Source organism: Ochotona curzoniae, unplaced genomic scaffold, assembly GCF_017591425.1.
Source record: "Ochotona curzoniae isolate NIBS_2020 unplaced genomic scaffold, NIBS_Ocur_1.0 patch201, whole genome shotgun sequence".
Lineage (NCBI taxonomy): Eukaryota > Metazoa > Chordata > Mammalia > Lagomorpha > Ochotonidae > Ochotona > Ochotona curzoniae.
The window spans coordinates 1-56,281 of record NW_024466753.1 but is presented as its reverse complement, the minus strand read 5'-3'; the positions used below and the strand labels follow the sequence as shown (position 1 = coordinate 56,281).

The window sequence follows — 56,281 nt, the reverse complement described above, 5'->3', positions numbered from 1 at the left end:
GCAAGGAATGCATCTGTATGCAGTATCTACTACAGACTGTCACCATTAATTCAACACAATAACAATTGTTTTCACAGCATTTACACTTTCAATGAATTTCCTAGAAAAGATTTAAAGCATGTGGGTGAATGAGCAGAGGCTACATGCAAATAACCATACCCTTTTATATAAGATTTACAAATCAGCAGATTTTGTATGAGGAGAGGGGAGAGGGTTACAAAATAGTCACCAGAGATGAAGGACTTTTGCACGTCAAAGCAATTAGTTTGCAAATAAATAATTCTGTATTAAACACAGTAAATACTTGTAGAAAGCAATCATTCTCAAAAGGGAACACAGGTTCCAAATGAGGTGACAATAGCTCAGTAATGTTCTTCCATGCTCTGACTGTGGATGTAACATATTGTTTTCTAAAGGATGCTCTTCCAAATGAACCCTAGCGACATGCTTAATCCGTTTGCTACCTGAGAATACACATGCAGGCTCACAGACAGTTCTTACTGAAGGCTTAGCTGTGAACAATACTTACAGAATTCATCATAGCAAGCTGTGAGGGGTAAGCTTTACAAGGAAAGTTAATCTTCACCCCACCAATGGTATATTCAGACCACACTGAAGACATGGTGCTCTCTTGTTTACTTCAGATTGCTAACTGCAACAAAAATGAAAATCAATATTGAAACCACCCCAAGAAAATCAGGAATCTAACACTAAGAAATCTTGAAATCAACTGGAATCAGTAAGGGTACAAAGGTACTTCAAAAAGCTTGTGAAAAGCTTATTCTGGGTTCATTTTTTAAATCCATGCAGGTTTTTTTTTCATAATATGCATTCTCTACTAACCTTTTGAAGTACCCACACTAAAACAAATGGAACTAAAAGAATGTCCTCATCTTATAAATCCTAATGGTTGAGTGTGTCTTGCTTGATAAATCCAGATTTGCATCCTTATTTAGCCACCAACTATTGGTGAGACTCCTAGCAAGTTATCCAAGTTCCCTAGGCCTCAGAGCCATCATAGAAAACAATAAAAATATCCACAGCACAAAACTGTTGTCAAGGTGTAATAAATTAACAGCCCAAAATGACCCAGTACCTGGCCTGATGAAGCAAGGGCATTCGCAATTATTTAAACCACCTGTAATCAACCGATGGGAATAAATTCTTCAGGCAACCCTCCCTCCCACTCCATAGCCCCATTCTTCCTCCTATCTTCCTCTTTCTGCTTCTCTCTCCATGTGTAATTCTCTAGCAGATATAAGGAAAACCTGTACGGGTAACAGGCAACCAGGGATTGCTCTGACAAGCCTTCTTCCCGGGTCTAAAATCTTGACCTGTAATAATTCCTAAGTCAAAGACTGCTGTTAACGGAGAAAAAGACTGGACACAAAAGGAGGCTAGCAATCATTCCCATTTAAATCTCACTAGCAGGTGTCTTCACAGAGGGGGGGCAGTGGGGCTGGAAGAGTTTGTACGAAAATGAGCCAAGACAGGATGCTCCTCAGCTGCGTCTGAGCTGTAGCAGGGGGATCCCCACCTCAACAACACACACTGCAACTGTGGCACCACTGCGTTCCTGGGAAGAAACAAGTCCACAGACTTCTCTCCCCTTAAGTATCACCTAAGGAAATCAAAATAAAAGCTGAGGGAAACAGTATCTCCTTGCTACCACCTGGCAAAGCGGGACGCTGGCCCGACCCGCGCGACCCAGCCGGCGCCGCCCGGGCCCGCCCACGGCCAGCGCGTGGAGGCCACCGGCCGCCCGTGCCCCAGGTCTGTGCGGGCTCCCTTCCGCACACTGCTCCTCCTCCCTCAGCCGGCGGAGGAGCCCGGGCGCCCGAACCCCCCGACCCGTCGGAAAACAGCTCAGGCAGACGGCGCGGGGCAGGCGAGGTTCGCTCCCCCTCAGACTTGCCTGTCCGGGCAAAGCCGAAGCAAGCTGACTCGGTTCCGAATCACCAGAGAAAAAGAAAACCGATTTCTGACAGCAAAGACAGCGGGCGCTTGGCAGAGGAAGGGGTCCAAGCCCAGCGGCCGCTCAGCGTTCCTGTAGGGGCCGCGGCGCGCGGGGTAGGTCTCCCTGTTCTTTCTAGAAAGCTCAGCTCCCTCCTCAGCACAGCTCCGGATGAATTCCCGCCTCCCACCCCCTGGGCCCCCTGCGCCCAATCGCCGAGCGAGGTCAGGCAGCCAATCACCCGCCAAGGACAAGAATCAGGCAGCCAATCCCGGCACGAAGCTAGAGGGACGAGCACTCCGGCACCCAATGGAAGCCTCGGAAACATAAGACGGACGGAAGGTACCTGGCGGCACCGGAAAGTCATCAGCAGTTTCCAGAGATTTGTTTAGAAGAAAAAATATCTCTGCCCCATTTCTTAAATCGAAAATCTAATCCACGAGGCATATTCCTAGAAGCTCGAATGCTCATTCCTAAAACATCCTTATACCCACGGAGAGGAAGTGTCATTAACTTGCCACGCTTTTCTCTCAGCTTTGGTCAGTGCCTTCGGTTAATCTGCTCAGCATGCAAAAAACAGGCGGGAATTGGCCAGGTTACAAAACCGGACCAGAAGATACTGTGATCACTAGCTAATAAAAATGCCAGGCATATGCAGCTGCAGATAGCATCTACTTCATTCAAGCTTGCTTGCTTTCTATCTTTCCTAAAGTAGTTAACAAAAACCAAAGGGGAAAAAAAGTTAAGGGCCATTGCGTTTCTTCAAAGACCCAGCTTTTTAAAAAAAAAAAAATTTTTTTTTACTTTGTTGGTCTAAATCCAGACACTAGTGTCTCTACCTCCACCCACAGGTGAAACTCAGGTAACCACATCCAAGAAGAAGGTTTGCTGGGAGGAGGGAAGAGGGGGACTTCTTAATTTGTCTTTCAGTTTCACATCTTCCCAAAAATGATAGTTGTCATAAAAATAAACTCCACCCCTTGGCCTGGTAAGCTCAGTCCTATTTATCCTAAAGATAAAATCTAAAAATCAAAAAGTGATAACACCACAGTTGCTAAGTGCCTCTTTGCAAGACAGAAACGAGAGACCTGCAACGTGGGAAGGGACAGTGGGCTAAAAGACCAGCATTCTAGATGAGTGCTGGTCCCAGTCTCCCAGTGCTGCTACAGTTCCCATCCAGCTCCTTGCTCATGCACCTTGTTAAAGCAGAAGATGACCCAAGTATCTGGTTCCCTGCATCGACTTCCCTCATCCTCCCCCTAACCCTGCCTTTCAAATACATAAGTATATGTTTGTAAAAATGATTAGGTCTTATTTAATAAGAAATATTAGTCACTCAAAGGGAAGTGCTTATATTATCATAGATTATGAAGCCCAAAATAAACAACTTGTAAAACAAAAGATTAAGTGAAAAAAGTTAACGTTGAGTGAAAAAAAAGGCTCCAATTTGAGTGTTAGGAATACATGGATAGGTAGAGATGAAGGAGACATTAAGACAGCAGGATGAAGGATATTTACTAAAAAAAAATCCTTTAAAACGTTTTAATGTTGTCTTTCTTTTATAAATTTTTAAGCCATCAAAACTTTTAAATAACCCCTCTAGAGTAACTGTCCTAACTTCTAAGACTTTCAGTCAGCCTTTGTTGTATACAATGACTGGGGTAACACAAGGGGATACACTGAGACCTAAAGTCAGATGTGCCTGAATTCTGGTTCCTTCAACTGTTCCTTTCAGGTCAACAGTCGTGGAATGAAACACACACACACATACACACACACACACACACAAACTACAAGTTAATTTAATAAAGAATATGAAAGTTTATAAATCAATATGCAAAATAGCTGCACACATCTGTTTTTACTTGAATAAAAAATCACATTGTGACAATTTATAACTTTAACTTAAAATACATGAATATTAACATTTACTAATGTATTTACACATTTTATTTACATCATCAACAAATCTGATGAAAAATCGCATGTTGTTATTTTCACACAGCAGGTCTTGACCAGTCTTTAAAAAATTGGTCCTTGAGAAATTGTACTGCATTTAGTTAGAAAACATACTTCAGCCTTTCCAGAACTGCTGGGGTAAACCTATTCACATGAAGTATCTCAAGGCCTCATTTTAAAAACAAAACAGGAGCGATTGTATTTACTATTAAGGGACTACAAAACAGCCTTGTTCAAAAATACGGAAATTCTTGTGGGATTTATTAGTATATATTTTCATTTTCACATCAAAATTACTTAATTGAATGCTAATTATCGAATAAAAAGTTATAAATACCTCTGTCACATCTGATACTATGCACTTTAATGATTTGAAACAGCTACAAACTAATTCTTAGAGAATACCCTTAGAGATAGGGCCAGTAATTAATCCCATGTTACAAAAGAAGAAAATGAGATGTGATGATTTGCAAATGAAGTGGCTGCAGTTAAAATTTTTTCCCTTATAAAACACTTTGTTATCAACCTTCCTGACTTTGAAAGTGAAGAGGTCTATTCTGAGTTCAGTGGGGAAGGGGGAGTGTGTGATCAAGGTATATCTCAGAGCAAAGAGAAATACCTTCTGCATTGGATATTTAATTTTTAAAAAAGTGAAGATTATGGGTTACCTGAATGCATCTACCTAATCAACAGAAGTTACTAACAGAGGACTACAAAATCCTTCAGTGAAACAGTATTTTCCACATTTTAGTTTTTCCTGAGGTTCCAACATTGTATATATATTTTCTCAAAAATCTACTCAAAGTAAATGGAAATTATAATCCTGCTGACAAGCCTAAAGCTCTTCAATCCAATGAGTCTTATTGCTTTAAATTTCATTTAATTTGCTATATATTCCTGCCCTCGGAGCATTAGATAAGTTAATAAAGCATTACAAAAATAAATTAAAACTAAATGAGACCTCCCTTCAGGCTCTTCTTTGCACAGATGTTTCTGTAAACACTTTTAAGTCAGTTTCTTACAGTCCCAAATTATTCAAGTATCTCTTTAAACGTATGGCTTCATATATTAGTAAGAACTGAAGTAAATATGTAAAATCTTTAAATCCTCATCTGTTATTCTATGAAGTCATTTATAAAAACTATTTGCCTTTTGGAAAGCCTTCTCCAGACTGTTTCTTAGCCTAATATCCCATTACTGTTACTGTTAACTTGTGCTGCAAGTCTACAATTTCAACTTGAGTACTTCACTTTGAATTTTTCTGAATTCTCTCCTCCCTTGATCCCTTTTCGTCTCTCCCATCTTTCCATCTCCAACATCCTGTGTTAACAAGCTCATGTAAAAGTTAAAGCAGACACTAGGATTACCCATACACTCATTTTCATAAGACATTAAAGGCATGGCAGTCTTTCTTCATTTCAAAAGCTAAATACAAGGCCAAATTTCATTTCTGGTAAAGAGTTTCTGTGCTCCCAACGGAGGAAAAAAAACCCAGCTGCAATGATATAAACATACCAGCCAAGGAGATTCAAAGACATGCCAATCAAATTACAAGCAAGCATAATTCTCTAAATTGTATGCATGTGGAATTGAATCGTTTTAGCAATTCCAACACATTACTGTTTCCATTCACTTTAAAGTTGTATAAAACACAGATTCATAATGGGTGTATGCAGCAAACAGCTATGCTTTCTGCTTCTTTTAATTTTTTCTAAATCCCACTAACACTCATGTTTATAATTTCAATTATTGTGCTTTCAATACAGTGACAGAGCTGTACGTCAGGATCCATACTTCCAGTGTCCCTGGATCCATTTTTATAAGATGGATCTTTACAGATTTGAGACCATCCACCTGGCTTCTCTTTTATTTGCTGAAGACCTAAAAACATTAACAAAAACAAATTAATGCATGAAAACCATAAGGGAACTTGTTTTTTTAGTTTGAGATATTAAAATAATTCAGCAAGGAGTTAGCTCTCACGTGTAATAATTGGATCGATGTCTCTTGTCTGAGTGGCGACATCAGAGGCACAGACTTGCCCTATTTGGATGAGCAAAGACATTATATCCTCATACAGCGGAGGAAACGCTCGACAAAAAGAGACCAAACTTGGCAGAGTTGGCATGAAAAAAGCATACCGCTTAGCCTGTGTTAGCACTGTTGGAAAGAAACAAAAGATTTTTACTTTATAGATATCACTTCAACACAGACAGCCTAAGATACTAAGTACCATGCTAGAAATACTGTTTTCTAAGACTCAACCTTTGCCTTCAGAAAGCTTTCAATCTAGTACTCAGTCATCACCCTAGAAATAAATTCCTTTATGTCCAGTTCCCTGCTGATACACCTGAGAAAGCTACAGAACACAGTCCAAGCACAGCCCCTGCCGAGGCAGGAAACTTAGATGAAGCACCTGGCTCCTAGGCTTTGGAGCTCCTGGCCCAGTCCCAGACACTGCAACCATTTAGGGAGTGAATCAATGGGTGGAAAAAATTTCTTTTTCTGCCTTTGCCTCTCTCTTATTGTAACTCTGTCTTTCAAATCATCTTTAAAACGAAAATTGTTTAAGATCACACACACCTGCTTAGTGGAGGTCGGATTACATACAGCCAGTATGCTCTTAACCACCATAGATTATTACGAGGCATATACAAAGGAAATAAAAATCAACAGAGTATGATGAGAACACTGAGAAGAAGTGTAAGTTACATCATAATTTTAAATGACTGAATTACACTTCACATAGTTTAAAGTAGTTTAATACCATTTTACTGTATAAACCAGAAGGTAATTAAAATCAGGATACGTTTTAGAAATTTAGGAAACAACTTATCTCTTATTTATATACAATTATATTTTCGAGAACTCTGAACATTTGATATAAATCACAACTTGTTGTCTACCAACAAGCTGAGAAAGTCTATATATGTTACTAACATGAAAAGACAATGTGCATATCTATTCACTTCTTCTGTATTACAATTCACATATTTAAATATGAATATTATCAAATGATGAATTATTCAAAAGATGTCATAGATTATGGGGTTGGTGTTGTGACACAGCAGGTTAAGCATCACCAATGATTTCTGCATGCCATGTGGGCACCAGAACAACTCCCAGCTGCTCCACTTCTGATCAAGCTATCTGCTAGCAAGCCTGGGAGAGCAGAGGAAGATGGTCCAAACACTTGGACCTCTGCCAGATTAGTCTCAAGGCTCCTGGCTTCAGTCTAGTGAGGTCCCAGGAGATAAAATCATTTGAGGGATGAACAGGCAGGTTGAAAACTTCTCTCTCCCTGTGTCTCTGCCATTCCACCTTTCAAAACAAACAAACAAAAAACTTTAAAAAAATGTCAAAAATTAAACTGGTAGGGTCACATATTGTGTTGTATGGTCCCATCGTGACAGAAAAAAAAATAACATGCTAGTAAATTCAGAAAATACATGTATGAATTTAGGAGGACCAGTGGCACAGCAAGCTCAGCTGCTGCCTATAAAATCAGCAGCCCTGGTTCAAGTCCTGACTGCTCCACTTCCTTTCCAACTCCCTGTTAATATTCCTGAGAAAGCAGCAGAGGATGGCCCAAGTACTAGAGCCCCAGACTACTGGCTTACACCTGGATAAGATACAATCATCATGAATCAGCAGTAAAAACTTCATCTGCCTCTCACTGTCAGTGTCCTCTTCAAACACATAAATTTTTAAGCACAAATGAAAAACAAGCAAACAGAAAATATATTAAAAAATATGTGAATGTGTTAGAAATATTTACTATTGATATTGATTGGTTACAAACCTGTTAGCAAAGTTCCCATGACATTGACAGCTAAGCGAGCCACACTAAGTGACTTTGGTAATGCATACTGTATACATAAATGAGAAAGTAACTGGATGGCAAATATCTGTAATAAAAAAAATACAAGTATCAAAATTTCAATATCTTTAACACAAACGAAAAAACATCTTACATAATTAGCAAGACTGGAAGCAGACCAAAATTTTATAAAAGCTCCGAAATGCTCATTACCTGTTTTTCAAGTTCTGGCTGTGCAATAAGCTCCGGAATAAAATCCAGACAGATATGCATAGATGGGATGCCTGCAACTGTCAGAGGCAAAAGTTCACATGGATAACCCTATCTCAACAGGAAAAAACAGAAACAAAAGGTAAGTTAATTACACATAAAATACAAATAGATTTCATTTCTTTACTGTCACCCAGAATGCAAAATACCCTAATAGAGATGAATTATTTGAATACTAAGTTGAAAAAAGTAGTTGTAAATCTGGATTTTCTGCATATTTCAAAGGTTCATAATCATTATGTTATCTTTAGTCTCTAAACTATCTATTAATTTGGTATCCAAAGCCAAATTTCTGTATTAAAGAAAAATAAGTCAACCATCAAGCATCACCCTTTGAAAACAGACCTGAAAGTGAACAAGCTTAGCAATGTTAGGATCTGCAATGTACATTTGGTGCAACAGACAACAGATAAGGCACTGAACTTCTCGAAGGTTACAGAGCAAATTGTCTTCTCCTTCTTCAGTTCCTTTACTTGGAGTGCTGGTGGTAATAACACTTTGAACATTCCTTAGCAAGCTGTCTGGATTCACACCCTTTGCTTTCTCCTCTTCAGTAGGTAAACAAATCTCTAAGAGAATCTGAACAGCCGCACTATCCTACAAGGAAACACAACATAATGAACATATAAGATTTCTGAGAAGTTGGTTTGAAAGCCAAACCTGATTTTCTTGTAATCAGAACAGAGAACCTAAAGCACCTACCTGCTGAATCAAACACTAGAGAGGTATTTCTAAGAGCAGAGTGAGCAGTTTATACAGCAACAGTTTCCACCTTTGGCAGTCACAAACTCCTTAAGAAACTGAAGAAAATTAATTCTATTCTCATAAAAATCAATATATATATAAAAAGGCCAGTACTACAGAGCAGCAAATAAACCTGCAGTCTGCAACACTTGCACCCTGTGTGGGCCCTCCTTGGAGTTCCCACTGCTCTACTTTCTTTAAAACTGTATTCATTTTTATTGGAAATACAGATATACAGAAAGAAGGAGATACGCAGAGAAAGATCTTTCATCCACTGGTTCACTCCCCAAGTGACCACAACAGCTGGAACTGAGCCATACGAATCCAGGAGCTTCTTCCAGGTCCTCCACACAGATGCAGGGTCCCAAGGCCTTGGGCCATCTTATACTGCTTTTCCAGGCCACCTGCAGGGAGCTGAATGGGAAGTGGAGCATCCAGGACATGAATTATCACCTTTATGGGATCACTGCGCATGCAAGGAGGGGACTTTGGCCACTAAGCTACTATGCCAGGACCAGCTGCTCCATTTTCAATCCAGCTCCCTGTGAATCCATTTAGGAAAACAGTGCAAGATGGTTCAAAAGCTTGGGCTCTTGAACCCCCAAGGGAAACCTGGAACAACTCTTGGCTCCCGGCTTTACTCTGAAACATCCTGAGTTGTTGTGCTGCCTGGGCCGTGAACCAGCAAGGGAAGAGCTTGCTTTCCCTTTCTCCCTCTCCTTCTCTTTCTGTAATTCTGCCTTTCAAATAAAGAATTTTTTTTTTAATTATACCATAACCTCGCATTCTACATGCATAACTCAGTGTTGTTACAGCCTTGAGTTTCACTTCAGGGAACAATAGCTTGAAGGGGTGATCTACTTGAGGTCCATATATTCAAAGAACTATAATCACTCTCATTTAGTAGGAAGATTTCTAAAACAACATAAGACATGCATCTCGTAAAGACAACTATCACCAGGGGCAGAAGGAAACCATTATTTGATCTGAACATTTAAGCACTTTATTTACTATCAAGGCTCAAGGAAAATTAGCCTTCCTTTACCATCCGCTGGCTTGGATTTGGGAGGGGCCAGTGTTAGATATTGTTAACTGTTTTGGTTTTTGTTGACAGGCTCTGGAGTCAGAGTGCCTAAATAAATATATAACCTCACACCAATTATTTAATCTCTCTAGGTCACATTTTTCTTACATATAAAAATGAAGATGATAACACTCTAAATCCTGTAAGTTGGTTGTCAAAATTAAACAAGTTTTATCATGTCACAAACCTACATTATTTAAACATGACTACTTCAGCCTGGCACAGTGCCTAGTGGTTAAAGTCCTCGCCTTGCGTGTGTCAGGATCCTGTATGGCCACCGGTTCTAATCCCTGCAACCCTACTTCCCACCCAGCTCCCTGCATGTGGCCTGGGAAAATAGTCGAGGACAGTCCAAAGTCTTGGGACCCTACATCCACGTGGCAGACCTGAAAGAAGACCTGGAGGAATCTCCTGGCTTCGGATTGGCTCAGCTCCAGCTGTTGTGGCCATTTGGGAAGTAAATCAGTGAATGTTAAATCTTTCTGTCAGTCTCTCCTCCTCTCTGAATATTTCACTAATAAAAATAAGTAAAATCTTTAAAAAAAATTTTTTTTAAATCTTGCCTTGAAAAAAAACTACATAAGACCTCAATGAAACTACATTATTATAAAACTATTCTACAGTTCTATTGCTCTTATTATTATCATGTTAATTATATTGCCTGGGATTCTGTTATGTAAGTGAATCTTCTCCTATTGATATCTGTCTTCACTATTTGATTTTTCTTCCTACTATTTGATTGCAAGAAACATCTGAAACAGGCATTTGCCTTGGTGGGTTAAGGAGACTTGAGGTACCAGTGTCACATCAGGGTACCTGATTCAACTGATCTGCTCTCAGGTTACTTTCCTGCCAATGGATCCTGCAAAGCAGCAAACAGTAGTTCAAGTACGTGGGTATCTGCCACGTGGGAGAATCAGATGGAGTTCTGGGCTCCTGCCTCACCTTGGCCCAGTCCTGGCTATTGCCGGCATTTAGGGAATAAACTAGGAGATAGAAGATCACTCCTTCTGTCTTTCAAATACGATGAAAAGCAAGAGAGGAAGGAAGATGGGGAAGGCCAAGGGTTTTTATTTTTGTTACCACTATATGGACAGGCCCTAGAATAGTACTTAGCACACAGTAAATATTCAGTAACAATTTTTACATGAATGAGTAAACATACAACTACTACCTCAGAACAGTTACCACAACAGTCATATCTTTTGTTAAAATATAAGCCTCATGTAAATGGCTACTAAATTATTAGTATAGAGATTACTCCTGATATCAGTAATATAGCCCATGTGACAGTCAAAAGCAAAGGTAACAGGACTATTTTGTAAGATTCTATAAGAAAAGAAGGTGTATACCAGGTCACAAATGTACATGGAGGGGTAATATGCCATCTACATCATGATTTTTTTTTAAGATTTTTTGTTGTTGTTGTTGCAAAGTCAGATTTACAAAGAGGAGGAGAGACAGGGAGGAATATCTTTCATCTGATAAATCACTCCCCAAGTGGCCGGTGCTGCGCCAATCCAAAGCCAGGAGCCAGGAACTTCCTCCAGGTTTCTCATGTGGGTGGAAAGGTCCCAAAGCTTTAGGCAATCCTGGACTGCTTTCCCAGGCCACAAGCAGGGAGCTGGATGGAAAGTGGGGCTGTCAGGATTAGAACCGGAGCCCATATGGGATCCTGGGGTGTTCAAGGTGAGGACTTCAGCTGTTAGGCCACCAAGCTGAGCCCTACATTATGGTTTTCATTAGCAGGGAACCCCCTTATCCTTTTTGATAGAATTTACTTGGGTTCCTGCACTCACATGGGAAATCTGCCTCGGCCTCAGGGACCCACTTCGGGCATTTGAGGAATCAAATAATGGATGGTGGGGGGGGGGAGAGGGTGCTCTTTGCTGCTTTTCTCTCTTTCTCTATCTCTATCTGATTGCCAAACAAATTAAAAGAAGAAAAAGGGAGGAATACTTTTTTACTGCTAATAAATTTTTCTTCAATAAAATTTACCTGAGCAGCCAGTAATGCATTTTTCAGTTCTTCTCTCGTAACTTCTGGGGCATCAGCTTGTCCAACTAAGCCTATTGTGTTATTCTGGGATGGCCTGTCTTGCTCTGCTGTTTCCTTCAGATGAGCACTAAGGTAGGCTTTAGATGCAAGAAGGTATCCATTCAACATGTGCAGAGTAATATCCATCAGTGGTGGACATCTTAACAAAAAAATAAAAGAAAGAAAAATGTATAACAAAGAACATAAACTTGTAAAGAAACCACAATATAATCAATCCAATGTAAATTTTTAAAAACCTGAATACCACATTATAGTTAACTTTTGTCACAAAATCATTCTCTCTCTAAAATAAAATTTGACATATATTTCTTATTCCCTACATGTGGAGATTATATGGTTATCCATTTCACCTTATCAGCTGAAACCAAAGTATCCTTAAATTGTAGAAAAAAGCCATCCTTTTTTTTGTAGGAAATGATACTTGGAGTAAAACTCTAAGAAAGAAGCCATAAACCCGTCCTCAAGGACTCATACATAGACAGGATACCACAACCCTGAGTAGGACAGCCACATGCTACCTCACAGTGACTGAGTCTGATGCCGAGCTTTGGCTTCTGACTCCAGTTTCCTGCTAACATGGGAAGACAGCAGTGACAGTCAATGTCACTGGATTCCTGAAATACAATACGGCATGGGCTCCAAGTTCATCACGCACCATCTGGGTTACAAACCAAGGATCATACTGCTGTCTTCTTTCTACCTACGTCTGTCTCTCTCCACAACCTCTCAAATAAGTTTTTTGGCAAAAAAAAAAAAAAAAAAGATGAATCAAGGCTGGCACCATGGCATAGTACATAGTATACTTGCAGTTTCAGCATCCTATAAGGCCACTACTTCAAGCACAGGTTGTGGCCACTTGGGAAGTATACTAGAAGACAGAAGATCTCTCTCCGTATGGCTCTCCTTCTCTCCATAAATAAGAGGCACAATCTGAAGCCACCAGCAGGTCAAGTTACTGCCTGCAAGGCCAGCATCCCCTATGCGTGCTAGTTTTGTGTCCTGGCTGCTCCACTTCTGATTCAACTTCCTGTAATAAGCCTGGAAAAGCAGCACAAGATGGTCCAACGGAGACCTGGGAGAAGCTCCTGACCCCTGGCTTCAGATGAACTCAGCTCCAGCCACTATGGCCACTTAGGGAGTGAACCAACAAATGGAAGATATTTTTATCTCTAATCTCTGTAAATCAGCCTTTCCAATAAAAATAAATAAATCTTTTATAAAAAAAGAGGAGTACTTCTTAAAGGAAACTGACACCTTTATTTTGATGTAAACAATTGTTGAAATCCATCCAAACAAGAATTTTAAACATTCACAAAAAATGGGGGCTGGTGCTGTGGCACAGTATTTAACATGTTGCCTGGTACATCAGCATCCAACAAGGGACTCTGCTCTGATTCTGACACAACCTCCTGCCAATGCTCATCCTGGAAGGTGGAAGGTAGTGGCTCACATATGTCAGTCCCTCCTATCACACGGGAAAGCTGGACAGAATTCTGTGCTGATCTCCGCCTGGCGCAGCCTCAGCAAGTGCAGGCATTTGGGGAGTGTGTCAATGATGGAAGCTGAACCTTTCTTTCTCTCAAAGCCACTCTGCTTTTCAACTAACTAAATAAATAAATAAAACTTTTTTAAAAGCCGTGAAAAATTAGAAAACTACGTAGGATTTCAACATTTTCTTGTACAAAAATAAATTTAGCTTTTAATTTCATTTTTCATAAATTACCTAAAAAAAATCTGTTTTTATTTGAAAGGTCAAGTAACAGAGAAGAGAGACAGAGAAGGGTATCTCCCACCCACTAGTTCACTCCCCAAACAGCCAGAGTGACCAGAGCTGGGCCAGTCTGAAGCCCGAGAGCAGCAGCTTCTTCCAGGTCTCCCACATGGGTGCAGAGACCCAAGGTGGACCATCCTCTGCTGCTTTCCCAGACCATACGCAGCTAGCTGAACCGGAAATGGAGCAGCTGGGACCCGAACCAGCCCCACAGGCGGAGGCCTAGCCTACTACGTCATTGTACAAACCACTTTCATGAACTTTTTGAAGTATTCTCCCAAAGTTCATAAGTATACACAGGATAAACAGAACACAAAAACTCACACAAGGTCACACTAGATAGCTACCCACAAGAATATTCAGATACAATTAAAACTGAATTTCTTCAGGTTTTTGTTTTGTTTTGTTTTACTCCAAAATACAGTTCCATAACAAAAATGAAACTCACATGGCACATACCTGTGTACCCTCTGATCACACCGTAGGACAATGAGAGGATCTATCATCAGGTCATTCTGAGTATATTTTTGTTGTCGTACAAACTTTATCGAAGGCTGAAGTGCATTTACTGTCATTACCCACAACCTAATAAAGAAAAGATCAAATATGCCAAGCAACTATAATAATTGAAGTCTGTTGTCATACAGTTTTTTTGTATTTTAGAAAGTCATATTCAGGTAAAAATGAGAAACCAAGTTTAAATAAATCATGAAGAATGAAAAATTACAGCTATCCAATCTAGCATTACACCTCTGAAACAAATGAAGACAAAGTAGTAGACACAGTGTTATGCTAAAAATATTCACAACTATAAAGGAATAACCATGGCATAAAAATTAAAAAGAAAAGAAAATGAAAACCCCAGTTACGCCACACATATTCTATGACTCTGGAAGTCACTAAGGGGCTCTGGACTCGCTGCTCATCTGCAGCGCGCAAGCAATGCAACCTCTGTAGGTGAGGCAGTGCTATCCCAACACTTGGAATTTCCTGTGCCCCAAAGATGTGAGCCCTGGTTCTATACTTACCATTATGGTCACAATGTGACAGGCTACTTTGAAAGTAGATAATAATAAATTTTAAAAAGTGGTTACTAAGCTTTGCACAGTGGCAGTATCGTAGCCAATGAGGTTTATCCTAGGCGCGATTATTGCTAAAAAGTGGTTACTAAACTGACACCCAACAAAAAAATAACCAATGTGAAAGTAACCTGATATCACAGTAAAACCCAAGAAACCACTTGCCCCAGGTCACACGAATCTTCTCAAGCACAAATATGCATGGACAATCAAGACCCATCAGACATTAAATGTTTTTAAAGCTTAAAATATAAAAACAGAAAAAGAAAACATCCAAGAAACAGAAAACATAGGGAGAAAAAATATTACTAATATCGTTAAAGAACAGACAAACCATACATAAAACAAAAGGCATTTAAAAATACTCAGAGGGGGCTAGTGCAATGTCATTGCATGTAAAGCCACTGATTGCAACATTAGCATCCTATGTGTATAGCAGTCAGTGTCCCAGCTGCTCCACTTCCACTTTTTTTATTTATGTGAATGGTATAATTACAGAGAGAGGAAGAGCTAGAGAGAATCTTCTACCCCCAAATGGGACTGTCATAGGTGGCAGCTTAACCCACTGCACTGCAGTGTTTAACCACTTTCTATTTTTTCAGATAAAAGAAATAGAATAGTGTTACAACAACTCTTTCATCACATTTTTTCCCAAAAATTAAAATTATAGACTTTTGAATCGTATCCCTGCTATACATTTATCTATCACATGGACCGAAGGCCTGAACTTACCTTCTGGGCATCACAGTATTAAGAACCATCCATAATTTATTGACCGTTTGGAGAATTCTCCGGGGGACCCCTGAGTTCAACAGCTGACTCATGTTGGATGTTAACACTTCCGCATATGGTATGAGCTCACTGGCCGACAGCAGAGTCAAGTGTTCTACAATTTGCATCACTTGCGTGTAACTGACTGAAACAGCTGAAAATGCTAAAAACAAAGTGAATGTAATGATCAATCTAAATTCCATATGCTTACCAAGCAGGTAATAATACTATCCTCTCAGAATATAGGCCACATAAATCAAGAAAACTGCTTCTAAAAAGGAAAAGTCTCAAAACTAGCTACAGTTTTGACTAAACTTACAAAACGGACTTTTTTTTTTAAAGATTTATTTTTATTATTATTTTTTTTTATTGGAAAGGCAGATATACAGAGAGGAGAGACAGAGAGGAAGATCTTCCATCCGATGATTCACTCCCCAAGTGAGCACAACAGCCAATGCTATGCCGATCCGAAGCCAGGAGCCTCTTCTGGGTCTCCCACGCGGGTGTGGGGTCCAAAGCTTTGGGCCGTCCTCGACTGCTTTCCCGGGCCACAGGCAGGGAGCTGGAAGGGAAGCGGGGCTGCCGGGATAGAACCGGCGCCCATATGGGATCCTGGGCGTGCAAGGCAAGGACCTTAACCACTTGTGCCACCGCGTTGGGCCCACAAAACGGACTTTAAGAAAAATTTATGGGAACACAGTTTTATTTCATAAAGAACAAAATTTTTTTTTAATTCCGCTAGTGACACAAACATTCATCTTATTTTCTTGTTGATTCAGACTGATTATAAAAAGAAGATGGGGACTAGAGGGACAGGCAGGTAGCATTGTGACAGAGTAGATTAAAGTGCCTAAAACACTGGCATCCCCTATCACTTCCAATCTGGGTCCCTGGGAATGGCCTGGGAAAATAACTGAGGAGCGCCCAGTACTTGGGCCAGTACACCCATGTGGGAGACTAGATAAAATTCCAGCATCCTGGCTTCAGCCTGGCCCAGTCCCAGCCACTGCGACCACTTGGGAAGGGAATCAGGGGATTGAAAGTGTTTTCTCTCTTCCATCTATCCCTCTTCTCTCTCAGCCTCACCACCTTTCAAACAAATAAAATAACCTGAAAAAAAGAAAAAAGGACAGAAGCAGGAAAATATATGAAACAAAGCATTACTTTTCACAGTTAAAACTTTTTTTGACAGTTAAAACTTTTAAAAGGTTCAGACTTCTTTATATTTTATTCCACATGTTCCCATCATTGAATGTAGGCATCCAGTAGATTACTACTACTACTAAAAAACATTTAGCTCTGCACTCTCCGATACAGCAGCTACTAACCCATGTGGCTTTTGAGTATCTGAAAAGCAGCCATTTGAAACTAAGTATAATGTAAGTACTAAACACATTCCAAACTGCAAAAGCTTATACAGGGGAATATATTTCAATTTTCATATTAGCTACATGATGAAGTAATAAGTTGGATATAATCCATTAAATAACTATTCAAGTTAACTTGGCCTATTTCTTCTTACTTATTCAAGTAGGTACTAGAAAGTGTATAATGTGGCTCACATACTTCTACAAAAAAAACTTACAGCATTACCACTTAACAGTAAGCATATTGCTCTTTTCTATGTCATTTATTTCTAAACAGCTTTTGTTTTTCCTAAAACCTGTATTACCTTTGTAGTGATACAACACAGAATCTATGAGGGAAAAGATACAAGCATTTATCAGAAACAAATGGTTAAAATTCCTTAAACTCAAAGAAAACTATTTAAGATAATGACTAAGAGTAAGTTACTATACGCCCAGGAAAATGCTGCAGGATCATGAGATCTTTGTAAGTCCAGCATCTCAAAGGAGTGTCAGTGCAGTTTACCTTCTTGAAGTTGTTTCGGAGAGTGACTTTTGGCACTGTTAGTCAGGAGCATTCGCCTTAACAGAGCATCAGTCCCTGTGATTTCCTCTTCACAGATCCAATCATCCACAATACATAAGTGTGGGTAGTTAGTTGCAAGTAGACGTAGTAAAGCTGAATGCAACCCTTGAAAATTTACAGCAAGTCAACTGGATTGTCTGTTCTCAAACAACAGAATCTTCCCCAACCCTTTATCAGAAGCTGTGGAACACAGACCTTAAAATATGTACTTCAACTGGTTATAAACTGTACTACTGTAACAATATGGAGGAATTCAATATGGGGGAAGGGTTTGGGGAGGGGCTGGGGGAAATCCCAGAGCCTATAAAACTGTGCCATAAAATGATATTTAAAAAATAAAAAATAATAATTTTTTAAAAATAATATGCACTTCATTTTTTTAAAGACTATTTATTTAGGACCAGGATTGCGGGTGGTGAATGAAGCTGCTGCCAACAACAACACCATTTCATATAGGTATCATGTGGCCAGTTCAAGTCCAGGTAGCATCCCTTCAATCCATCTCCCTGCTAACATTACCTAGGAAAGCAGCAGAAGGCTCAAATGCTTAGGCACTGTCTCCATGCGGAAAACCAGGATGAAACTCCTGCTTCCTGGATCCTGGCCCACTCCTGGCTGTAGTGGATATTTGGAGGGTGAATCAGGAATAGAAGATACCACTCTGTAACTCTGCCTTCCAAATAAGTACACTAACTCTAAAATATGTACTTTTTATAAAAAAAAAAAGATTTATTTATTTTTATTGGAAAATGAGATATAAAGAGAGAAGGAGAGACAAAGAGGAAGATCTTTCGTCCACTGATTCACTCCCCAAATGAGCACAACAGCCAGTGCTGAGCCGATCAGAAGCCAGGAGTCAGAAACCTCCTCCAGGTCTCCCACATGGGTGCAGGGTCCCAAGGCTTTGGGCCTTCCTCAACTGCTTTCCCAGGCCACAAGCAGGGAGCTGGATGGGAAGTGGAGCTGCCAGGATCAGAACCAGTACCCATATGGGATCCCGGCATGCTCAAGGCGAGGATTTTTGTTGCTAGGCCACCACGCTGGGCCTGAATATGTACTTTTTAAGCACCTGTACCACAGCTTGACTTTCTATAGATCAAAAATAGTTGATGAGTGGACATTTGATGTGGTGATTATGTTGCCCCATGGGACACCCAAATTTCACATATGAGGCCTGATTCCACTTTTGATACACTTTCCTGACCATGCTTACACAAGAAGGCATAAACAATGGCTTAGGTGCTGCTGTTTCAGGCATTTGTGAAGTCAACCAGCAGATAGAAAGCCTACCCTGCCACTCTCCTCCCACCCGTACCTTTCAAATAAAATGAAAAACTTTAAAAACTGCAACATAAAAAAAGGAAGATTGGGTCAAGTGATCTCTAAGGTATCTGAGATACAATCACAGAAATAGATTCACAAAGCTACAACAATTTTAAGTGTTAGTCCTGTTTTCCTAGAAAAAGTAGCTGAATATATGTAAATTCACAGGTTATATCCTACGAAATTTCAATGAGAAAATGACTGATCACTAGTACAAAACTGAAAACAGCTGTGGTCTTCATTGAGATGTGGTTTGCAGAAATGGATTGAATTTTTCATACTAAGCATTTATTATTCATTTTATGACATTATAAACAAAATATATTTAATAAACAACTTTAACATAAAGAACAAATAAAGTAAACATACCTCCCAACTCCTGCTGCAGCCCTTGAGCCTGTCGAATAAGGAATTTGATAGGAATCTGATCCATCAAAGACGAGGAGTACGATTTGGGCTTTCTTTGCATAGCAGCTGTCAGTCAAAAAATACAAAGTGTAACATAAATAAAGTGTCGGGACAATAGAAACCTTAACCTTCAACTCAAAAGGGAATAAAAGCAAGAGTGACTTTTAATTCACGTAATCTGTGAATACAGCATATAAAAATCACAAAATCACTACCAAACAGTAGCCACACAAAATAGCAGGAACATACCAAGGGTTGAAATTCAAACAAGTGATGAGAAGTAGCCTAGTAAGAGAGAGAAACCACATACAGAAGTAGTGTCCACTAAAAGAATCATCCAGTCAATATTTCCCCAAATCTAGTTAAACATCATGAACACAGTCATGAACAAGGCTCAGAATTTCCACATTCTTGATCCAACCACACTAACCGTGACAGAGATAACTAACTCAAAGAGAGCTAGTCAATATGAACCAGCAATATAAACTCCACCTCAACCTCTTACAACTCATACGTCAGTCAACAGGTTAATTCTTAAGGAAAAAAATACCAATCAGTACCCTACTCATCCTTTGTTCAATATCTACTAAGAACAATTTCCCTGCCTTTGGCAACTCACATCTTTACTTAAGCCACCAGCATGCAGCTGTAGTCTCCTTTTTTAAATACATATTTGACCAAATCTCGTATCTGCAGCTCTACACTGAACCCCTCACTGTATCCTAGATCACACAGAAGAAAGGTCCTTGCCAGTCAACATTAACTTTGCAGGCCCCCACCTCGCCCGTATTGTACACATCTGGAATCCTAATCTCATTCACTATACTTACATACAGCATAAATACAGGAGGTTCTCATCACAGAGATGAAAACCTGAAAAGGCACATCCAACATACTATTTTTCAAATCACAATATGTAATGTACAGCTTTCAAAAAATTCTTTTATATGAAAGGTACAGGATAACAGACATACACACAGAGGGAAGGAGAGCTCCCATCTGCTGATTCACTCAGTAATTACTCTCAACAGCCAGGGATGACACAGGGCCAAACCTGAAGGCCAGACATAGTTCAGGTATCCCACATCAGTACCAAAGACCTAAATCCTTGAATCATCCCAAGTGTCTTCCAAGGAATGCATTAACAGGAAAATGGATTCTGGAAGTGGATCCAGACAAGAACCCAGGTACTACACGTAGAATACAAAGAACTTAACCACTGGGCTAAATGCCCGCCCAACATTTTCATAGGCTGAGGAGAAGTATATAAGCTCAACAGTTATAACAAAATGTTAAAAATCACTGGGAAGTAGCATTACATTCTTAGAACTGTATCTAGGGATTGGTTGAATCTGCTTTGCCTATTAGTATCACATTAGTATGAGTATCCATGAGAATTCCGTTACAGTAATTATCACATATTTGTTATGTCCCTAAGAATACAAAATATTAATACATTCCTTTAAATTAAAAAGTAAATAAATAAATAAATGGTATCTTTACACACCACAAGCTTATGACTAGCTACTCTCCCTTATAAATTAGTAAGCTGGACCCTGCACAGTAGCCTAGTGCCTAAATACTTGCCTTGTATTCCCAAAGATCCCATATGGACACAGATTCATATACTGGTTGCTATACTTCCCATTCAGTTCCCTGCTTCTAGCCTGGAAGGGCAGTAGAGGACGGCCCAAAAACTTGAGATCCTGCACCTGCATAGAACACCTTGAAGAAGCTCCAAGTTGCTGGCATCGGATCAGATCAGCTCCAGCCAATGCAGCTACTTGGGGAATGGACCAGAAGACAGAAGATCTTTCTTTCTGTCCTTCTCTTTATGCAAATCTGACTTTCCAATAAAATAAAAATAAATAAACCATAAAAAACTAATAAACTAAGACCCTGCTTTATCCATCTTTTATAAACTGAGTAATGGTATGTCAGGGAGCAGGTACTTGCCAGATGAAGTTGCCTGCTGGGATGCCTGTGTCCCATATCAAAGTACCTGGGCTGGGTTCCGAGCTAGCTCCTAACAGCATTGAAATTTCAAGCAGTTGAGTTCCTGTCACCGACATGGGACAACCAGATCCTGATTCCTGGCTTCTAGCTTCAACTTTTCCTCTTTCCCCCTAAGCTGCCATGGCTTGGTGAATGGGAAATAGATGGGAACCCTTTTATCTGTCTCTATTGGCCTCACAAATAAAAATATAAAGAAATAATTAAAGGTTTATATTTATTTTTCTTTGAAACTTGGATACAAAGAGAGGAGGAGAGACTGAGAGAAAGATCTTCCATCTGCTGGTTCACTTCCCAAGTGGCTGCAATGGTTGGAGCTGAGCCAATCAAAGCCAGAAGCCAGGAGCCTCCTCCAGGTCTCTCATGTGGGTGCAGCATCAAAAGGCTTTGAGCCATCCTCAACTACTTCTGCAGGCCACAACCAGGGAGGTGGAAAGGAAGTGGAGCAGCCAGGATATGAACCAGCATCCATATGAGATCCTGTGGTTGCAAGGTGAAGATTTAGCCACTGAGCTATCCTGTACCAGGCCTAAGAAATAACTTTTAAAATGCATTATAAGGCAGATAAAAGAATAGTTCCAGATTTGGGGGCCAACATGGGCATGTATCCTCTTCAACTGTATAGACAATATTGAAAAGAGAATAAAAAATCTGGACACTAAAAGAATAGTTACAGGTTCCAACAGTCAAACCCTGGTTCCAATAATTCCTACCTAAGAAAGTTACCTAAATCCGCTGTAACTATCTCTCTTGTAAAAATAAAGACAACTACCACCTATTTCACAGAACGCTTGTGAGGGTTGGCCTGACCTACAACCCAAACAGTACTCTGGTAGTCCAGAGCACACAGCAAGGACTCAAATATTAGCCAGTCTAAGGACACAGTCTGCAAGATGAGCTTACGGTAAAATATCAGAAAGCAAGTGTCTGGACCTATGAAGCCCAAAATTCTGTCCTGAAACTATTTTCACAGTTCCATCAGAGAACTGGTAGCCCATGAAGCCAACCAAGAGTAATGATTTTTTTTTTAAGATTTATTTATTTTATTGGAAAGGCAGATGCATAGAGAGGAGGAGAGACAGAGAGAAAGATCTTCCGTCCAATGATCCACTCCCCAAGTGGCTGCAACAGCCGGTGCTGACCCGATCTGAAGCCAGGAGCCTCTTCCAGGTCTCCCACGCGGGTGCAGGGTTCCAAGGCTTTGGGCTGTCCTCAGCTGCTTTTCCCAGGCCACAAGCAGGGAGTTGGGTGGGAAGTGGAGCTGCCTGGAGTAGAACCTGCACCCAAATGGGTTCTTGGAGCTTTCAAGGAGATGAAATCCAGGGACCTATTCCATCCCTGTGAGCTCAGACAACTTGACAAAGAAGACTCAGACAGGGAGTAGCAGCTGATTTTGGACAAAGCATGGACATGGTCTTCCCTGTGTGATGTTGACCATCACTGACCTTACCTTTTCTTTTAAGTAGCAAGAAGAATAAAGCCATGGTATGATTCAAAAATAAATAAATAAATCGATCTTTTTTTAAAGTCTTTGGATAAATCCTTACCAATACTTAATATACACAGATGAATTCTAAATATTCTAAAACAAATTAAAAGTGTACATATACTTTTTAAAATCCCTATAATATTTTCATGCCTTTCCTCAAATTTCAGAAATCTATTTTATAGCTTTTGCAGCTATTTGGAAGCTGCTAATAATTTACTAAAGGGTAACAACTGTGCAAGAGCTAGCATACTACAACTATACAGGCATAAACACATCTAAAAAGGAATGAATGTTGTTCCGGCTGTAGAAGAGCAACATTCTCTCATGTTATGACAGTCTACAGTTACATGAATATGTCCCCTTGAAGGAAAAGTTCCACAAGAAAAAAAAAACATCACTTGCCTTTCACATACCAACTACCTATGAAAGACATCAATCCAGAGTGTATTCTCTCTTCTGTTTCATCAATCAATAATCCACTAGATTATTCCCAACTAATTTTCTCTTTTCTCTTTTGAAAAAAAGGAGGGGAGGGAGGGGCAGGGCCATAGTGTAGTAAGCTGAGCCTCTGCCTGTAGTGTGAGTGTCCCATGTGGATACAGGTTCCTATCCCAGCTGCTCCATTTCTAACTCAGCTCCCTGTCTGTGGCCTTGGAGGGCAGTAGAGAGTAGCTCAAGTCCTTGGGCCCCTGCATCCACGTGGGAGCCTAGAGGAAGCTCGTGGCTTTGAATCAGCTTAGATCTAGCCATTGCAGCCATTGGGAAGCGAATCAGCTGATGAAGACTTCTGTCTCTCCTCTCTCTGTAAATACGCCTTTCACATAAAAGCAAATAACTCTTTTAAAAAAAAAACCTGTCTCCTCTGTCTCTAGTGTATTTCCTCCTTTTGAATGCACTACAATCAGGCTTCCATCCTAACACCACCAGGAAAAACGTAAAGGCCAAATGATCCCCTAGCAAGCTATATGTAGCTGTTACCTAAGCCTCAATTCTGTCTATCAAGATTATTTGACATCAGGGAACACAACCTCCCCTTTTAGACATTCTTCTGTTGGCACAAAGGATGTCCCACATCCTCCTGATTTTCCTTCTGTACTCCATCCCCTGGTTAACTCATTTATTGTGTATGAATTTAAATATCACACATATGTTAAAAAGTTTCAAAGCATCTGTGGCAATACCTCCCTTAACTTCCAGGCTACATGTGCAGCTGCCTGTGCAATATGGCCTGTTGGAAGTCTGGCATGTCAGTATGTTCAAATTTAGCTCCTATTCTCCTTACAAATGCGGTCTGCCTGCAGGCTCCCTCTCTTAAGATTTGTCTTATTTATTTTGGAAGGTGGAAAGCGAGAGCAGAAAGGGGAGGGAAGGAAGAAAGAGAAAGAGAGAGACAGAATCTTCCATTTACTGGTTCATTCCCTAAATAGTCCCAAGAGCCAGGACTGTGCCAGGCCAACGCCAGAAGTCAGGAACTCCACTGAGACCTTCTACATCCGTGATGGGGCCCAGTGCTTGGGTTATCATCTGCTGCCTTCCCAAGCACAGCAGAGAGTTAAAGCAGAGCAACCAGGACTCAAACTACACTCCAATAGCAGATGCCAATGTGCCAAGTGGCATCTTAACCTGCAACATGTAACACAATGCCAGTTCCCTCTATTTTAAGCTCAAGTTGAAATCTCTGAGTCACTCTTCACTGCTTGATCTCACATGTAACCCATTAAAGTAAAACTAAGGGTCCAGCACTGTGGCACAGAGGTTAAGCTGCTGCCTCCAGTGCTGGCATCCCATACAATGACAGATTCGAGACTCAGTTGCTCTGTTTCCAATCCAGCTCCTTGTTAATACACCTAGGAAAGCAATGGAGGACCACTCAAGCAGTTGGCCCTTGTACCAATATGAGAGATGTAAAAGAAGCTCCTGGCTACTATCCTCAGACCTGCCCAGCTCCAACAACTGCAGCCATCTGCAAAGTGAATCATCTAATAGAAGATCACTCTCCCTCTGACCCTATCTACATAACTTTGCCATCTAAATACATAAATCTTTAAAAATAAATAAATCTTTAAAAATAAACAATAAAAACTAAGCTGTATTTGGTTCCCTACTAACAGTTATCAGTGCCCCGAATTTTTCCCTAGAATATCTCCTCAGTATGCCATTCCTTTAGTAGCTATTTATAAAATCAAACTTCTCTTATTCACAGAATCCACTCTCCATATGTGGATAAAAATAAGGCATTACCTAATGCTTATTACTAAACCATCTTTTACCTAATATAACAAAGACTGTAATAATAGTCACAGGATATCATGTGTATAACCACAAAATCATAATCAGAAAAAAAAGCAATTGAGAACTCACAATATATTTACAATGTACTCACAATATATTTAAAATATAATATTCCACACAAAAAGGAACTGACTTTCCAAATATTTAAAACCAACCTCAATTTACAACTTTTTAAAAATACGATCACTCAGCTGTGGAAAAACTAACAGTCTTACAAGAATTTTCCTTGTAATATATACTCAATGGCAACATTTTTTTAATATTTGTTTTTCCTTCAAATGTGAAAAACGGGGCCTTTGTTGTGGTACAGCAGTAAGCCACTACTTCTAACCCCAGCATCCTATACTTGAGGTCCAATCTCTCCAGTTCCAATTCAGCCTCCTGCTAATGCATTTGGGAAGGGTACAGAGGATGGCATAAACGTTTGGCCCTTGCCAACGAAATTCCTGGCTCTTGGCTTCCACTTGGCCCAGACTTGGCTATTGTGGGCATTTAGGGAATGAATCAGCAGACAGAAAGAAGGTATGTCTCTTTCTTTCCTTCTCTATCACTCTTTCAAATAAATAAATACATTCTTTAAAAAAAAAAAAAGATTAGGGCCTGGCATGATGGCCTAGTAGCTAAATCCTTGCCTTGCATGCACCAGTATCCCATATGAATGCTGATTTACATTCTAGATGCTCCACTTCCCTTCCAACTCCCTGCTTGTGGCCTGCGAAAGCAGAAGACAGCCTTAGGACCCTGCACCTGCGTGGGAGATCAAGAAGAGGCTCCCAACTACTGGCTTCAGATAAGCTAAGCTCCTATTGTTGTGGCTGTTTGGGGAGTAAACCAGCAGATGAAAGATCTTTCTCTCTCCTTTCTGTAAATCTGCCTTTCTAATAAAAATAAATAAATCTTTAAAAAAAAACAGCTTAAAATACATGCAATGAATAAGCCCATACACAGGTAAATTTTCTTTTACAAATACAGGAAAACATACTACTTATTTTGGTATCTCACATACTAAATCTGATGTTCAGATAAAAGAAGAAGTAGCTAAGTTTGAAAATCCAATTTGGTGATAATGTTAATGGCATAAGGAAAATATTCAACAACATTTCTGTTGCTTCTGATAAGGTTAGTAACGGGAAGTAATCAGAGTAACAACAGAAAGCAAGCAGAAATTTAACTTACAACTCCTTCACATTTATCTCAACTTTAATTTAATGAATGAAGCCACTAAAATTGTCAGACTGCAGACAGTTCAGTCATCTACTAACTGAGTCGGCTGAAGGAAGACTGAGCCCTAAGCAGTGGTTGTGTGCCCACATACAGTTTTACTTACCTATCAAATACACAAGCCTTACAGTGAAAGGATTATAAAATGCTGCTGGAGCTCATTAAAATACTTGCCCTTATTTTATCCTAACAACTTGCAAAGTAACAAATTACAAGCAAATCAAATGAACTTTCAGCAGAACCACTGCCCTGCACACAACTTACCTAAAGTCTTGGTGTTTGCTAGTAGAGCCTCTTCGTAAGACAGTACATAGTAGAGCACCAATAGCTGTGCTGTGATACTGTAACGCTGAGGAAGGCGCACGTTGTCCCCCTGCAGGAAGCATTGCAAACACTTGAAAACACTCTTCAGTCTCAGGAGGGCTGTTCACTTAGGGTTCTGATTTTATTGAAAATAAAACCATCAAAAATCACATTATGTGCTGCAAGCTTGTGTAAAATGGGAGATATGTACGCACTACACTCAAAGAGACAACATGCAGCTTAACTGAAAACTGTGACGGTATGGAGAGGAAAGACAAAATGCTTCGCCTTTAAGACACCAGAAACACAGACTTCAGTTACCACTCAACATCATTTTTAATAGCTCCTGGCAGGCTTACCCAAGTCTAAAGTGCAATCTGACATTACCATGAGGAAAGTACCTCCTAAGTAAGATATTCTGTTAAATACCTAGTAATATTAACTACTCAGTTTCTAAATACATGTGCTAAATTAAAAATACAGCTTTCTCACTTCTAACTAAACAGAGTAAAACATTTTCATCAAATTATCCAGCCATTTGGGCTGGTACAGCAGTGTAGCATGCTAATCCTCAGCCTTCAAGCACCAGTATCCCATGTGGGTACCAGTACAAGTCCCAGCTGCTTCACCACTCAGATTCATTTCACTGCTAATGGCCTGAAGGCAGCAAAGGATGTCCCAAGGCCTTAGGCCCCTGTATCCACAAGGGACGCCTGGAGAAAGCTCCTGGCTCCCAAATGGGGACCAACCCAACTCTGGCCATTGCGGCCATCTGGGGAGTAGGCTAGAGCATAGGTTTCTCTCTGTGTAACTCAAGTAAAATAAATAAATCTGAAGAAAAATGAAAATATTCAGAAATGAGCCTTGGGTATTTCTTAGATTCCCGCTAAGTTTCACAAAGCTTTGTTGAACATGTTACATGCCCACAATCCTCATTCAGTGATTCCGTAAGGAGCTGGCATTGTGGCACAGCAAGTGACACAGCATCCTGTATGAGTTCCAGGTGAAGTCCCATGTGCTTCACTTCAGATCCAGTTCCCTAATGCACATGGCAAGGCAGCAGAGTACAGGCAGTAGGGCCCAAGTGCCAAGGCCCTGAAACACAGGCAGAACCCACATGGAGTCCTAAATGCCAAGCCAGAGCTGGGTCCAGTTCCAGCCATTATGACCCCACCTGGGGAGTGAACCAGTGAATGGACCATCTCTCTGTCTGTCCCTCAGTCTCTAACTCTACCTTTCAATTAAATAAATAAGTACTTTGCATATAAATAATTCCCCAAAAGGTATCTATTTAATAAATGGCCTACATTAGTAGCATTCTTCCATTTTCCCAAGTGATCCAAGGAAATTTATCGTCATTTTAAATTAAAAATCATCTAGAATGTCTATGGTGAAAAAAAAAAGTATAATAAGTCAGAAGAATAAAATTTTTAAAACCAGGTAATAGGGTCCGGTGCAATAGCGTAGTGGTGAAAGTCTTCGCCTTGAACACACCAGAATCCCATATGGGTGCTAGTTCTAATCCTAGCGGCCCCAAACAGCTCCCTGCTTGTGGCCTGGGAAAGCAGTGGAGGACAGCCCAAAGCCTTGGGAACCTGCACCCGTGTGGGAGACCTGGAAGAGGTTCCTGGTTCCCGGCTTCGGATCAGCACAGCACTGGCCATTGCACTCACTTGGGGAGTGAATCATCGGATGGAAGATTTCCTCTCTGTCTCTCCTCCTCTCTGTATATCTGACTTTGTAATAAAAATAAATAAACCTTTTTAAAAATTAAATAAACAAATTTTAAAATAAATAAACAAATAAACAGTTAATAAATGTGTAAGGAACACTATTTTACCCCAATGACTCCTTGGAAAACATTGAGTATCTCTTGTTCTGTGACTGGCTGATTAGTAGCTTCTGGATTGGATTTAGATGCAGGGGTGAGTACAGAATTTATGTACACGTCGATCAGAGGAAGTAGCTGAGGATGGAGCGGAGTGGAGGTTTCACAGAGCTGTCTATAAATCCAGTCCTAAAACAAAAGGTCAGAGACCGTGAGTCACTGTAGCAATAAGAAAAAACATTTGAATCTACAGAGGCACATGTACAGCTTGATGTGGTGGAATTCACTACTCATTGTTCGTAGCTCCAAATATATTATCTAGTTTCATGATTTCTTTGGATTAGAAATATGTACCATTTTTGGATCCTAACAGAAAAAATTTTCCAGCATTATCTGAACCTAAAATGAGAATCTTAGCTGTGAGAGTAGCTAACTGTTTTTAAGTAGTGAGAAAAATATTTTCGGCCCCAGTATTTTTGTATTCGGAGTATGGTGTGTGTTGCCGCAAAAGGCCTCACAGTCAAGAGGAACTTGGATGGTGATAGATCTACACAGCAAAATCTCAGAGATTTAAGAAAGTGACTCATAGGAACTTAGAAAAGATTATCACTTCACTATCACTGATGAAAAGACATGTACAAATGTCAGGTACATATTTACACTCTTAATTCATAACTCCTACACTTGAAGAAAATAAAACCCTCAGAAGAGGTAATCTAGCTAGAAAACAATTACATTAAATCATTAAAAACAAGAGTAACTGGGACTGGCATTGTGGCATGGTGGGAAAAGCCCTGGCCTACAATGTCAGTATTCAATCTGGGCACAATTTGAAACAGAGTTAGTTAGGCAAACAGCACTAACGGATGCATTCTCAGATAGAAATGCCATACCTTTATCGACACTTTGTGCTTGGTAAAGGAACGACTCCTGAGAAGCTGGTAAATACAATGAATAGGCAAAAACCCAGTGATGTTGGCACTCAGGTTGCTTGTAACAGGGACCCGAACTGCATGAGCTGTGACAACCTAATAGGAAAAGACAGTATTAATACACATGGCCACAATAAATATAATACTAATTTATGGGTAGTCGAGTGAATTCCCTACAAAAAAAAATCATAAAAATTGACTGTTCTATATTTTAATTGCTTTGAATGATGAAGAACTACACACACAATGATTTACAAGGTTCCCTTTACTTTCCATTTAAGGATAATGCACACAATGGTGTAACAATGTAAAAAAATATCTAATTGGGCTTCTAGACCTTAGGGAAGCTATTTTATCTTTGGAATCTACTTTCCCATCCATAAAATGGAGTCTTACATTCCTCAAAGGATTGTGAAGGGGAAAGGAATTTTTTTGGAAAAGCATTATGTGAATCACAAAGTACCACATAAAAGTAAACAGAATGTGCCTGGTGCGAGAGTGTAACGGTTGAACTCCTCGCCGCCAGGCCCAAAATAAATAAATCTTAAAAACATACATATATAACTTACCTTAAATATATTAGCTGTATATATATACGAAATTTACGTTCATATATACTTATATGTAAATATATTTGTATGCTGCTTTTATATTATTTATATATAAAATTCATGTATTTATAAATATATAAACTATGTAGATAAAATATAACCTAATAAATATATACTTCATAAGATAATGAAAAATAAAATACCCATAGGCATATCCACGGACAAAAGTATTAAAGCTAAATAAGAGCATCTAAATCAAAGAATAAAGAATTGAAACACTACCTTGTAATATAATTAAAAATGAACTTACAGTCCAAAGATTTAACTACATATTTATCTTATTTTCCCAAGTACAGAAATCCAAATAATTACGGCATGCAAGTATTCCATCATCAATATTTAAGACTATATTAAGTATCTACTCCAAGTCTCAAAAATACATTTTCTTGGCAACATGCTTTGTAATCAGATTTCCTTAGGGCTAGAGACATGGCTCAACTGGTTAATCCTACCCCTGCAAGCTCCAGAGTCCTATGTAAGGACTGGTTCGTTCCCTAGCTGCTCCACTTCCCAGCCAGCCTCTGTTTATGGCCTGGGAAAGCAGCGGATAATGACCCATAGCCTCAGAACCCTGCACCCGTGAGAGACCCAGAAGAAGCTCCTGGTTCTTGGCTTCAAATCTGTTCAGCTCATTTGCAGCCTTCAAAGGAATGAATCAGCAGATGGATAATATTTCTGTCTCTCCTTCTCTGTAAGTCTGCCTTTCCAATAAAAATTTAAAATAAAATCATTAAAATAGATTTTAAAAAAAGAATTCTTTAAAAGTGTATTTTAAGAACAATGTCTGGTCTAGCATTTAACATGCTGCACAGAATGCCCACACCTCGTCAGAGTACATATTTCAAGCTCTGCCTCCACTTACGATCCAACCTTCTGCTATTGTACATCCTGAGGCACAGGGGATAGCTCAAGTACTTGGGTACTTGCTACCCTCATAGGACTTCCAGATCTACCTCCAGGCTCCCACTTCTGTCTTGTCGGTCCTCTCTATTACAAGTACTTGAGGAGTAAATCAGCATATGGAATATTTCTATTAGTGTCTCTCTACTTGTCAATAAATCTGAAAATAACTAAAAGCATACTTTAAACAGATTATTATTTATTCAAGCTTCAAATATATGTCAGCAGTAAAAAACTGAAAAGGCAGGGAAGTATTGTACCATAGTACATAAAACCATTTCCTGTGACAGTAGCATTCCCAATAGACACTGGTTCATGCTCCAGCTATTCCACTTTCAATCCAGCCACCTAATATAATGGGAGAAGCTGGAGATGACTTGAGTGTTTGGGTCCCTTCTACTTAATGGGAGCCCAGATGAAGCACCTGGCTCCTGGTTCATGGTCTTGGCTTGGGCCAACAACAGATATTCTTTTTTTTGGGAAGTGAGCCAGCAGATGAATGATCTTTCTTTCTCTCTCTGTCACTGAGACATTTAAATAAATAATTCATTAAAAGGAAAAAATACATTGAAAACAGAAAAATCCATATTTATTGTCTACACAAATTTTTCACATAAGAATAAAAATAAGTACCTGCTCAGTAAAAATTTCCTGTGTGAAGATAGTCTTCATCCTGCTCAAGGAGCCTGGCTTAATTACAATCTAAAATAACCAAAAGTAAAATAGCATGTTAAAATGCAATACATGAAGCATAACTAATAACTAATGCTGGGAGCATTATTATCTAAAAATGGCTTGGAACATATAAAATTAGTATTCAAACATAAGTAATAACTCTGCTTTAAAATAATGTCTGGGCACCTAGTGCAGTAGCCTAGAAGTTAAAAGTCCTGGCTTTGCATGTGTCAGTATCCCATATGGATCCGGAAGCATATCCTGGATGCTCCACTTCCCTTCCAGCTCCCTGCCTGTGGCATGGGAAAGTAGTCAAGGACGTCCTAAAGCCTTGGGACCCTACACCCATGTGGGAGACCTGGAGGAAAGTTCCTGGCTTCCGGCTTCAGACAGCTTAGCTCTGGCCGTTGCAGCCACTTGGGGAGTGATCCAAGATATGGAAGAACTTTCTTTCTTTCTCTCCATCTCTCTATAAATCTGACTTTCCAATTAAAAAATTTAAAATAAATAAATAAATCTAAAAAGAAAAGTCTGAAACCTAAAATAATTGTATTTTCCCTTAGAAATAAAACCAACATACAAAGGACTAAGTAAACACTATTACTGTCATTTTAAATCAGTGGAAGGAAATAAAGTATGCAGCTACCTTGTTTTGTGAGCAGTACGAACATGCACAAAAATTTTCGTCGTACACACAGTATCATACACCCAAATTAATCCAACTGGATTGTAAATATAAAACATATAGCTACAAAAAGTTAAAACAAATGTCAAAAACAAATTACAAAAACCAATAGAGGGCCCGGCGCGGTGGCGCAAGTGGTTAAGGTCCTCGCCTTGCATGCCCGGGATCCCATATGGGCGCCGGTTCTAATCCTGGCAGCCCCGCTTCCCTTCCAGCTCCCTGCCTGTGGCCCGGGAAAGCAGTCGAGGACAGCCCAAAGCTTTGGGACCCTGCACCCGCGTGGGAGACCCAGAAGAGGCTCCTGGCTTCGGATCGGCATAGCATCAGCCGTTGCGCTCACTTGGGGAGTGAATCATCGGATGGAAGATCTTCCTCTCTGTCTCTCCTCTCTGTCTCTCCTCTCTGTATATCCGCCTTTCCAATAAAAACATAATAAAAATAAATCTTTAAAAAAAAAAACAAAAACCAATAGAAAAAAACATGTCAAAGCAAAAACCATAATAGAAACACCTGCTATGCTACATAAAATGATTAATTTTCACATGGCCAAAAACACTAGGCAAAAATCAATTGTAAAATTATACTTCACTTTCAAAATATTAAGAAATAGAAGATACAGGTGACCAACATGATGGTTCAGTGGGCTGATCCTCCTCCTTCAAACACTGGCATTCCATATGTGGATGCCAGTTCATGTCCCAACTGCTCTACTTTCCACCTGCTTGTGGCTTGAGAAGCAGGTGGAGAATGGCTCAAAGTCTTGGGACCCAGTATTCACGTGGAGTCTCAAAAGAAGCTCCTGGCTCCTGGATTTGGACTGGGTCAGAACCAGGCCACTTGGGGAGTGAACCAGCAGACAGAAGATCTTTCTCTATGTCTCTCTTTCTCTCTGTCAATCCCACTTTCCAATAAATAAATATTTTTAAACATAAATACATAAGACATGTCATCAACATTTTTCCTTTTCAAGGGAAAAACGTAGAAGCGAACAACACTACCACATTTACATTATGCCAGTACAAAATCAATCCAAATTTCAGTATTGAGTTACGAGAATGTCTTGAAATCAACGAGACATAATCTAAGGCAAAATGGCTATCTATAACAGGGAAGACCTCTGAATCAAAGAAAAGAAAAATAAAATCTCTACAGAAAAAATAAAACACTAAAATGCTTTTCACACATACTCCTACACAGAACCTGCCAAAATACAGATTTGAAAAAGTACAGTTCTAACAATAAGCAAAGAAGTTCAAAATAAATGAGAACACTCTCCAACAATTAAATTCGCAAAGATTTAAAAAAAGGGGTGGGGTAATGGCTAATCATAACAGGTTAGAACAGAGAACTTCTCATACACCAATAGAAACGATTACACTGGTGTAATCTTTTTGAAAGATAATCAGGCCACACTCACGGAACACCGTATCATGACACCCTTTTATTTAGTCAACTACCTTCCAGAACTTGATCCTAAGGAAACAACCTGGGCCCAGACTCATGGCTCAGCGGCTAAATCCTCGCCTTACATGCACAAGGATCCCATATGGCCTTTGGTTTTTGTTCCGGCCGCTTCACTTCCCATCCAGCTCCCTGCTTGTAGCCTGGGAGAGCAGTGGAGGATGGCCCAAAGCCTTGGGACCCTGCACACATCTTTGTGACCTGCAGGAAGCACTTGGCTCCTGGCTTCAGCTCCGGCCATTGTGGTCACATGGGGAGTGAACCAATGGAGCGGAGACCTTTCTCTCAGACCTTTCTCTCTGTATCTCCTTCTCTCAAGTGAATCTGCATTTCAAACAAAAAATAAATAAATCTTCCAAAAAAATAAAAAAACAAAAAACTGACACATGTTTGAATACATATATGTGTGTAAAAATCTGCATACATGAAAGGTCCTCAGTTTACTGAAAACTGTTAATTATGAAAAATTAGGCATGGAGTTTCAAAATTTTTACATCAAAATAAGCTTATTTTTAATTCTATTTCTGCATGTACACTTTGAAGTGCCTTCAGAGTTACATAAAAAGCCACTTTAGGGCCAACAGGTAAAGCTGCCACCTGGAACCCTGGCATCTTGTAAGGTGTTAGTTCAATTTCTGGCTGCTCCTCTCCTAATGAAGCTTCCTGGTAATGGCCTGGAAAAACCAGCTCAAGTGCTTGGAGCAATTCTGATATTTCTTAATTGAAAGAATTACACTGTTCTCTTTTTTGTGCTTTGAAGATTTCTTCATTGGACATTTACAATTCATACAAGTAAGTGTTCTCAAAGTCTTTTTTCCAGGAGCTCATGATGAAACTTCAAACAACTAAAACAGCACATGAAAATAATCTACTTACTTTGTGCCACAGTCACACATCCAGTTTAGAAATACTTTCTTTTAAAAAGCAGATGTAAAAAACAAAATTACCTTCATTCCCAAGGTGGAACACACTAAATCAATGATTGCGCTGAGCTGGTTGCTGTGAAAATACATGGCCACCAACAGTAACATCTCCCCAAAAGAAGCAGAGACTCCAGAAGTGCTGTTCAAACAGAAAAGAAAGTATGAAACTCCAAAGAGAATGACAACAGCTTTCCCACAGAAAAAAACAAAATGAGTCACCTTACCTCTCAAAGTAGGCTTCTTCTTTTATCATCCAGCTGAGCCACATCACCATCAGCTGCTCCTGCTCAGGGGTACTACAGAGAACATACCAAGCCATCACAGGTTTACATCAAATGTAATAGCAACTGAATAAGAAAGCACTGTCAAATTATTTTTGGAAGAAATCCTTATTTCCTTCTCTACTGTGAAATATCAAGCCAGATTAACTACTTGCTGAACTGAGCCAGCGTCACTCAGGCAGGAAACGGTAGTTCCAGATCTCAAGAGTGAGGATATCTACTCTTTTCAAATCTCAACGGTCACAACTTCTCAAGGTCTCGGCCACACACGTAAAGGCTGGACACCATGAGCACCACATTCCTTAGAAGAGCAAATATTTGGGGGATGTTTGGAATTAAAATGCAAAAAGAACTCCAATAACTCAATAACTGAAACTAATCTTACATTAAAAAAAAACAACTTAGTAACAAATTTAAACAACAACAACAAAATAAATAAATAACATTCATACCCTGAAAAGTAAAACTTCATTTACAGAAATTTATTTTTTAATTTATTTTTTTATTGGAAAGGCAGATGTACAGACAGGAGGAGAGACAGAGGGGAAGATCTTCCATCTGATGGTTCACTCCCCAAGTGACCGCAACGGCTGGAGCTGAACCAACCCAAAGCCAGGAGTCAGGAGCTTCTTCTGGGTCTCCCACATGGGTGCAGGGTCCCAATCCTCTGAACTGTCCTCGACTGCTTTCCAGGCCACAAGCACGGCTGCTGGGATTAAAACTGGCAACCATATGGGATCCCAGCACGTGCAAGGCAAGAACTTCAACCACTGTGCTGTCACGCCAGGCCCTACAGAAATTTTTAAAGTAGAACTCAAAATTATAGAGAAAAGAATGCTGACTAAACATCCATGTCACCCAATGGGAGATCTGGACAGAAGTTGAGGATCCCAGTTTTGGCCTGGCCTGGCCAGTCAGTGAAGATGTTTCAAAAAAGAATCAGCAAACAAAAAATTCTCTTTCTGTAATTTTGCTTTCAAATAAATAAATAAATCTTAAAAAAAAAAATGCCAGGAAGAACAGGAAGAAGAAATAAGATAACGAGGAGGTCCTGACAAACTGTCAGACAGTCAAGGACTGTCACATACAAGCACCAGTTTGTGTCCCAGCAAACCCACTTAAAAATCATTAAAAAAAAGTTATGATGCAAATACTTGAAATCCACTAATGTACACTTTCCATTTACTTTTTCAAGTAACTTCATACATTTAAACACTATGTACAAGGCTAAATTTGGTTATTACATTAGATATCAATAAAGGTTTAAAAAAAATAGTTTCTGGGTATTTCACATGCTGAGGCACAGTGTGTTAAATGTTTACATGGGATGCCCACAAACCATGTCAGAGTGCTGGAGTTGATGTCCCACCCCCACTTGCTATTGAGCTTCCTCTTAATAAGAACCTGACATCCGCACGGAATACCTAAATGGAGTTCCATCAGCTGGTTCACATCCCATTGCTCAAAACAACCAGAGCAGCAACAAGAAGCTGCTAGGAGCCTGACCTCCTATGTAACACAGACCCAGTACTTCAGCCATCATGTGTTGCTTCCCAGCCACATAAGCAGGGAGGGGCACAGCAGCGGAGCAGCTGAGATTCAAACCTGCACCTTGATATGACATGTTGGCATCACAAACAGCAGCCCAACCGCAGTGCTACATCACTGGCACCAATACATGCATTTTAACAATAAAACTAGACTTAGAAAAAAGATAGATCAATTTACAAAGTAAGGTACCTGACCAGTGTGGAAAAGGCCAGCAGCATACAAAAGGAAAGGGAAACAAAGCGAACCCCCGCTGGTGTAGCAGGAGGACGGCTGGTCATCAGCTGGAGTAACTGCTCAGCTTCTTCTTCTGTTGGCCTAAAAAGGAACATATGACTGGGTTTCACTTTTTAAACTAAGGGCAGAAAAGACGAAAGCATAAATGCTCCATCATTGGAGATGCAAATTTTAGCAGATGTAAATTTTTTTTTTTAAAGATTTATTTTAGTTTTATTGGAAAGGTGGATATACAGAGAGGAGAGACAGAGAGGAAGATCTTCCATCCGATGATTCACTCCCCAAGTGAGCACAACGGCCAATGCTGTGCTGATCTGAAGCCAGGAGCCTCTTCCAGGTCTCCCACGTGGGTGCAGGGTGCCAAGGCTTTGGGCCGTCCTTGACTGCTTTCCCGGGCCACAGGCAGGGAGCTGGATGGGAAGCGGGGCCGCTGGGGCTAGAACCGGCGCCCATATGGGATCCCGGGTATGCAAGGCAAGGACCTTAACCACTTGCGCCATCGCACTGGGCCAGCAGAAGTAAATCTTAAATTTAACAATAATACCTCACTAGTTAAAATCTAAAAAAAAAAAAAACCCTTTGCCTTCTCATGTTATTCCAAACAAAAAACACCAGGGCCACATTAAGTCATGGCCTGCAAAGCCAGCATTCCATTGCAGAGCATGGTTCGAGCCCTGGCTGCTGTGCTTGTCCTGCAGCTCCCTGCCAATGTGCCCAGGAAAGCAGCGCAGGATGCTCCAAGTCCTCAGATCCCTGCACCCACGGTGGAGAGCTGCATGAAGTTCTGGGCTCTGGTTTCAGCCCGATCTAGATAGACCCACCAACTACAGCCACTTAAGTGAATCAGTGTATGTAACATTTCTCTCATTGCCTCTGCTTCTCTGTCCTTCCGTCATTCTGCCATTCATACATTTTTTTAAAGTTCATTTAAAAATAAAAAAATGTTGGGCAACTGCATTTACAGTGTTTATCCATAGACACAAAAACAGGCAATCCTAACTTTGCCCACCATTATAGGACCATAAAAATGACTCTACAAATTAAAACCCATACAATGTGATCTTCATAATAAAGTATGTCAAAGCATTCCAAACTGTGTCAGTAATAATACATAGAGATGTGGAAAACACCAGTAAAACAAATATTTATACAGCACTCTACAACAGAGAAGCAAACAGTGGGAACCATTACATTCTTTTGTGAAAACCTTATCAAGAGTATTTTAGGGCTCAGTGCAGTAGCCTAGCATGCGCAAAGATCCCATATGGATGCCAGTTCTAATCCCAGCAACTCCATTTCCCATCCTGCGCCCTGCCTGCGGCCTGGGAAAGCAGTTGAGGACAGCCCAAATCCTTGGGACCCTGCACCCACATGGGAGACCCAGAGCAGGCTCCTGGCTCCTGACTTTGGATTGGCACAGCTCTGGCCATTGCGGCCGCTTGAGGAGTGAATCAGTGGGTGGAACATTTTCCTCCCTCTCTCTTTTCTCTGCATATCTGACTTTCCAATAAAATAAAATAAATCTTAAAAAAAGAAAATAAAAGAGAATTTTAATAGCCACTTCCTTTCTTATTTTCTAATTTATAAAACACACTAAGCATCTTCTGAATGCCTTGATGAATTGTCATATCCCTTTCAAGCAAAAAATAAATACATCTTTCTTTTTATTTTTTAAAAGATGTATTTATTTTTATTGGAAAGTCAGATATACAGAGAGGAGGAGTGACAGAGAGGAGGATCTTCCGTCTGATGGTTCACTCCCCAAGTGAGCGTTATGGCTTGAGCTGAGCCAATCCAAAGCCAGGAGACTCCTTCAGGTCTCCCATGTGGGCAAAGGGTCCCAGTCTTGGGCCGTCCTTGACAGCTTTCCCCCAGCCCACAGATAGGGAGCTGAATGGGAAGCAGGGCCACCGGGATTAGAACCAGCGACCATATGGGTCCTGGGGTGTTTAAGGCAAGAACCTTAACCACTATGCTATCGCGCCAGGCCCAATACATCTTTCTAAAAAAATGTCACACGGGTTTACCACCAACAGACAAGAAGTAACACAACCAACTACTTTAGTGCCTGTGCATATGCACTGTGACTACAAACAGATTTTAAATGATGTGATGCCCTTGACCACTGCTCACATCATCCACTATTTCAGTCACGACATATATCCTAAAGTATGCACAGCAAAATTTACACTTTGTATAATTATATGATTAAGATATCATGGTAACTGAAATTTGAATTATGTTGAGGAATCAATATTTAACTAAACCAGCAGAAACTGAAATTTGTAGAACGCAAAATGAACAATATATGCATTAACAGTTAAGGATCTGACAGACCACACACTACTGTCAGGCAGGGCTAGGCTAAAACTATAGATTATATTTAACATTTGAGGCCTACAAACTGCTCTGGTCCTCCCATATTTGCATTATTCTGTAGGTTAATTACATCCTGTTGGGAATGATTAGCCTTAGGACTTTATTCTTGACATAAGCTAGCTCACTGCCTTAGCTGAATATAAGACCCAAATGCTCAGAACAAAAGGCCTTTGGCTTGCTTTGGTGAGATTAGAGACAAGAGAGATAGGTAAAATATCAAAGGATTGAATACTTGAGTCCAGCGATCCCCATTAGTGCACAGTACAGACGTAAGAGTGCGCTGGCTTTCACAACGTGCTCTTCCTTCAGCCCCGAATACACAGACACATTGGGCTCCATGTCCACGTCAGCTTCCTCCACAATGCGGGTACTCCTTACTGTGGGAAGAATGCCCATCAGCTCCAGGAGAAGCTGCCTTCTCATTTGCCAAAGAACAGAACTGCTGGTTTCTTTCTTTCTCTGGAAAAAATGGAAATCATAAATGGAAGAAAGCACAGAACATTAAGGAAGCTCAAGCGGCGGCTAATGTTCACCTTAGGAGACAAGTGATGACCCAGTAGTCAAGTCCCTGACACCTACCTCAACGACCCCCTGACACCTACCTCAACGACCCCCTGACACCTACCTCAACCACCTGGATTGAGTTTCCAGTTCAAGACATTAGCCCCCAGCTGTTGTGGACATTTGAAGAGTGAATCTCTGCCTCTCAAATAAACAAACATATTTAAAAATCTAAAGCAAAAATAAATTTAAGAAACCTCAAATAAACCTTAAACACTTAAGATTGAACCATTTGACAAGGCTGCCAAAATTGCAGAATGTCCTTGCTTCAGTAATATAGCCTTGGGCCTGGCACAATGCCTCAACTCACTAATTCTGCACTTGCTGGGACATAGATCCCACAGGGCACCAGTACATGTCCCAGTTACTCTACTTCTAATCCAGTTCCCTGCTAAGGTGCCTGGGAAAATAGTGGATAATAGCCCTGAACCCATGTGAGAGACCCAAAAGAAGCTCATGGCCTCTAGCTGCAGACCAACCCAGCTCCAGCCATTGCAGCCATATGCAGAGTAAACCAGCAGATGGAAGATCTCTCTGTCTCCCCTCTCTCTGCAGTTCAGCTTTCACATAATCTTTGCTTATCTATTTGAAAGGCAGAGAAGAGAAAGTCACATTCACATTTAATAGGATTATTCTTTCTAAATGTGTTAAGTTTTTCCAACATCTCAGTTTCAATTTCTAATATGGTAAACATCAGTACCTCAAAGCCACAGAAACAAAAACTCTACTATTCTTAGTGATGTTTTAAGATGTAAAGATGTCCCTGGATGAGAACCACTGGTCAAGCAAGACCATTCAGTAACTGCAAAGATCTCCCAATCTATTACACATACAGATACTTAACCCTCTCACCTGCTGTCCATTTCGGATAAAAGTTCCAAACCAAGTGCGGACTTTGGCATTTGTTCCAAGAAGCAAACCACTAACGAAACAAACCAAGTCACTCACTCCATCTTCACAAGCTTCATTTTTAGTATGATCCAATGTCAAAGCCACTCCTAGACCTGGCAAGTGACATTCCTCCACCTAACACAACCAAGAAAACAAATCAAACTCAAGGTCATACAGCAAAGGAAGAGGAAATCTCACACACATTAACTCAGATAGAAAGGTAACTCCCCTAGCATTTAACATAAATTCTAAACATCTTAGCCTTCAGCCTGTTAGAAAGGCTTTTGACCTGTAGAACCAACAGGTTTCTTACCACCATGCCTCGGACCTTGAGGGCCTGGGAAGGATTCATCTTACATAAGTAGCGTAAAGCATCTGTCCTACGCCTTCCTCCAAGACTTTCTTCATCCTGTCGTTCTCCATTTTTTATCAGGCCCCTACAAACTAAATATTTAACAGTCGCTATTACTTCAGGTTACATAAGTAAGATGTCAGAAAGAATTTTTTTTCAGCCTTAAGTATCACTCATTTATGAACGTTAGATATTACAGAAGGAAAAAAAACAGGGGCCTTGAAAGCACAACCACGCAAACTGGTCAAAATGAAGCAAAGAATTAAGAGATTCAAAATTGAAAGAGTAGCCTATGGTTCAGCACCATACCATCAAACACACTGCAACCACAGTTGTAGAAAGAACCGGGAACAGCAGGCAAACATCAACTTAAAAAAAGTCTTGCATGAACTTTGAAGTTCAATGAGCCTCAAGCACAACAAAGAATATCATACAAAAGACAAAGAGGAAAACAGAAAATCATGAAAGTAATCTTAAGGAAATCAGATAATATAATAAACCCAGAGGAGAAAAACATTATGAAAGAACACAGACAAAAATCATGAGACAGTAGGATGCTTTTTTGCAACTTACTTATTAAACATTTTTCTATTTATTTGGAAGTCAGAACTACATAGATAAAGGAAGAAAATTAGGAAGAAATCTTGAATCTACTACTTCAATCACAGTGGCCACAATAGCCAGCACTGGGCCAGATTGAAGCTGAGGATGGCCCAAAGCCTTGGGACCCTGCACCCACATGGGGAACCTGGAAGAAGCTCCTGGCTCCTAGCTTCACATCAGCTCAGCTCCGGCCACTGCAGCCACTTAGGAGGTGAACCAACAAATGAAAGATCTTTCTCTGTTTTGAATATCTGCCTTTCCAATGAAAAAATAAACAAATCTTTAAAAAAAAAATTCAACATTTAACTTGGATACTCAATGAGACACAATTAAAATCTGAGGGAGCAGGCTTTGAGTCTCCCAGTTAAGACACCCACAACAGAAGACCCAAGTTTAACCCGTGATTAAGATCCTGTCCCCCGTTTCCTGCTAATGCACACACTGGGAGGTAGTGCTGACGGCTCAGATGCTTGGGTCTCAGACACCCACACACGGCAGCTGGACTGAGTCTGTGCACTGCAGCCACAGGCTGGCACAACCTGACCATCGCTGGCATGTGTGGAGCTAACCAGCAGATGCAGGAGCTCTGCCTCTGTATTTCTTTCTCAAACCCTCTCTCCATATACTCTATATCATGCTCTGTCTTTCAAATATATTATTTTCAAAAAAAATCTGAAAATCTCAAATGTTTCTTCTTAGCTCCAAACAATAGATTCTATACATGCCCATGCAAATCTCTTCAATATGCCACTTTGATATTATATTTACCTTCATTAAAACTATCAGGAACATTGGCCACCAAAAGACATAAGAACCAGGCACCATTTCGAACATGTAGCAAGGCCTCAGCCACATCAACTATTGGAAGCAAGGAAGGAAGCTCTGTAATAAAATAAAGACAAGGTTACTATAAAGAGTGATTTACCATTATATTTTACATTGAAAATCTTCTGACGTTTCAGATATCATCCAAAAGTAATTTTATTACTTTCTTTTCACAGTTGAAATGACAGTCATTTGCCACATATGCATGATAGCTTCCGCTAACAGCACAGCATCAAACACTGTAGAAAGTTTTAATGAGAAGTGTTTTTTAAAAAATTATTTTCATGAACATTCTTTGCATTTTTATGTCTTTTCCTCTTTTTCTCATATTTTCTAATACATGAACTTGGAACATATAATCAAAATCACCTCTAATCTCATCTCAGTTAATACATTTTAAACATAACCATGAATATAGTCTTATTTCAAAATATAACAACTGGGATTATATTCCAGCTACTATTTTGTCCTTTACTTTCTTCATTTGACATACTTGGGACATTTTCCAAAATTATTAATGGACACTTAAATCACCAAATCAAACATATAATTTTAATACCTACATAATACATCATACTGTGGAAACAACATATTTTACTTAATAATTGTTCAATATGAATCACTTTCTAATTTTTGTAGGTACATTTTTATTAGAAGATTTTTAAAATAACACAACATGCCAGGGTAAGAAGTTACATAGTATCATTCAGTAGGAAAAGTGTAGTCCAAATGTATCTTAGCACTAGGTGTAGTACCTGCTTGTAAAATGCAAAGCACGTCCGCAGCTTCCTCCAAATACACTGGACTCTCAAAGAGTTCAGAAGACTTGAGAAAAAACTCTCCATTGGATTCAGAAACCTAAAAAACAAAAAACAATTCTATTAAATTCAATAATGTGGGCAGTGGGATAAGCCACCGCTCATGACAATTACATCTCACGTCAGAGTGCCAGTTCAAGTCCTGGCTGCTCCACCTCCAATCCAACTTCCTGCTACTGCAGCTGGGAAGGCAACAGATGATGGCCCATGTACTTTGGTATCTCCCTTACAGAAGACCCAAATGCAGTCCTAGGTTCCTGGCTTCGGCCAGCTGCAGACATTTTAGGAGTGAAACAGTGAATGGAAGATGTCTCTATCTCCCTCCCTATCTACTCTGCCTTTCAAATAAATAGATACATGCATTTATATATTTATACATATATTACATACACTTAAAATATTAATAAGTTTTGGTAATGAATTAAGCTCATTGCTTCTGAAATTATGTTGAGCTCACATATCATGTCTCTTAAAATGTCAATTATCCAATTCTCAAAGATTTATAAGGAAAATGGAGTTAAAACTCAGAGCAGCAGAAACACTCTCTAAATTCTACATAGTGCTAGAGGGGAAAAAAAAGACAAGCTCCTAAATAAGAAAGTCACTTATTTTATTACAGCCATTAAGTGATGTATTAAAAAAAGATACAGAGCCAGTGCTGTGGTACAGTAGATTAAAGCTGTCACATGCAGTGCCAGTATTGTAGATGGGCACTGGTTCAAGCCCAGGCTGCTTCACTACCAACTGACACCTGGGAAAAGCAGGGGAAGATGGGCTGAGTGCTTAGGCTCCTACACGAAGTTCCTGGATTCAACCTGGACCAGCACAGGCCATTGAGACCATCTGGACAGTGAAGCAGCAGATAGCAGATGCCTGCCTCTCTCTCTCCTCTCTAATCCCACTTTTCAAAAGAATAAAATATATCTTTTAAAGAAATGTATAGGAAAAATTTGGGTTGAAATTAAAAAGTAATAGTATAACAGGAGAGAAGAAAATTATAATTTGTGATAGAAATTTTACAAAAATTTGCAATATATCTTAAAATCTTGACCTAAAACCAGCTAAAGCACACTACTCAATGTCCTCAGTACCTATTATTAAACAAAAACAAATCAGCCATCTAATTTGTAAGGCTAGTCAATCACCTTACTTCCAGTTCAACTTTAATACACCCAACTCATTGTTACACACGAAGTAATTAGGGCTCACCCATTGTCTAAATAAATCAGTTTTCAAGTTATACTTCACTATTCTAATTTATGGGGGAAATTGGATCCTCCAAGAGTATTATCAATCTCGGTAATCCATACAAATCTGGAGATAAATTCCTTTGGAAATGTCAAGGGACCAGCCCTGTGGGCTAGCTGGCTAACACTCAGAATGCCAGCATCCCCTGCGGTGCTAGAGCAAACCTCAGCTCCTCCATTTCCAACGCAGCTCCCTCCTGATGTGTCTGGGAAAGCACAAGACGTTGACCCAAGTGTTTGTACTCCTGCACCCATGTAAAATACTGAAACGAAGTTCCAGAAACTGGCTTCAGCCTGGCTCAGCCCTGGTCACTGCAGCCATTTAGGGTGTGAACCAGCAAATGGAAGGTATCTTTGTGTAACTCTGCCTTTCACATAAACAAGATTAAATCTTTAAACTAAATAACATCAAGATGACACTGTATGGGAGCAGCTATCATGGTACAGAGGGTGAAGCTGCACTGGAACATGCCCAGCACCACGCAGAGTGCCTGGGATCAAGCGATGCCTCTGCTCGGATGACAGGCAGCAGGTTCTGGTTCAAGTGTTCGGGTCCTGCTATCTACAGAAGACGGGGGGATGTTTATAGCTCCCAGCCCTGGCCAAGCCCAGGCCCACACCGTATGGATGCATGAGGAATTGGAAGATAGCTCGTTTGCTAGCTCACTCCCTCTCTTTTTCTCTCTCTCTTATTCAGTGTCTCTAAGTCACTCTACCTTTCAAGCAGAAAAATAAATAAAAATTCATTTTAAAAAAAAGGAGAAAAAGAAGGCATTTTATGGACCCCACAAAAAATGGAGTTCCTGTGACAGAAAATGTAGAATAGGCATAAATGAGAGATATAGGCATAAATGAGAGACAGTAGTAATTGTATAATAAGACTGAAAACCCTAAGCCTTTGAAAGTAAAACGTGTCTCAAATAGAAATAGGAGTACAATAGGATAGAATGTGCCTTGCTGCTCTGGTTTTCACAGACATCACATCATGAATACCCTCAGCTGTGCTGAAATTACCTTGTTCATGATGGCCAGCAGCTCACTCAGCACCAGCCGCAGGCGCCGAGGAGAGTCGCTGTGTTCAAACTCCAGTGTGAGTCCGTGCTGGAGCTGCGACACCAGGATGCTCTCTCCACTGCCTCCCCCGAGCTTATGCCTAGTAAATTACAAACACACAATAGCAATGACCAGGACATTTGTAAAAAAAAAAAAAAATCATCTTCTTAAAAATGACCTTATTGAAATCGTCAACAAAACAGCATATCAATTTTAAATGTTTTCTATGACTCGTGAAGTATCACTTAGTTTACCTATCATTTTGGGGACTCACAATCTACAAATGTAAAGACTCCCTCACAACCAATCGCTAGCAATGGCTTTCAAGAGGACAGCAGTTTAGTCCTAGATTCACACAAGGGAAGAAGAAACACAACACCCACCTGGAACCTTTGTGAACCAGCGAAAGCTGCCCAAGTGGAGAGTTCGCCAAACCCTTCCCACAAAGTAACTGCCTTCATAAATTCAATCCACCAGCCACAGAATATATAACCCAACTTCTCTAAGACATTCTATAAGAAGTGAGAAGACACTAGAATTTTAACCATAAATGGAAAAGACCTAAGTAAAGCTGACACTATCATTCTGTTCTCTGGAGGAGGTTCTGCAAAGGAAAACCATTGGACATTCTCCTCCCAGGTAAATTCAAGCAAATCCCAACTTGCCCGTCCTGTTAACTCCACCTTACCTAAGCTGCTGTTCCTTGCTGGCATCCTGTTCTAAAGCGTGGAAGTCCACGGACAGCAAGGCCACGATGGAGTTGACGGCTTCCACTCCAGACAGAAGGCGGAGGATAAGCTTTTTATCTTGAGCCCAGCTTTGACTCTGGTCGGCAGGAGCGCAAAGCGCCATCCGCACCAAACAGGGCAGGAGAAGCCTGAGTTCTGGGTCACTGAGCGAAGCCAGGCGCACAACATCCACCTTCTGCATCGCCTCAAAGGCGAAAGGGCTGACAAACTGAAGGCTCGAACATTCAGTCATCATCACTGTGGATCCTAGTGATAAAAAAAAAAATGTAGGGGTTCAACTTCCATAGATATGAATACCCTCTTTTTAAAAATATCTGATCCCTACACCATTCAACCTTGGTCTGTCTGCCTTGGTTCCTCCCACCACATGGGTAATAATAACACAGGGGCTCTCCGTGCCTCCCCCAGCCCAAGGAATCTTCTGCTCTCAGGAGGTTTTCAAAGCTTGTTGTAATCGTGTATCTGGCACACAGTACTAGAACTAGGTAGTGGCAAAGCCCAAAGTTTAACTCTCACCTACCAAGTGCTCGTCCACGCCCTCCCCAACAACACCTGTCCCAGGAGCGCCACAAAACACCAGTAGCTGCCCGCAGCACAGAGGAGCTAACAGCAAGTGCCAACTAACGGCTGCCTCCCTCCACACGCCTACTACCCCACTCCCCCGCCAGTCCATCACCTGGCTGGCCACAAACCAGGTCACACTCAGGCTCCCTGGCTGCCCTGTGTGAATGGGTCAAAACCTCATGTGTAGGCTCAACAGAAAAAGCAGCGTGCCACCTAGGAAGGTGCTTGCAGTCTGTCCTCAGGAGTCGTCAAACTTCCCGCTACGACCCTCCCTCCCCAAACAAACACCCCAAAAAGCCAGTAAGCCAGTGGACAATTCGTCAAAGCCATTTCCTGCTAAGAACAACTGAGCAGCCCAACCGTGGGCACGGGGCGTGGGCAGGAATGCCGCTCGGCTTGCCAGCGGGAGGAGCTGGGCTTTGAACACCGGGCTTGGACGGCATGGGGCAGGGACATCCAGACCCGCGGGCTCACAGGGACTTGCCCCGGAACAGGCATAACACAAACCGAGAAAAGCCCAGCCGGCAGCCGACAAAAGCGCTCACGCTTCGTACCTGAATATTCTACCCTCCAAGCCTCACGGGCCCCCACGGGAATTCTGCGTCCAAGAGGCGGACGCGGCAGAAATCGAGAGCGCGGTCCGACGTCGGGCCTAAGCGGTAATCTGAGTCCCCAGACCCCAGCGGTGCCCGACTCGACCGGGGACACCCAGAAATCAGACGCCGGGGCCGAGCCGGTGGTGGGCTAGAACGGGGGCGGGATGGGGACGCCGCACCGGAGGGGGTCGGGGAGCACCCAGGCTGCAGGGAGGGAAAAGCCGAGGAGTCGTTTTCGACCTGCACCCAGTTCCTTCATTCATCCCCAGCGACTGGCTCCCGTCGGCCACCGTACTGAACTGAGAGGAAGAGCGGCTGGAGGAGGAAACCCTGAGAGGACGGCGACGGCGCCCCGGTGCGCGTGCGCGGCCCCGCCCCTTCCTCCGGGCCGGGGTTCGTGGCCCGGCTCGGCCGCCACTGGATTAGAAGACGTGTTCTGGCCTCTTTCCCGAGTCCGACAGCTGTGTCCTTTGGACCGGCTCACTAGTCCCCTGGGAACGTCGGTGACTTCATCACAAGATGATCGTGGCGTTCCAATGTCGTGACGTATGGAGAAAGTGTTGACGTTATCCTCTGCTCCTGAGCTGAACCCCTACGTAGTCCAGTTGCATCTCTGTCTTTAGCTCTTTCCTGTGCCCACCTCGCATACAAGTCCTAGAATCTCAGGTGGTAGTAGAAGAATTTAGAACATAATCTGGTCCCAAGACTGCATCTTCCACCAGCACCGTCCTAAATCCACAATGTTCCTTTCAGCCTTGGGGTTCTGTTGAGACACTGTTGGCACTTCCAGAGCTAGAGCCCAGACCTTCTCCAAGGCCTGCAAAATAGCCAGTAGTCTGCATGTGAAGAACCACTAGCCTCTATAGTTCGTCATGCTGTTTTCTTGTTCCTAGTTGGATCCATGTGTATTTACCCAGGACTGTGCTAGGTGGAACTTGGCAGCATCCAGGGCCATCACAGATGAATAATCTCTTTTAAAATAAGCTCTGACATTTAACAAATATCCGCAAAGGAAGGAAAGGAGAAATATATATGTTGCAGTGTTTCCACCTGACCCAGTAAGACATTTCACATTGTGACCCAGAGGTCAGGTGCACATGTATTCACACAATTTATAGGTCAAATTGTAAATGTGTATGCTGTACAAACATATGTAACAAACCCAAGTTTACATGAAAATAAGACTTCAATATGGGATGCACAAACTCCATGCTGTGACATCTCTGCTCACCACATACAATGAGTTGCTGACTTACAACATTGTCTTTCTCAAATTAATAGTAAGGAATGACTTGTTTATTCAATATTTGTTAAGTCCCGGGATAGTACTTTCTATCTGTTACCTGTTTTAATCATTTAAGGGCAGTAATATTTTCCAATTCACAATTATGGAGATTGAGGCTGTGAGAGCCTAAGAACTTTAACTCTCTTCCTATGGACAGCCATTCTATAGGAAGACTGTTAAAGGAAATAAAAAATTGGTTTGGGGGTATGAGTGAGGGAGAATGAATGGGCATTAACAAAATGATTTTTAAAACCTTCCCAAAACAACAATACACAATAAGCATTCTCTCCATCTTGGCCTACAGGGAAAAGAAAAATAAAATTCAGCATAAATAAGGTAGCCAGATGTCACAGTGATGAGTACTGACACTCAGCTAGCTCTAAATCCCACCTTTCTCCTCTGGGAATTTCAGTAAATAGCCCCACCACTTGACGTTCCAGAAACCTGGAAGTCATCCTGGCTTCAGCCTCTGCTTCTCAAGTTACTTCAGCATTGAAAGTCTTTCAAATCATTGGGGGAAAAATGCTTGCCAATGAGATACTTCTGTTTATAGTTACAAAGAACACATATACTCCAGGTGCATAAGCAAGTAGCTGCATCAGAAGTGGGGCAGCTGGGTTCAACAAGCATCTATCCTGGCTGCAGCACTACAAGCAGCAGCTTAACACACTAGACCAAAATTCAGGCTTCCCAACAACTGCTAAATCAAACTTTTTTGTTGTTCCACCCTCCCCTAAACTAATCTTCAAACTTTTTTATTTAAACATTTTATTTGGGAGCTGGCGTGGTAATCTAGCACCTTAAGTCCTTGCCTTGCATGCACCAGGATCCCATGTGGGCACTGGTTCTAATCCCAGCTGCCCCACTTCCCATCCAGCTCCCTGCTTGGGTCCTGGGAAAGCAGTTGATGATGACCCAAAGCCTTGGGATCCTGCACCTGCGTGGGAGACCTGGAGGAAGTTCCTGTCTCCTGACTTTGGATTGGCGCAGCTCTGACAATTGCAGCCACTTGGAATGTGAATCAATGGATGGAATATCTTCCTTTCTCTCTGCTCTTCTCTGTATATCTGACTTTCCAGTAAAAATAAATCTTTTCAAAAAATTTTTATTTGTGAGGCAGAGAGAGGGGATAAAATCTTCTGCTCACTTCTGCCCTGAAAGTTCACCTATAGCTGGAACTGAACCAAGCTGATATCAGATGCCAGAACTCACGGACTGAAGGGCTTGAACAACTATGTGCTGCCATTCAGGGTGCACATAAGTAGGGAGCCATATCACAGCCACAGGAGCCAGGACTAGAGCCAAGAGCTTCAGTGTGGGTTGCCGCATTCAAAGTAGGTTGTGCCATCCCTACTGAATCAATATTTTTAAAAGATTCATTTATTTTGCTTGAATGTCAAAGTTACAGAGAGAGAAGAAAAGACAGAGAGAGATCTTCCATCTTCTGGTTCCCCCTCCCCCCCCCCCCCCCCGCCCCGCCAAGTGGCTGTAAAGCCCAGAACTGGGCCAGACCAAAGTCAAGAACCAGGAGCCAGTAGTTCTTCCAAGTCTTCTATATGCATGCAGGAGCCCAAGGCCTTGGACCATCCACCAAGGCTGCATCAGAAATGAAGCAACCAGGACTTGAATTGGTACCCAAATAGGATGCTAGCACTGTAGGTCAAAGACTAATTTGCTGTGCCACAGTGCTGGCTCCTACTCAATCAATTTTTAAAAATGGCTTGAAACCCTGAACCCTGCACAACAGCCTAGTGGCTGAATCCTAGCTTTGCATGCACTTGGGTTCCATGTGGGTCCTGGTTTGTGTCCTGCCTGCTCCACGTCCCTTCCAGCTTCTTGCTGGTGACCTTGGAAAGTAGTAGAGGATGGCAGAAAACCTTGGGGCCCTGCACCTGTGTGTGAGACCCAGAGGAGGTTCGGGGCTCCTGGTTTCTGATGGGCTGGCTCAGCTTTAGCCATTGCAGCCACTTGGGGATGAGTTAGCAGACGGAAGAACTTTTTCTTTTTCCTCTCTGTAAATCTGACTTTCCGATAAAAATAATAAACCTTAAAAAAAATTTTTTTTAAGTGCTGATGCTTTTCTATTTCTCTTCTCGAGTGACACATAACAATACAAATTAGCTTTAACATTTTTTAAAGGATTTATTTATTTTTATTGGAAATTCAGATATACAGAGTGGAAGAGAGATAGAGAGGAAGATCTGTCCATTGATTCACTCCCAAAGTGACCATAACAGCCAGTGCTGAGCAGATCCAAAGCCAGGAGCCAGGAGCCTCCTCCGAGTCTCCCACATTGGTGCAGGGTTCCAAGGCTTTGGGCCGTCCTTGACTGCTTTTTCCCTGGCCACAAGCAGGGAGCTGGATGGGAAGTGGAACTGCCAGGATTAGAACCGGTGCCCATATGGGATCCCAGCACATTCAAGGCAAGGACTTTAACCATTACACTATTGCGCTAGGCCCAAATTAGCTTTAACATTGAATAGATCACATATCACAGTTCTCAATGTACTATCTTACATAACTACCACTTTGTGGTTAAAAATGCTTGAGAAGCAGACAACAGGGAAAAACTAAGTCCATTACCATTTCTAATCACAGAAAGTTATATTTCACCAATTCTCTGATACTTTTTTCACATTTTGACATCTCAAAAGCTGGGATGTCTGAGAGATGTGTGTTAAACTTTCCTTGACAGCATTTTAAAAAATATTTATTTTATTACAAAGTCAGATATACAGAGAGGAGGACAGAGAGGAAGATCTTTTGTTCATTGATTCACTCCCCAAGTGACCGCAATGGCCAGTGCTGTGCCGATCCAAAGCCAGGATCCAGGAACTTCCTCCAGGTCTCCACATGGGTGCAGGGTCCCAAGGCTTTGGGCCATCTTCGACTGCTTTCCCAGGCCACAAAGCAGGGAGCTGGATGGGAAGTAGGGCTGTGGGACTAGAACTGGCGCCCATATGAGATTCCAGTGCATTCAAGGCAAGGACTTAAACCACTAGGCCACTGCGCTGGGCCTGACAGCATTTTTTTTTTTTAATGTGGCACATAAAATAATGATGTATTAATACTGGTGCCTTTGATTTGACAAAATGTTACATAGTTACTGTATTTTAAGTCCAAAAAGAACAGTCTGTCTTGCATAAGCTTTCTCCTATGACTGCATTCTTTTTGATTAGTTCTTTTCCACGTAGCCATTTTTCAATCAAAACAGATAAACAAAAAGGAATAAAAGAGTATCACATTAGAATATCTACTACTTTTTAAAGTCTGTTAACTTTATTGACACCAATCATGAATCAGCCCAACTACTAAAACACCTTCTGCTTCTGGGTGAAATTCCATTTGCTTATGGCACAACTCAAAACACAATTTTCATGTTTATTTTTAAAGATTTAATCCATCGATTTGAAAGGCAGTTACCGAGAGGGAGAGAGATTCTTCCATTGCTTCACTTTCCAAACAGCAGCAACGGCCAGGGTTGGGCCTGCACCAAGTCAGAAGCGTAGACCTTCATCCAGGTCTTCATGTAGTGCAGGACTCCAAGGACTTGGACCATCTGCTGCTGCCTTTCCACAGGTGGGTGAGAAGTGGAGCTGCTGGGACCTGAACTGGCACCTGCAAAGTATGCAACATAACAGGTGGCAGCTCTACCTACAACACCACAATGCTAGCTCCTTCAGCTGGAACTTTAAACCAGTTAAAACCAGTTTAAACTTTAAACTGCTCAGTTCTTAGATTTTTTTTTTTTTCATCATTGCTGGATTTTCTCCCCACAGTTCCTACTGTCCAGAATGCCTCTTTTTCGTATGTAATAAACCCCCTCTGTCTAGTATTACCTTAAGAAGCCTACCCCTGACAGACCACCCACCCTTCTCCATGTATCTTCTAATTATACCCTGTCCCTCTGTCAGTCATATTACCTTATACCTGCGCTGCAATTAGAACTTGTCTGTATCTCCTGCCACAAAATACTTTTGAGAATAGGGGCCACATTTTTTCTCCTGACACAGTATGGCACTTGAAATTGTTTCGCTGAGGGACTGGTACAGCAGCTTAGCAGCTAAAGTCCTCACCTTGCACACAACAGGATCCCATGTGGGTGATGGTTCTAATCCCAGCATTGTGACTTCCTTTCCAGCTCCCTGCTTGTAGCCTGGACAAGCAGTTTAAAGACAGCCCAAAGCATTGGGGACCCTGTATCCACGTGGGCTCTTGGCTCCTGGCTTCAGATCGGTTCAGCTCTGGCTGTTGCGGTCACTTGGGGGGTGAATCAGTGAATGGAGGATCTTCCTCTCTGTTTCTCCTCTCTATATCTGACTTCCACACCCCCCCAAAAAATCCTTAAAACAATGAGTTTGCATTAGTAATAAAAACACAAAGATACCAAGAAAAAAAATATTAATAACCTGCTGAATCATGATTGCAGTACCCATCAATGTTAGTGCCATCAAAACTTAATGAGGTTTGTTACTGTGTCTTGTTAAGTGCTGCACCATTCGTATCACTTCTTATCCAACTAATTATAGTTATACAAGTATGCTTCCTAGTAGGTGGGGGCTTAAGATCAGAGATATGCTATCTCATAATTAGTAATTACTGCAAAAATGTTTCAGTGAAATTTTTAGTTCTTGGTCATCAACTAAAATTTTCTAAAGATTTATTTGAAGGCAGATAGAGGAATAAAGGAAGAGACAGGTTTTTTTATCCACCGGCATGCTCCCAAATAGCTACAACTGCCATGCTTGCGCCATGCCAAAGCCAAGAACCAAGAACTTGGATCTGGATCTCACACATGGGTGGCAAGGATTCAGCCATCATCCGCTGTTTCCCACGTGTCAGCAGGGAGCTGCCCTGGAAGCAGAAGCAGCAGCACTCTGGCAAGGATTGCCTATCCTACACTAGGCCAACCCCTACAATTTTAAAGTCTTAAAATTTGGAAAAGTTGCCCATTTTCACTCTCCTGGGTTCTTAGCTTTTTCACAGCTTTTCTGAAGCCCTATTGAAGTTCATTTCAGATCATAATTCATTCCATGGCATAACTCAAGTGGATGTGAAGATCTGAGCAACTAGCTCCTTTGAATCAGTTGGCTGCCATTGTCAAAATCTACCATAAACATGTTATTTCACATTTGAGGTTCAAGATCCTTGAGGTAACTTTTAATTGTAGTGGACTGGGACACAAGGGAGGACTAAATATTTTGTATTTTATCCATCCTTACTCTTGCTTAAAAAAAAAAAGAGGAAAGAACACTACCAACTGACTTAAAAGTCCTTTTTGTTACTATTAAGTGTCTATTTTTAAAATTTCTCTGAAAGGCAGACTAAACTCTTCCATTCTTTCACTTCCCAAATCCATGAGGACTGGGATTGGGCAAGGCTACATCCCAGAGCCAGGAACTGAATCAAGATACATCATGTGCGTATTAGGGGACCAACTAAAAGGTAGACATTAACAAGAACCTAAAATGAGCAAAGGAGCTGGCACTCAAACCCATGTCCTCCAGCATGGGAAGCAGGTGTCCCAAGTTGTGCCTTAACCACTGCATCAAATATCCAACCTGTTTTATCTTGTAAGCTTCAGTTCCTTTTGGATTTGATTCTTCAAGAAAAATTATTTCAATTATGGAGAGCAAAGAACAGAAAAGGAAAGATCTTTAATCTGCTGTTTCACTCTCCAAATGGCCACAAACAACTGGATATGGGCTGATCTGAAGCCAAGAGACAACAGCTTCTTCCCAATGTCCCATGTGGGTCCAGGGGCCCAACTACCTGGGCGATCTCTTCTGCTTTTGCGGGTCACCAGCAGGGAGCTGGATTGGCCAGAGCTGAGCCAATCTAAAGCCAGGAGCCAGGAGCTTTTTACAGGTCTGCCACAGTGTTGCAGGGTCCCTAGGCTTTGGGCTGACCTTTCCCAGACTTCAAGAAGAGAGCTGGATGAGAAGCGGGGCCGTATCTAAAAGGCCACAAGAACAAGAAGAGAGGCTCATGTTGAGAAAACAAATGGGATAACATGCAAGGCTCTAGGTATTTATTATCTATAGAGTAAGTAGTAGCCAATAAGTGTTTTAAACAAGCAAGTAAAGACCAAGAGTGGACAGATCAACTTACAAGTATGCTGAAGTGGTTCAAAGTAGTTTTGTTTAATATTTATTTGATATGGCATTTGATAATTTAGACCACCAGCTCAACTGAAATGGAAATGGTTTTACACATATTTTTATTAGAGACAGCTCCTATTTCTTGAGTGCTCCCAATTGCCTGTAGTATTTAAGCCTGAGTTAGACCAAAGCCAGGAACCAAACACCCAATCCAGCTCTCCCAAGTGGGTTGGCAGAAAGTGAATTACTTTAGCCTTCCCATGGTATTCATCATCCTAAAGCTGGAGGAACCAGTACTGGGTATTAAACCCATGTATACAAATATGGGTACAACAAATGCCTTTGAGGTAGGCAGCCAGGGTGGCATTGCAAGCTGCTCTTCCACCTGTGGCATGGGCATCCCATATGGACACTGGTTGATGTCTGGTTGCTCCACTTCTGATCCTGCCCCTGCTTATAGCCTGGGAAAGCAGTGGAGAATGGTTCAAGTCTCTTTGGCCACTAGTCCAACGTGGGAGACTCAAAAGAAACTCTTGACTCTTGAGTTGAGAGCTAGTTTTGGTATATCAGGTTAAGTCACTGAATGCTATGTCAGATTGCCAGTTTGAATCCCAGCTGCTCTGCTTCAAAAGTAGCAGACAGCCCAAGTAACTGGTACCCTTGCACCCACATGGTAGATGTGAATTGGCACTGCAGATTCCTGGCTTCGACCTTGTCCATCTATGGCTATTGTGGCTAGTGAAGGAATTAACAAGCAGAGGGAAGACTGAGACCTTTCTCTGCTGCTCAGTCTTTCAAATTTGCGCCCAAATGCCTACAACAGCCAGTGTGTAGCAAGACAGAATCCACAAGGCAGGAACTCCATCTTGATCTTCCATCTATGTGGCAACAATTCAAGCACTTGAGCCACGATCTGGTTCCTTCCTAGAGTTGCAGAAAGCTAGATCAGAACCTGAGGCGGATTCAACCCCTGGCACTCCAGTACAAATGCAGGCATCTCAAGCAGTGGGTTGATGCACTAAGTCTTAGTACTTAAACAACACACAATGACTTAATGGGCATTTCAATTTTAGACCAGATGCCTGCCACTAGATGAACATATTTAATAGTCAATACAGAAGATCGGTAATCACTGATAACTGCTTACAAAGCTTATGGTTTGTACACTTTAAACAATGTATAGTACCATATATAGCAACACAGAATATTTTAAGCACAAAGTGGATTCTATGGGGGAGAAATGTTACTTTTAATGATATATACAAACTTGCTCGGAACAAAAAAAGAGGACAGAACCAAATCTTAAACTCAGACATTCTGAATTCAAGACTGGAAGACACTGTGTGGTACAGGGGCTAACTAAATTTTGCATTCAGTAGTATTTTTTTTCCTTTGGTAAAAATGCTACAGAATAAGCATTAACTTTTGAATCTCACAATAGGTCATGTTTGACACAGTTCTGTTGGATGACTTTGGGGAAAAGAAAGCTAAGAAAAAGATCAACTTACAACTGTCTCAAGCAGGACTTTGCAAATAGAGTTAATTTTTAGTCCAGCATTGATAACACTCCTACAGTAAGCACAGGAAAATGTTAAAAGTTAGATAATGAAAAAATACATTCAAGATTGATAAATTTACCTTACACCAGAAACCAAAACTATGTTTCTCTTTCTTCTTTGCTTTTG

At 41.0% G+C, this 56,281-nt stretch overlaps 1 protein-coding gene across 2 annotated transcripts; it reads right to left on the bottom strand.

Annotated features, from left to right (window-relative positions):
• Positions 1-3,796: 3,796 nt before the first annotated feature.
• LOC121166680 (integrator complex subunit 2) lies at positions 3,797-52,595 on the bottom strand. Of its 2 annotated transcripts, none has more exons than XM_040995925.1 (25): positions 52,394-52,595; positions 45,990-46,265; positions 45,263-45,401; positions 42,939-43,041; positions 42,127-42,240; positions 40,717-40,847; positions 40,365-40,538; positions 39,184-39,410; positions 36,528-36,653; positions 34,731-34,802; positions 34,531-34,645; positions 31,396-31,464; positions 29,213-29,347; positions 28,332-28,508; positions 26,453-26,561; positions 19,135-19,239; positions 17,383-17,547; positions 15,472-15,673; positions 14,120-14,245; positions 11,830-12,028; positions 8,349-8,600; positions 7,947-8,054; positions 7,716-7,821; positions 5,897-6,073; positions 3,797-5,794 (listed from the first exon to the last, which is right to left on the bottom strand). In XM_040995925.1, the coding sequence occupies exons 1-25, from the start codon at positions 52,411-52,413 to the stop codon at positions 5,625-5,627; spliced, it is 3,597 nt and encodes a 1,198-aa protein (XP_040851859.1). In that variant the 5' UTR covers positions 52,414-52,595; the 3' UTR covers positions 3,797-5,624. The 2 variants fall into 2 exon arrangements, with proteins under 2 accessions (XP_040851859.1, XP_040851860.1); XM_040995926.1 differs by lacking the exon at positions 52,394-52,595 and adding an exon at positions 47,169-47,348 and having other exon boundaries at positions 45,990-46,296.
• Positions 52,596-56,281: the final 3,686 nt, after the last annotated feature.

What these genes read in the sequence shown, in the direction of transcription:
- LOC121166680 (XM_040995925.1), bottom strand. Translation starts at nt 52,413, where the DNA reads ATGACTGACAGAGGGACAGG. An exon ending in GCTTTGCATTTTACAAGCAG is followed by an intron (nt 42,241 to 42,938) that starts GTACTACACCTA and finishes ATTTTATTACAG; the next exon opens with AGCTTCCTTCCTTGCTTCCA. An exon ending in TGTGATCAGAGGGTACACAG is followed by an intron (nt 12,029 to 14,119) that starts GTATGTGCCATG and finishes TTTTTTGTTAAG; the next exon opens with ATGTCCACCACTGATGGATA.